At 36.8% G+C, this 72,089-nt stretch overlaps 3 protein-coding genes across 3 annotated transcripts in view; all 3 read right to left on the bottom strand.

Annotated features, from left to right (window-relative positions):
• The window catches only part of LOC139131312 (arylsulfatase B-like), a 23,792-nt gene extending 4,336 nt beyond the window's left edge, over positions 1-19,456 (bottom strand). Inside the window, exons 1-15 of the mRNA XM_070697320.1 lie at positions 19,377-19,456; positions 19,190-19,262; positions 18,087-18,128; positions 13,567-13,611; positions 12,671-12,788; positions 11,897-11,948; positions 11,544-11,647; positions 11,213-11,316; positions 10,225-10,337; positions 9,406-9,507; positions 9,222-9,285; positions 7,103-7,200; positions 6,379-6,512; positions 5,667-5,725; positions 5,046-5,163 (exon numbers count right to left, since the gene is read on the bottom strand). Coding sequence (XP_070553421.1) covers positions 5,046-5,163; positions 5,667-5,725; positions 6,379-6,512; positions 7,103-7,200; positions 9,222-9,285; positions 9,406-9,507; positions 10,225-10,337; positions 11,213-11,316; positions 11,544-11,647; positions 11,897-11,948; positions 12,671-12,788; positions 13,567-13,611; positions 18,087-18,128; positions 19,190-19,247 — 1,211 coding nt within the window. The 5' untranslated portion in view covers positions 19,248-19,262; positions 19,377-19,456. The remainder of the gene's footprint in view (positions 1-5,045; positions 5,164-5,666; positions 5,726-6,378; positions 6,513-7,102; positions 7,201-9,221; positions 9,286-9,405; positions 9,508-10,224; positions 10,338-11,212; positions 11,317-11,543; positions 11,648-11,896; positions 11,949-12,670; positions 12,789-13,566; positions 13,612-18,086; positions 18,129-19,189; positions 19,263-19,376) is intronic.
• Positions 19,457-34,203: 14,747 nt separating this feature from the next.
• LOC139131311 (arylsulfatase B-like) lies at positions 34,204-48,858 on the bottom strand. The gene is made up of 18 exons (XM_070697318.1): positions 48,791-48,858; positions 48,604-48,676; positions 47,922-47,975; positions 47,520-47,564; positions 46,927-47,044; positions 46,734-46,785; positions 46,295-46,398; positions 45,635-45,738; positions 45,172-45,284; positions 44,452-44,553; positions 44,269-44,332; positions 38,621-38,718; positions 38,366-38,499; positions 37,780-37,838; positions 37,169-37,286; positions 36,431-36,510; positions 36,077-36,166; positions 34,204-34,553 (listed from the first exon to the last, which is right to left on the bottom strand). Exons 2-18 carry the CDS (start codon positions 48,659-48,661, stop codon positions 34,375-34,377), a joined length of 1,572 nt encoding a protein of 523 aa, XP_070553419.1. The 5' UTR covers positions 48,662-48,676; positions 48,791-48,858; the 3' UTR covers positions 34,204-34,374.
• A 12,527-nt stretch (positions 48,859-61,385) lies between these two features.
• LOC139131306 (arylsulfatase B-like) lies at positions 61,386-70,887 on the bottom strand. Its single transcript, XM_070697314.1, has 18 exons — positions 70,820-70,887; positions 70,633-70,705; positions 69,950-70,003; positions 69,561-69,605; positions 68,966-69,083; positions 68,766-68,817; positions 68,343-68,446; positions 67,679-67,782; positions 67,223-67,335; positions 66,500-66,601; positions 66,317-66,380; positions 65,802-65,899; positions 65,547-65,680; positions 64,948-65,006; positions 64,337-64,454; positions 63,593-63,672; positions 63,240-63,329; positions 61,386-61,728 (listed from the first exon to the last, which is right to left on the bottom strand). Exons 2-18 carry the CDS (start codon positions 70,688-70,690, stop codon positions 61,484-61,486), a joined length of 1,638 nt encoding a protein of 545 aa, XP_070553415.1. The 5' UTR covers positions 70,691-70,705; positions 70,820-70,887; the 3' UTR covers positions 61,386-61,483.
• Between the last annotated feature and the right edge of the window lie 1,202 nt (positions 70,888-72,089).

Below are 72,089 nucleotides of genomic sequence, written 5' to 3'. Positions count from 1 at the left end.
CTGTGTATTAACTTTGTGTTATTTGCTACAGGTACAAGTAGAAACTTGGAATAAACTTTTAACAGAAAAAATATTGGGATCCTGTAGCTGTAACAGTCATATTTTGAAGGGTACCGAAAAATAACAGTATTACTGACTCGCATTAGTTTTTGTTAAACCTGTCTTCTTGTAAGTCTTATGCTGAGCTTATTTTGAACATAACGAGGCCAATGGGGTACCATTAGTAAGTTAATTTACTCTTCTTTAAAATGATATGTTGCAATATGCAATATCTTCTATAGTTTTCATGAAATAAGATCAAAACTTACCCCATACTCCAACGTTTTATGTCGCAAATTACCATCAAAACTAATCTCAAATTCTACCAATTATTTTCCTAGACACATTACAAAAGGCAATTCTTTGTATAAAATATATTTTATTTGGTACAGGGACATGTCAAAAATATGAGTTAGACTTTTAAGAGACAAAATATTGGTATTGAATGACTGTTACTGGCATGTTTTGAAGGGTACTGTGAAGTCAGAGTATTACCGACTCGCATATGTTTTTGTTAAATGTGTCGTCTTGTAAGTTTTCTGCTGAGCTTACTTTTTACCATAGCCTAGATTATGGGCTGCCATTGGAAAGACAATTTATTTGGCTTTAAAATGACATATTGTAATATACAATATCTTCTATAGTTTTTATGAAATAGGACCAAACCTTACCCCATACCCCAAAGTTTTATGTTGTATATTACTGTCAAAACTAGCATTTAATTTCGATAAATTCTATAAAAAAGACAAACTTTGTATGAAACCTTTTTTATTTGTTACAGAGACATTTCCAACTATGAAAGATACCATTAACAGGATAATTATTGTGATTTAATAGCTGTTAGCATCATAGTTTGAAGGATAGCAGGATATATGTTGCTGAAACCCGTGAAATTTTATTAAACAAGTTTCCATGAAATTTATCTGCCAACCTTTATTTTATCCGTAACGCAGATTGTAGGGTATCATTATAAAGCTTTTATCACTTTTTATTTTAGCATATGATAAAGTGCATTATCATCTGAAGTTGTAATGAAATGGCAAAAAACTTTCCCCATCCCTTAGTTTTATTTGCAAACTACATCTGTTCGAAAACTTTGCAGTTTGCGAATTTGGGATATGGGGTAAGTCTGGTCCTATTTCATGAAAACTATTAAAGATATTTCATATTACAATATGTCACTTTAAGGCAAAATAAATTTTCTTTCCAATGATAGCCATAAGATAGGTTAGAGTGAAAAGTAAGCTCAGCAGATGACTTACAAGATGACACAGTTAACAAAAACACATGCGAGTGGCTAAGACTGTGACTTTAAGGTACCCTTCAAATATGACAGCAACAACCATTCAATCCCAATATTTTGTCTGTTAAAAGTCTATCTCATATTTATGACATGTCTCTGTAGCAAATAAAACAGATTTCATACAAATCATTGCCTTTTGTAATATGTCTAGGTAAAAGTTTGGTAGAATTTGAGATTAGTAGTGATAGTAATTTGCAATATAAACTTAGGGGTGTGGGGTAAGTTTTGGTCTTATTTCCTGAAAACTTAAGAAGATATTGTATATTACAATATGTCATATGAAAGAAGAAAAAAATACCTTTCTAACGATACCTCAATAGCCGGGTTATGTTAAAAAATAGGCTCAGCAGATGACTTATAATACGACAGGTTTAACCAAACGTATGCGAGTTGGCAATACTGTGAGTTTGTGGTACCCTTCAAAATATGACTGTTACAGCTACAGCATCACAATATTTTTTCTGTTAAAAGTTCGTTTCAAGTTTCTAACATGAACCTAAAGCAAATATACTAAATTTAATACAAATCATTGCCCTTTATATTATGACCCGGTCAATAGTTGTCAGAATTTGAGATTTGTTTTGACGGTAATTTGGAATATAAAACTTTGGGGTATGGGGTAAGTTGTGGTCCTATTTCATGAAAACTATAAAAGATATTGCATATTGCAATATATTATTTCAAAGAAGAGTAAATTACCTATCGAGTGATGCCCAACTTGCTACATTATGTTAAAAAGTAAGCTCAGTAGAAGACTTACAAGAAGACAGGTTGAACAAAAATGTATGCGAGTTGGCAGTACTGTGATTTTGCAGTACCATTCAAAATATGACTGTTACAGCTACAGCATCTGGATATTTTTCTGTTAAAAGTTTATTTCAAGTTTCTAACCTTTACCTGTATCAAATAAAACAAATTTGATATAAAGCATTGCCCTTTGTATAATGTCTAGGAAGATAATTGGTAGAATTTAGGATTAGTTTTGACAGTAATTTGTGACAAAAAACTTTGGGGTATGGGGTAAGGTTTGGTCCTATTTCATAAAAACTATAGAAGATATTGTATATTACAATATGTCATTTTAAAGCCAAATAAATTGTCTTTCCAATGGCAGCCCATAATCTAGGCTATGGTAAAAAGTAAGCTCAGCAGAAAACTTACAAGACGACACATTAACAAAACACATGCGAGTCGGTAATACTCTGACTTCACAGTACCCTTCAAAACATGCCAGTAACAGTCATTCAATACCAATATTTTGTCTCTTAAAAGTCTAACTCATATTTTTGACATGTCCCTGTACCAAATAAAATATACTTTATACAAAGAATTGCCTTTTGTAATGTGTCTAGGAAAATAATCGGTAGAATTTGAGATTAGTTTTGATGGTAATTTGCGACATAAAACGTTGGAGTATGGGGTAAGTTTTGATCTTATTTCATGAAAACTATAGAAGATATTGCATATTGCAACATATCATTTTAAAGAAGAGTAAATTAACTTACTAATGGTACCCCATTGGCCTCGTTATGTTCAAATCAAAATCAAAATAAGCTCAGCATAAGACTTACAAGAAGACAGGTTTAACAAAAACTAATGCGAGTCAGTAATACTGTTATTTTTCGGTACCCTTCAAAATATGACTGTTACAGCTACAGGATCCCAATATTTTTTCTGTTAAAAGTTTATTCCAAGTTTCTACTTGTACCTGTAGCAAATAACACAAAGTTAATACACAGTATTGCCTTCTGTATTATGTATAGGTAATAATTGGTGGAATTTAGATTAGTTTTGACAGCAATTTGTGACATAAAACTTTGGGGTATGGGGTAAATTATGGCCCTATTTCATGAAAACTATAGAAGATATTGCATATTGCTATATACCATTTTCAAGAAGAATAAATCACCTTTCTAATGATACCCCATAACCTAGGTCATGTTAAACAGTAAGCTCAGCAGATCACGTACAAGAAGACAGGTTTGACAAAAATCCACGTGGGTCACAAAATCGTGATTTTGCGGTACCCTTCAAAACATGACCGTAACAGCTATTGAGTCCCTATATTTTGTCTGTTAAAATCCCATTTCTTATTCTAGGGATCCCAAGGCTTCTGAAAATTACAGGTTTGTTATCCTGTGGGGTGAGGGGGGGAGGTGCACGTAGACGCCCCTCTAGCCTCGGCCTAATAGATTGTTAGTAATGCTTGCTGTATATAAAGTAAGACAAGGAGGCATAGACAATTTTCCAAATACGCCTTAGCAAAATTATTTTATAGAAAAATATTTAAAATTAAATTATAACAATAGACAGTCGTCAATAATCTATTTACTTGAAGGAGAAAATGGCAATATGACCATGTGTGTACGTTTTCGAGTCTTCTTTTTAAGGCTGTGCATTAGTTCATTGCATAACAATGAAATGCCCATTCACGATATACCAATTTAGCAAAACTTGCTATTTTAGTGACTAGGGACAATAATGCATGGTAAATACCCAATTTTGACATTTATTTTCTTCTTCAGAACATTGCAATTAGTAAATAACATCCATAAATGTGTTTGATTTGCTTCATAAGGAGGAAACAATAGTTATCGTATTTTCTTCCGGTTAAAAATACTGAATTACCAGAAAAAATCGATTTAAAGTTATCCAATTCTATGACGTCATATTTTTTCACTAAAACTTTATGCATTTTAGAAAGACCAGTATCTAAGCTTTCTAAAACTATAAGGATATGGCATTTCAAGCCAGTTTACTTCATCAAGGAAAGAATGTTGTACCCCTACCCCTAGCTTTTGCACACCCCATACAGATACACGCAATTCAAAATTGACTCAAGAGAAGTAGTGTATAGTTAAATATCTAATGTTAACACTTTTTTTTCTTGTTTAATATGTGGGAATAAATAATTCAAACACAAAAAGCTGTCAAAATTTTGCTTAATAACAAGTAAATCACAATTGTTACATGGTATTTTGGGTAAAAAATTTCAAAATTGTCAAAAAAATTCATTTTAAAGTCGTCCTATTCTATGTACACAAATTAATTTTGCTAAAGTTGGTGTTTCTCATAAAGAGCAGAATCTCAGCTTTCCAAAAATGTATGGTTTGTGTTATTTCATGCTAGTTTACTCAATGTAGGGGAGGATATAGTACCCCCTACCCCTACCCATTTTTCGCCATTTTTTGCGGTACATGCAAATCAAAAACCAGCCGAGATAGGTAGTGCATCCCAAAATATCCAATGTTAACATCTTTTTTCTTGTTCAGCAGGTCCTAAAGAACAAAAAAATACCCAAGTAGTAGGGATGTGGGGGGGGGGGGGGGTGCACGGTGGGCCCCTCCAGCCCACGAAGGATGATGACGATGACTCGAGATACTATGCTGTCACGGAAAAATCGTACGTTTTTTTGCCTTGACAAATGCTAGCATATTTTGCATCATACCAAACGATTAAAGCTGGCCTATCCCATTCGACTCGGAAACCTACCAGTCACCTTCGCCTTTTCTCTATCCAAGACAGGCACATCGAAATTCGAAAGAAAATTACAAACGAGTGCACCTCTCCTTAGATTATAATCCTGTATGCACACAAAATAAGCCCTCAATACCACTGAGCAGAGCCATTTCATGGAGGAAGCGAATACTTTGTTTCATTTGAATTTCAACCGACCCACGCTGTGTATATCATTATGAATTACCTTATTGTCAGGCATGGGCTCACGGGATGAGTGTCATACTGCAATACCATCGCTGTTCTTGGCGATGTCTCGTTTTCAGATATGGTTGCCCAGACATCCATACCATCCATGTTAGGATCTTTGGATTGGTAGTTGTAAGAACAAGAGAAGAAAAAATAAGACAAGCCGAATTTTATGCACCGATGTTTTCCGTCTTTTGATTTCATATTTCAATCATGGCTGTTTGATTTTTTAATGGGTCTCGGCGTACCTGATAATTAAACTTGACGGGGAATCGGTGGCCTGTGGGAGACTGACAGATGAGTGGTTATGCAGTGACATTGCACAACAACAGGATCACTGAACCAAAAAAAGTTCCTTCACTAGTCTAAGTTTTTAGTGAAAAACCCGACAAATATACAAGTCATATCTTCAAATTAGTATATGTGAATTCAGTCTGGAAAAATGGGTTTAGAGATGACGTGTCCACCTTTATTTGCTCTTCCCGGTTGTCGTTAGCTATACTGAGTTGCGGTAAGGCGACAAGCAGCAAACGACAGCGACAACCTATCAATGGTAAGGATACGTTCTATACATTTCATTTTAATCAGATCGATCTCGAGCAGTATTCCCTTTACTTACCTGGAACTCCTCCGGCCAAAGTTAACAGCGTGGGGTGGAAATCTAAGATATGAATCAATCTACAAGGGAAAGAAATTATCATTACAGTTAAAGTTGGCAAAAGATTTTACGAAGATTTCTTATTATCATATTAAGGACGGTACATCTCTCTCTCTCTCTCTCTCTCTCTCTCTCTCTCTCTCTCTCTCTCTCTCTCTCTCTCTCTCTCTCTCTCTCTCAGAATAACATAATACTCCGAAGCAATTTCTAAATTTGAAAGAAGCATGTTACGATAGATGTCTCAAAAGGAATAACAGGAAGAAACATTTTTTTCGGTGTGTAAACAATGTGAAGTTCGGCCAGGGTTCACAATTCTTACTAGACGCATAGCTTAACGCTCACTGCCGCATACAGTCTGCACATCATACAAGCTTTTGTATTGAAATCTCAATTGGCGGTGCATTTCATATAGATTAGAATAGCAGCTTTCCCTTACATTATGGTCTTGTGGTTGTAAACCAAATCATCTGTTTTAACTTAGCAATGGGGTACTTTTTGACATTTTTGCTGTTAAGCATCGTCTTCACTTTTGCACGCTGAGTTACTTTAAGCGAATTTTCTCTATTTTCTTGACATCACAAAAGTGTCAAAAAGGGTAGCTATGCCCCTTTGATTTCTCTCCGATTTAGTTATTCACATTGCGTGGCGAGACAATACAAGTCTAAATTCTCACTCGTTATTTACGTATCCTGTCTTTCGCAGCAATGGACTGTGCACAAAGCCGTTCGCCCTCACACCGCCCTCAAAGGAATTCCCTTGTCCACCACGCAGTGGCCACTGTGAGCCGAAAAACCACGGACCACCATTCTGTAACGTGATCGTTGGAAAAGTGAGATTTAGGAGACAGGGCCGAGCTGATATACAATGTGATGAGATGCATGACTTTAAGCTTGCGCTTCGAAATTTAAAGCAAAAGAATAAAATATTTTCTCAAGCTTTCCGAAATGAAATATCAACAGTTCTCTAATATAACGAATAAAAATCAGGCTTCACCTCGCAAAGTGTGGTACTACAGAAATAAATTGCCTAAAATTTATGGATATTTGAAATTCTAAACGGCAATCCCTGTGTTAACTCGAAAACTAATATGGTAAATAAACTGACACCCAAGATCTGTTAAATAAACCTTCACAAGCAGTAGAGCAGGAAAAAACTGTCCAAATTTGCTATTAGTGCAAGATGCGAGGTATAATGATATTAAAATATGCAGATTACACTAATGAGCATTGTTTCGGTATTAAAATTCTATGCTAATGACCCTTAATCAATGTGGAATATTCATGTACCTCGGATCTTGCATTGTATACAAATTTGAGTCAAAATATCTATCCCCGAGGCGCATTCTACCTTAATGAGTGAAACCGAGGACGTGCGCACTGTGAAGATACTGTACTTACATCACTGAGGTACACGATGATGCTATCCTCATACATATTATTGGCCTTCAGTGCCTTGGTTATGTTCCCGATAGCCTCATCAAGCATAGAAACCATTCCTGCCGGTAGAGGGAGTCATGAGTAAGCTCTGGTTTCCATACTAGCGCTGGCGTTCTGAGCCATTCCTACCTGTCTCCCTATCTGCGTAAGTGTCTGTCGGTGTGTCTGTCGTTCTGTCCGCCGGTTTCACAGAGATGACGCGTACAATTATCATACTGATCAAAGAAATTAACTGATATCATTGGCTGTGCCTTTCACATTTGTATACGTACTCTTAGTATTTGGAGAACATTTTTAAGTTGTTGATGCCCTGAAATGAAAGATCATGATCGGAAAATATTTGATGTGTTTACTGCTGATGAATGATTGAAGCAGTCGACTTTTGCAATTAGGCATATATATTTGAAAAATGTAGATCTAATATCATACAGATAAATCAAAAAGTCGTTTAAGGATATCAGATTGATACAAGAAGGGAATTTTGTGAATGAAATCGCCTGTTATTTGATGTGCTGATTATGAACCAAGATGCGACAGTTTATAGTTTGGTCGATATTTGCAAGTAAATCAGTCAACGTTTTGCATATTTTACAATTGTCAAAACAACATCGACAGCATAAACAACATAACAGGTTAATCATAGTTCAGGCTAAGATTTTACGCCTTACAACGTTATTGTCAGAACTTCACTCTTTTTCAAATCCCCACTGATAAGTATGTGCCGTAGGGTTTTACCTAACTGCCAGAAAAGTATTTCGGATAAGTGCAGCTCCAAGCAGTAGCGCAATCATTGAGAGTAAAACTTTCATCTGACGACGGAAAGCTTGTGGCTTGCGTGTTAATTATCACCACTGCAATGCATGCCCGGTAGTCTCTAGTTTGATATCGAACGAAATTTTGCAATCAGACCCATGTATGCTTCAATCCCATAAAAATATCGCGCAAGCTTTTTCATGCAATTTTCACATCTTATCAGAAATGGATAGGTTTGATGGATGTTGCTTGAGCAATTGAAAGCAACCTGTATATTTGTGACATTTGTTTTTGATAACATATGCGAAAATGTTGCATAGAGCAGTATACAATAATGACTGCGAGTAGCTATGATTCAATTCTATCTCTTGACAACACGGGGCACGCTTGGTTTATGTAATCTGGACTTTGTTAGGCCTAATGCCGTTAAGGTAATATGCACCTCGAAAAGTGGAAGCCTTAAAATTTTGCTCAAACTTTCCTTAAGTTCCTTAAGGAATCTTTCAACCACTCTCTTTCAAAAGCAAGAATAAGAATCGGGAGTCACCGTTAAATTTTGGTACTAGAGAAACAAATAACCCAAGATTTACCAATATTTAAAATTCAAAATGGCCGCCATCCCTTTGTTAACTCTATGGAGAAAAATAAAATTTTTGAATTTTGAAAAACTAAGTCGGTGAAAAGTTTTCTTACACCAAGAGCTTTAAAATTAACCCCCACAAGTGGTATATCAGAAAAGAATTGTAAAAGTTTGTGGGTCCGAATATCTGTCCCTCCGGCGCGTTCTACCTCAATACAAATTACAACCATTTGCAGTAATAGAGTGCGAAGCCACTGCAGTGAACTGCAATAAAACTGCTTACACTAATTAGTTTCAGCTGTAGCCGTGGCCACTTTGGTGTTGAACAAGGCTACTTAATAAAGACCAAAAAGTCTGCTTGTACAAAGGCAAAACTAGCTCTGTCTGAGGCTCGAGTTGTAAATGAGAGTTTACGATTGGCACTCTGTGTTCAAGATACAATGTAACATTATCATGCACTGGTCCATGTACAAATCTTTTTTATTTCAACTTCCCCAGACAAACTGTCTGCATGGGACATACAATGTTGTCGACTTTGCCAGCTGGCTACAGCTGAAACTAATTAGTGTGAGCAGTTTTATTGCAGTTCACTGCAGTGGCTTCGCGCTCTATTACTGAAAAGGGTAGTAATTATAGAGATAGACTACCAGCCCAGTTCTACACCACATCACTTCAAACACATCCACTGAACAACATAAGATCAGATCGATGTCTAGTTTGTACTATGTGACTAAGAACAACACTTACCTCGGTATATTTGTAGACCAGGCACTGGTACCGAAGAATACATATTCACGAAGCGGTCCGGTGCCTAGAAGAAACGAGAGTGAGTATAGGCACTTTATGAAATCTCTCTCGTTTTGTCCGTTACTAATGTCAAAATATTGACATTCCATTAACTTGCGAATGGAAGTACCATTATGGTACTCACCTGAAATGGGAAGTGAGGCAGTAGGAAACTCATGTACATGAACATTGGTACGTCTGGATTATGTCTTTCGATCAGCTCCACGGCTCGTTTACCAATGTGTTCCTTAAATGAAATAATGTTATGACGGTAAATCAAATGCATCAAGAATGTCATTCAATATGAACGAAATGAAACCATCTTTCATTTTCGTCTAGCATCTTTAATCCTGATGTTTTACAATTAAACAACAATCAGCAACAATGACCAAACGAAGCAAACACACGCAAGACACAACACAATTCTGGAATAAGAAAGTGCCGTTAGGTATCCCGATAGAAAAGACTGAAGACAGTTTGTCAAACATGTGACACTTGCCATGGCGGTAGCGGTTATGAAGTTCTAGTGGTCGAAATTTACTTGGTACATCCATGATATACATCACTCTGGCTTTACTGATACTCTACTGGCATGTTCAAATCGGACATTATTATAAAAACTGCCACCCTAGCTATTTCACTTGTCACACACGTGATACACATCATTTGATTTTATTTAAACTTCCACCGACACGTATAGATCAGACATTATAATGAAAGAACAGTGCAATCCCAGTAAATTGCTACACAAGACCAATCGTGACGCAGACTTCATAAGACAAAGCTGTCTTTGTTGCTGTTCTTCGACGACGACTTTCCAAATTGGTTTGGTACGATATTTCTATGTCGAAGACATGGCTGTTCGCTTGTTTTTACATTAGTTAACACCGCAATGAACTGTGAACGTTAACAAGAACCTTCGGAGAATAAAATTGGGGTGATTTATAATGATATATTAGCTTACACTCGCATGGGTTCCTTGGTGGTGGAACATAGTCCCCGTGTTATCTTTGAAATCGAGTCCGATTTCCCCTGGGTCCCGTCCGTACAATTGTGACACAGGATCATAGACCGAAACTATACGAAAGATAAACAATCAAAATTATGGTATATTTATTGTAAATTTGTTTTGACGTTGCAAATTAGGCCTTCTAACTACCTCATCGTTCTAGCCTGTATCAACTGCGAAAATATGAGACCATGGATGAGACTTGTAGCACTCTGTAAAACGAAAGGAAACACTCTATTTTCTAACAACAACAAGGTAAAACTTGTATGCACACGAATTAGCTTATATCAGCTGTGAAAATTTGAACAGCAGTCAACAAAGTGCTGAAACCATCACGTACTGAAGTACTACGTATATGTCGTCGGAAACGTTTTTCATGACGTCGAGAAGACTCAAAGTTGCATATTTAAAATCAGGGAAATGCATCAATCATCAAAATGACTGCCGATCCGATATTCATCAGAGCTTTTACTTTTACTAAATTAATGGGTTGACTGATTAATTATATTACACTGAAGGCTTGCGTCAACTCTCAAATATTCCCTCCACAATTCAGTCATCCCACTTATAACAACCCATTACGAGAAACTGTCTTTCTCAGCACAATAACATCTGATGTATCTTCTTTAAAGTATGGTCTGGATTAGTTTCAACCCTTCCCCTGCCCATTACGTTCAACTTTAGTTGGCAGGTTCCCCAATCAACAACATGTACAAAAGTTTCTGATATCCTCTGGAGCTCTAGAAGGCCTATTTGTCTAATTTCGTACGATATTCATGGAATTTCTGGTGGGTCAGACTGAGTTTCAAATTTCGCCTTTTAATGGAGAGAATGTAACAGCCCCACCTAAAAGGGATCTCTCTGTTTTGCCTACTTTGTGCTACAACTACTACTACCGCTACTACTACCACCACCACCACCGTATATGAAAGACGTATCCTACTGGTTTGAGAGTAGTAATCGATCAAAGGATTGTAAATTCCGAAAAACGAGTCAAATCCACGATATGTCGGTGTAACATCCCAACGACAAAATCCAAGATGCCATCTGTGAAAGGAAAGTAGCCGAATAACTTTATATTCATTTGACAGCTAAACACTCTGTGAATAATAACATTGCTTAATACTATGCATTTCAGGGAAAAACAACTTGGGACATCTTAAGAGTACTATATATCTCTGTAAGTTATCCACATGAACAACCTGGAGAATCAGCGTTCATGCAGTAAAACCATGTCTAATCAAGTCGCATTGGTTAAATTTAAAAGCACTTACTTCCCCACGATGTAGTTAGTGTAACCTAGCTCCTTGAGATATTCAGGCAAGAGTTTATATTCTCTGGTCAGATAACTAGGCTGGGAAGGCATGATCATAGCATGCTACAGGATATAATAAATAAATAAATAAATAAATAAATGAATAAATAAATAAATAAATAAATGAATGCATGAATGAATGAATAAAAACATAAATCATGCATTTTACCGACAAAAAATGCAATTGCAATGTTTAAACTATTTGTTCTGGCTTTCAAAATCAATATTGAGTCCCTTTTACCACGGTAATAATATGTATTAATTTAAGGGGAAACAGTATTTGATGTTTAAGAAGCATGCCGATATACTCACGCCTAAGCCGTATCTGAACGGATAGTAACCTGTCATGAATGCCGCTCTTGTACTGCAGACACAAAAAACACAAAAACAGTTACACATTCATATGTACAAGCCATCGGATGTGAAGCAAGTATATCACGCGTGAGTATATGGATGAGTAAAATTGTCGAATGTGGCCCATAGGTTTAGCGTAGCATTTTAAGAGATGCAAACCGAACAGAGCGACAGAGATTAGAGGAATTTGACAGTTTTGTCTTACATCTATTCCAGAACTGACATAAACTACAACTACATATATTCGCAATCTTCCCCGTCTTTGATGCAGATTTAGTTATAACTTGTAATGCCATAATATCAAGGCGTCTGTATATATTTTATTCAACCAACAGTGTTCATCTTATGAATACTGTTTGTCTACTTTTCTCTTTCCAGAAGACTCGTTGGAATACATTCAGCAAACAAGATCACTGATTCGGTAAACTAAAAATGTTTTCCCACTTGTTACTCTCCCCTACTTTTGCAAGGTTTTGTGGTGTAGAGTGTGTTGGCCAAAAATGTACTCCCTCTTTCGGGAAATAAACAATTCGCAAATGCAGATTGGTTTTGATTTACAAAAGACTTGTAACTTCCCGTTGGAGCTACGACAGATTAACATGCAGACCCTCTACAAATCATTTACAGCTCAAGACATTTGTGAATACATGTATCCATGTCAAGCACGACCATAGAAATGCCTTACGATAATAGTCTTTCGAAGACAGCCGAAATACTTTTAAGTACACTTACGGTGTACACGTTGTATGTACATATGTCTGGTTCAAAATGACGCCGTTTCTCGCCAAGTCGTTCATATTTGGGGTCTTCATAACTCCCACGGGGTCATTCCATTCCGGGTCAGCCCAGCCTACAGACGGAAATGCTTGAACTAGTAATCGTTGTACAGCCATGTCCGTTCTCACAAGGTGATTTAAATGATAGCTAGCAGCAACATACACTCAAAGGTCAAAGGCATTAGCATTCTTTGTTGATAAGTTGATTACAGTAACCATAGTAAAGAATCTATTTTTCAACACACCTCATCCGCAGTCTGTGTTCTGATTCGTCAAATGATAGTCACTTGGGGTGCGTTCGTTTTTGTGTTGATTCACGTAAGCGACGTTATCGGGCATCAGCTGTCGGAACCGTTGCCTGCATGACATTATTTCCGACATCTTATGCCAGCTAACATCAAACACGACATCCCTGAAAACAGTTCCTTGGGGTACAGAGGTATGCTGTTACCCCCATGGCCAGTCAATTAGTGTATGATAAAATGGCGATCTAATGAACGGAAAGATGAATAACGCCCCATGGCATTGTCAATGTCGATAAGTACAACTGAATATAACTTCCATATACACTAAATGTTACTGCTCATTATAGGCACCATTTAAACATCTGTGAGCAGGCACAACTTATAATGAGATAGCTGTAAATCTGTTGTAAGTACCTAGGAATTATGAATGCATACAGACAAAAGCATAGTGACATATACATGTGGCAAAGTCCTTACCAAGTAGACAATCGACTGTAACTTTGCTTACCGTTGATATCTGGAAATCAATGATTTCATAACATCTGCGTATTAATATCAAAATGTATAAGATCTGATGAAAATGTTGTCGTAAGACAATAAAGCTTACCAGAATTGTCAGCCAGCAAAAATACGATGTGTGGTTGTTTTTTCTCTACGAAAGAAAATTGAAACACAAGGAAACATATCACAAAATGATTGAATAAACGCAATAGAAGATGAGATTTACGAATGAACATTCATCATTTTCAATTCAAACCATGTTTAAAAATCACATGATGATGATGGGAGAAGGATGCGCATATATATGAACAGGAGACTCTTGTCAAACCATGCCTGATGCACTCTGGCGTATATGCTACGGTTGTTCTAGGTCTTCTATCGGTGTGTCAATACTCTTACACGGGGCCCTGTAGTCTTGTGATAAATGCGCCCCTGCTGCAGGACTAATGTCAGCGAATTTTGCCCCTACAATAACACACTCGATCCTAGGGGCATGCGCAGGTGATAATTAAAGCATGCGCATGGTAAACCCCCTTAAACGAAAGTTCGGAAGTGCGAAAATCCAACCTAGCCTCATTCTGTGTCATACCTATATATAATCGGTAATTATGCGGGTTCGAACCCACAACATACAGCATCCAGTCACCTAGTGGAGAAGCAACGGACAGAAATACTCGGCCAAATCACTCTCCCACCACCCCTCTAAAATCAATATTTGTTCAGCACCATCTTGACAATAACGCAATATGATTGTTATGTTATTTTACATCGTGCACTGAACCATATGTATGCCAAAAGAATGATGTAGGGCAAGTGCCGCACTGGCCTGGTACACGCAAAACAATATAGCGATATTTTGCGATACAGTAAAACGTGGAGTGAGATGTTGATATAAAAACATGTAGTGCAATTTTTGCGCACGGTAATCGAAATACAGCCAAACCCCCTCCCCCAAAACGCAGAAGTTACTTTTTCCGTGAGCGTGTTTAAACAATCCACGGCCCCTTAGAGTGGACCAATTATATATTGGTGTTGTGGGAAAGTGTCGTTTTGCAAGAAAGAAGTATTTATGTTTTCGTATATTTCTATGTCTATCTGTAAAATTAACAAAGAATGAATGTTTTCATAAAACACAAAGGGAGGATACCGGGCTTGGTCGTGAGAACCAACTCTTTTGGAAATCAATCCAAAAAAGCCGCTGGCACCGAAGCGTCACCCCGCCCCGGTTGTTCGATTATGCGGACGAGTCGGCTGTTTTCAGCTCTAGTAACGCAATATAATGTAGCCGTTTGAGCAACGCATGTTGTAATATGGAAAGATGACAATAATGTTTTTTTTTTTTTTTTTTTTTTTTTTTTTTATTTAGACTTTATTTAATCTCGATAAACTGTTGAGCCAATGGCTCTTCTCACACAGTGTCGAGAAATCATTAAAATTTACAATATATACATTAAAAATTGCACACATCCATGAAGACATGAAAGGCAAAACATACAATAGGTACAAAAAACAAATGGACAAATGGACAATAAACAATATTACACTACTGAACATCTGTGTCACATAAAAAATGAAATTTATATTTGTCTTTAAAAGCCTGCAATGAGGAACATGACTTAGCTTAAGTCAACCGGTAAACTGTTCCATATTTTACACCACTGTATGTGAAACTTTTCTTAAAGAACTGTGTTCTATGTTTTGGAATGTATAAATCTTCTCTGGCAGCAGATCTAGTATTCCGACTGTGAATATTGTGTATCCTTTTAAAAACATTCAAATAATCTGGAGCTAAATTGTTTTGTACTTTATACATTAAAATTGATTCATGATATAAAATCCGTTTTCTGAATGGCATCCAATTCAGTGTACGGAATAAAACTTCACTAGAAGTATTAAAATCACAATCTAAAAGAACTCTCGCAACAGCTTTCTGGAGTCGCTCAATGCGTCCTAAAAGTTTGATAGAACAGTGACCCCATATGTTGGAACAGTAATCAAAATGGGGTAAAATAAAACAATTATAAAAACTCATCATGGCCCTTTTAGTTAGAAAGGGGCGAATACGCTTGAGTTGAAGTAACTAAATGCGATACTTTTACAAACAGAGTTAACTTGTTTTTCCCAGCTTAAAGTATCATCAATAATTTAACCCAATAATTTATCATGTGTAACACACTCCAGTTGATCTCCATTACATAACACATGAATTGATTCATCTATTCTAGCTTTTCTTTGAGAAGTTCCAAGGACCATAACTTTTGTTTTCTGTGAGTTAATACACATGTTATTAAGATCACACCAGTGTGTGATGTGATACATGTCTTGATTAAGCTTATTTTCAATTTCTTTTAACTTAGTACTGGTGACCTGTGCAGCAGTGTCATCTGCATACATGTAAAGATCAGATGTATTTGTAAATAAAGGAAGATCATTGATGAAAAGTAGAAAGAATAAGGGGCCTAAGATAGATCCCTGTGGTACACCCACAGAGACTTGACAAGAATCACTAAGGGTCCATTGAATGAAACTATCTGGGTTCTTTTCTCCACATATGATGTGGAAAACAGCAAACTATTTTCTGAGCATCCATAAATCCTAAGTTTTTGTAGTAAGATATTATGATCAACAAGATCAAACGCCTTTCTGAAATCAACAAGTAGGATACCTATCAGATTTCCATTATCAATTCTTGGTACCATGAGTTTGTGATGTTTGTTAATGCAGTTTGACATGAATGAAACTTGCGAAAACCTGATTGTTTGTTTGACAATAAGTTGAAAGTGCACAGAAAGTTATAGAAGTGAGTATGAACATGTCTTTCTAAAATTTTGGACAAAATAGGCAAGACAGAAATAGGTCTGTAATTTGATACAATATCCCTTGCACCTTTTTTATACAATGGTGTTACTTTTGCCGATTTCCATTGATCAGGGAATGTCCCAGAGGAAATTGCGTAATTGAAAATTGCAGTGAGACTAGATGTTATTTTGGTAGCTCCAATCTTCAAAAAGCGAGAACTAATGCCATCTAAACCAGTCGACTTTTTGCAATCAATACTATTGAGAAATTTTGTGACTTCAGCTTCCTGGAGCAAAGGGATAACAAATTTTTTGTCCTTGGGGAGATTAGATGAAACAAAGAGTTGCAATTTATCTAAAATATCGTCATTGGTCTTATCATTGTGTTTGATGTATTCAGAAGCTACATTTGTGAAAAAATTGTTGAACACATTTGCCATTTCCTGTATTTCTGAAATTTCATTACCTTGACTTGTTACAAAAGTAGGGCTTTTACAATTGAAAGTTGGAACCAGTTGCTTAAAAACTTTCCAAAAATCATTGGTACCTTTGTTTAAAACATTTTTATAAAATTCACGCTTTGCTGTTCTGATTAAATTTGTGACTTTGTTTCTCCATGTTTTGTACAATTCAAATGACTTGTTTGCCTTATGTTTATCTCTAATTTTGATTGCTAATTCAATATCATCATTCCACCATTCTGGAATTTTTTTATATTTCACACGTTTCGTTTTAAACGGTGCATGCTTGTTAAGAACTCTGAGAAATAATTGATTCCATGAATCTATCATATCTGTGATGTTATCAGAACCTGAAACATTTGACCACTGGACTTCACCAAGATCTTTACAAAATGAATCCGGGTCAAAATGTTTTGTACATCTATACTTGATAAATTCTGCTTTACAATTTTTAAAAAAATACATATACTGAATCTTTCGTTAATCAATTACTAAATGTTTGAGTAAAGCATCAACTTGAAGATAAGTTTGACATTAAAAATTATTTTAAATGTACAGTACGGCGATTTAGCAGGAGGGCGATTTTTGAGAGCGCCGGCTGTCATTTCATGTCTAGCTAAATTCGTGCCTTTTACAGGCTACATCAACATTTCTTTGCGCTTCACCTAAAAAGAACTTTTTAAAGTGATAGTAAGAAAAGCCCTGAGGGCATCAATTTTGAAATAGGATTCTCGACGGAGATTTGGGGAGCGAGAATTGGTCATCGTCGTAAACCACGTGCCGCTTTACGGCAACAGCTTGGCGCTACCCGCAATTTGATTTTTGCGTAGGTCCGCGGAGAGGAAATCATGCTCTGGGCTCGCGAGAGTAGAATTGGTACATTTGACCAAAGGTCATATGGGACATGTGACATCCGGCCACCACAATCAAGCTGCAAAGGATCGACCCTTTTACGGTATGCCTCATTTTGATGAGCGTACTTTTGCGATTCGGAGTTATAGTTATCGGGCGCACGTTCTATACATCTGTGGAACTCAAGGAAGGGGACACGTTCCAATATACTTATGTGCTTGGATTTGTCACTCGATTCATCGAGCTGTAAAAGTGTAAAATAAACCAAAACTGACTCAAGGCTACGAGTGCTTAACCATTGCGTATTTCTAAAATACAGAAATTTCACAGTACAGATACTACGCAAGAGACAATGTCATCGCGCCATAGCCAATCACATACTTTTCATTTTTCAAAGATGCCTGGGTCATCTCGCTGAAAACATTGGCCCTTATTTAGCAAAGAAGATGTGACAGGCGCATTGTAGTTGTTGGCCAAGAAAAGAAAAGGAATGAAAGTAATACATAATTACTTACTTTCTGAGGAGCCACTTGAAGAACCACTACGAACATGTCGTTCTGTAGGAAAAACACACCTGTTACACCATTCTTGTTATTCACGGAAAACAGAATGTATTAAGTGAATATTGACTTCCGAAGGAAAACGTTTTGATATTCTGTAATTCATCGATATATGTCACTGCATAAACTTCTAAGTACCATGTGACTATCTGTAACCTTAAGAGGGTTATGGATGATTCAAATTAAATGAGGCTTGTATACTTTCTTATAGCGCGGTGATCAACAGGTATGTAAAACAACTTAAAACGCATCTGCTGTCTGCATGCCGATCAAAATGACACGAAACCGTTTTCAGAAGTCTTGATCGTATATAGTGTGTCTTTGCAGAATTGTAGCACCTTAGATTTAGCAGAATTATGCAAGTCCGATTGTGAAGTGCTGCAAGAGTCTCGTAGAGTTGCGGCTAGACTCTCCACAGTCGCTGTGCCTTGTTTTGTGCGCGCCCACGATGGGCCTGCATTCGAAGGCTACGCTGTGCAGCTGTGAGCACGCGCTGCCAGACACAGCGACTGTCGGTTCTTGCAAGTACATGAATATTCATAAGGGTCGTGACGTAAAAAGAAACACCTATCTTACTGGACGGAGAGAATATATACTAGTAGCTGGTAGACCTATATACGCAGTATGTTTTTATTTTTCATTTTTAATTTTATCTGGCCCTGGTACTAGTCATTTTTTTTTATTAACGGATGCATGGAGTTCTATAAAGTTCCCGGATCAGACAGAAATCCGACCGGTCGCTTGCAAGAATGTCCAGACCCTGGGATTCGTGTCGCGTCTCTGAAGGGCGCGCGCGTGTTCCAACAGGCAAGAACGCGAATCGCAGGGTCTCTGCCAGACTCAGTTGCGGCGTGATCGAGTATTAATGCACAGAAACGAAATAAAATGGCAAATCGTTTCGTCGACTTCCTACTCTGCCCCAGGCCTATGACATAACAAAATGAGTCCCTCAGTCTACTATTGATGGGTACGAAACGCTGCATGTGACCAGGACTTTTCCCTGTTGTCATGCTATACATGAATATGAAAATCATCGTGATTTTAAACAAATAACTCACCCGGAAATCCGCAGGCCATGCCAAACAGCACAGCAGCGAAAACTATCGACAACTTCATCTTTAGATCAACAAACTGCAACAAGATAATCGAACAAAGTGCGTTTAGACGTAATCGCTGATCAACGCGGGACTCAACACAAGCAGCAATTCAGACAGCAGATAATTTCTGAAGACACTATAGCCTTACCTTTTGCTGAGAAGAGCATTTGAGTTCTCTTGCCTCCCTTCTGGAAACTGATGTTAAAGTTGCAGGTGTGCCCCCTTTTGTAGACGAAAAGACTCCAACAAAGCTCGGCTTTTCTGTTCTATCAGCAAATCAGAACCGCCCACATAACCAAAACCCACATAATTTCCCCAATACAAGCTAGTGTTTGAACAAAGACGCAAATTCCGTATGTTTGTGATTATGTTGACGCAAAGAAACTTACATCATCAACTGAAAGAGTTCATTCGAGGCCTTTTAACTTTGCTGTAAATCTGATCAAATGTCTGGAAAAGAAATATGCTTGCCATTTGAAAATGGAGCCTATCTGATAGTAATATGTAACGGGGAAAAGAGATTTGTCTTTGAAATTTTATCTTCCAATCTATTCAAAAGTATTTCTCTACGAGATTTCCAGTATTTCCGTGAAAGAATTACAATGTAATACCTGATACAAGCGAAAGAGAAATATTTTAACACGATTGGAACTAATTTGGGATAATTGGATAGTGAAGTAATGTCGGTTTGATCTGCAAATATAAGCACATCTGGTTTTCTTTTTTTAAGTTATACACTTGTATTTATGAGTAATGTGTAATATTTCAACAATCAGCTATAGGACGCCGAACACTTTTGAGAAATTTGAAAAATATGAAGATCCAATTATCCCAAATTAGTTGCAATCGTGTTTTTTAAGTTAGGTATTGGAGAATAGGCTTAAAGTGTGGACTTTGAGTCACTTTTCCTGACTCAGAGAATCGGCACTTAATTTCAAGAGAGGAGCCATCTAGTTGTACTAGATTGCTAGACAAGAGGAAATCGAACTAGATTTCGGGACAGAAACCTGGAGAGTCTACACTCTAGAGACTAAAGTCCGGCGTCAAATCTCAAAGCGTACGGTGAGGCCATTTTAGTTTCATTTTACTAGCACGGATACTGTTATCATAAAACTTTACACACGTGGCTTTTCATGGAGGGCTTTCGACTCGGATTAATTTACTAACAGCGAGACAGACTTCGTCTATTCCTAAAACAACTTCCATAATTATTTATTAAGTTTGTTTTTTAGATTTAATAGGCACGGAGTAAACTCAGATTTATTGAGTTCTGAGTGACCCAAGCTGCGGTAAATAAATCATTAAATATTCCATATCTATTTTTTTGTATGTGTTTCTATATTTCCTTTCGGTATCGCTTGTCTGCCAATGTTATCAGTGGTATATGCTTAAAACCCACCTGTAATTCGTTTGCAACACAATGTTTAATATGGTAAACACCATGTCTCAATTTTGCAATTGTTAGTAGGACAGTCTGATAGAGCTATCGGGCTTGTTTCATCATATTAAGTTCATGGACGGCTATGCTATTCGTTATTTTCCCCCCACCATGTAAACGCGATAGTAATCTATTCATTGCACAAGCGATGAGAATAAAGCAAAGATATTCGGATTCGGTCGTCAAAATCATTTCAGCCAAGAAATCTAGATCTAAGAGTGATATGTTAAAAGTATAATGGACAGTTTGTCCTGAAATTACAATGTAACAAATGATGCCAACAAAATAGTAAGGAAATCAACTTATTTAAGCTTCAAAGTTGATAAATATTTGCCTTAACTTTCCATTAACACTCTAAATTTTATCCTCTTTTGTCTAGAAGTATTTTTGCAATCAGAAAGGTAATCTGTGCTTTGCAATATAGCAATATTGTGGCAGCAATATGCAAATAGGTGTGACGTCAAAGGTGAGTGCAAAGGTTACGTTCTAAAAGGGGGATAAAGTATACATCGGGTAAGAGTCCAGTCAAAATACGGTTAGACGCACCACAAATTGCAACTGAATTTTTTTCTGATGCATTTTGGACAGGCAACCAGAACAATAGATAAAATGTTTACTGGAATCCACCTAGATGAATGATGTCTAATTTTTGTGAATCAAATATGGCTGTGAGTAGTCCGACGAAATAACATAACGGGCCGTATATCATATGTTAAACAAGCCAAGATCGTAGTGCAAGGGAACCTATTGTTGAGTGAAACATGTCGAGTTCGACATAGCTGCAAACATCGTACTATCAAATCATAATGTCAGTATTAAAGTCTGACCACGCCACCTCCCACTGAACTCTGACACCAAGGTAAAGTGGGCAGAAATATGGGTTATCTTCCAATGTTCGCAGTGATGGGAAATTGTCACATGTGAACGATGTACGCCCATTAATAATATCACATGACACAATTTGAGGCTCGTCATTGGTTGACTGTTACAAACACTGAGCAACCAGATCAGTGTCCAATCAGCAACGCCACACTCGGACCCTAGCCCTGTGGCGTAGGCAACAGCATTGAACAGCTAATGTTTACATTTTCAGGATAATCGTATTACTAATGAAACGCGTACATTTTCAAAAAGGAATTTCACAATTTTTGCATTTTTTTCACCAAAAGCATGTCACTCTGCAAGCATCTAACAATGGCATCTTCCTTGTCAATAAGTGCATTCATTTTGAACTCATTTTAATTAACACCATCTGCTTGACAACCACTAACGGGAATTTAAAACAAAATGATATTTTAGGTTTGTATTGACTTAATCTCGAAATCAGGAACCGCATTTCTCCGTCTTTTACTTTTTTTCTTTACCATATTTACTAGTTTGCTCGTTAATTGGTAATTTAAACCAATTCCAAACAGGAGCATCATTTGAGAGGGCAAGGCTTACGAAAGCAAGGGAGATTCATAAAGTGACTTATTATAATCATCATCTTGTGGTAAACTATTACTGCACGACCCAGCAACTAAAGGAGAATCGACCAGTTTGTTTTAATTCAGTTCTCATAAAATTGCCGAGGGATAAGACACCAGTACCAATATTAAGTATATTATAACTACTCCAGATGCCACACAAATGGAATGATTCATTAAAGGGACATTAGCTGTAACTTTGACAAATTTTGACTACTGTGTTTCAATGTATCAACTACAGAATTTTACTATAATCCGATCATCATGACCGATGCCCGACGTCCTGCTTGCCAACACAGCCTGTATATGTGAAATGACCATTGTTATTGTTGAAAAATGTATTCTAGTTCGGACCGTAATACAAAATTTAAACAATAACAATGCAGATTATATTCATATATGGTAAATTTATGAGCTAAATGTTAGGAATCTCTCAATAGTTCAGGGATTCAAACCAGAAACTCCAGATGATACACAGAACAAACAAAAAAATGACCAAAGTTACAGCTAATGGATCTTTAAGTCATTCTCATAATATGATAAAGACTGGTAAATTGATATATGGTGGGTACCACATGAAGGACAGAATTTGGTAACCATTTTCGAAACATCTACATAACTTCTCGATTGTCTTTATCGGAAATCGATGTATTTTTCCTCAACGGATTTGACTGAAATTTGTTTTTGTACCAGTACTTGTTTGTTGTTTATCTGTACTGTGTTGTTTGTGTTAGTTACGTCGAGTTTGTTACTAAGGAACTCAAGATTATGATGCAGATTATTGATAGGTATTATTTTATTGATTGTTTAAGAAAATATTCTATTTTCTGGGGTACGATCTTTGTGTTTATTCAGAGCCAGATTATGATCACCTACCAAAATAATGTAGATCACAGGATGCGATTCGATGAAAGTTTCTTTCAAAACAAAGGTACGTTTAAAAAAAAAAACTGCATGCTGTTGTTTCGCAGTACCAGGGGATCTCATCAAATTCAAATAGCCTGGCTTGCTGACTCAGTCCCCGCCACGCCTGGACGGCACGAGATACTAGCTAGTTATAGCTCATGGAGAGTTGGCATTAGATAATTAGCCACACGATCTCCCAGGGATTTGACAAAGCGGCGTGGACCAGAGGCTCAGTTGTCTGAGACCACGAAACCAGCTCAATTTATATGTTTGTAAAAAATATGTTCTTTTGATGACCTTTGTCAAATCATAGACTATTGTCTGTGGTCAAATGCACAAAGTCGGCAACAAACTGTTTCATCAAACAAGTGCTGAGCTACAAGTGTACTCTTTTTTGTGCGAATTTACGCAATTTACGAATTTACGCCGATTTCCGGTATTTTTAAAACAGAACGATTTGAAATGAGTGGGAGGTCGTAAAAATGAGCAAGATGTGAAATTGCAGATTATTTGTTGAGTTAGCGTGGTATATGATCAACGGATGGATGTGTGTTGTGTCGGAATTCAGCTTATGACGTGTAGATATTTATGACAGCATTTACCTATGCTGTGTATTTGCATGTGTTTGAAAGCGCGGAAAATATTGTGGCGACTTTCCGTAAAGTTGCTAGAATGATATTGTTGAAGGCCAACGGTACGCCGTTCTCGTGGTTGTGTTCATGTACAAGATTATAATTAAGCGGTTGCAGATTCAAACTGGTAAGATAATGGAGTTATTTTCGTAGTTATTTTTGTTTTTATTACTGTTAAAGTCTTGTTAAAATTTAAAATTGCGTGACACACAGATTTGAAGTATTTAAAAAGATCGTACGGACACGAAGTTGTACTGAAAATTGTCGCATGCTTTACAATCGAGATGACCTCTGACCCCTAAACTAATCAATACTATACCGCCAATGAAAGTGCCGAGATAGAAACAATGTTTCCTAGGCAACGTTTCTTGATCAAGCCCGAGGAGAGGTCTGCGCACTTTCGCGCACGATTTCAAGGGAATGAAAGTTTGTACCATTCAAGGCTATAGTAATTTTGATGTTGAGGAATGTCGCCCGATCGACGTGGGACCGTATAAATTGCCGGACATCGCAACCCTTTTGAAATATATCGACACTGAAAATCTGTGGTGACGTACTTGGAAATAATTTAATTCACTAAAATAACGTTCAGAGTGCAGACTTTACTGAATTTAACCGACACGTAAAATATCACCAGGAAAGACATGTTTTGTTCATAGTAGTCGGTGGACTTTAAGGTATAAATGAAATGTTAAAAGCGACCCCCTCCAAATTAAATTTCTAAACTTTTACCCTCCCAAATTCATCTATTGTAAAATATTACCTCCCTCATATTTCATCTGGTTTGATTCATTAACAATGTGCATCCTAAGGCCCTGGGATGAAAAATAGTGACACTTCAAAAGTGTTTGCAAGAAAATTTTAACCGTCGCCAATATTCATGCACAAATTGTTATTTCTCATTTAACCTTTCAACTTACAAAGAATCCTTTTTGAACTTTACAAAATTTATCTTGGGTGGAATTCCAATATCAAATTTGTTGTTCACATCTGCTCTTTCAAAACCTTTATTTTCACCACGCACATTTGTATCATTTGTCAAACATTTATAAAAGCACAGATTTAACTCTTTTGTATTGTAAAGATATATTCCTAGTTTCCTAATAGACTACAATGTATAGTGAATCTGTTTCGGTGAAATTCCATAAATCAAATTTATTGAACACGCATGCACCTGTAACAACGCTAGTCTAATCAAGTACATTATCAATAATCAAGGGTCTATAAATACATAGATAAGCTAGTTTTGTATCGGAAAAAATTATTCTTAATTTCCTCATAAACTACAATGTATAGTGAATCAACATTCGGGGTAAATTTCAAAATCAAATTTTTGCACACATACGCGCTTACAACATCTAGTCTCACCAAGTAATATCAATAATCAGGCGTCTGTAAATTCACAGATTTAGCTAACTCTGTTTTGGAAAAAGTATCCATAGTTTCCTCATAGCCTACAATGTTCAAAAATAGGCTTACAGTGTCAGCTTTGTATCACTTTTCAGGCTTTCAGAGCTCGGCATTAAATTTCAAGAGAGGAGCCATGCAGTTGTACTAGATTACTTGTCGCACTGTCCCTCTATGCTTGACGAAAAGAAATTGAAATAGATTTCGGGACAGGACTCTGGACGAGTTTTTACTCCAGAACAAGAACAAGAGTCTGGCGTATAGATTTAAAGCGTACGGTCAGGCCATTTTACTTTCATTTTACTAGCACGGATACTGTACATTAATATCAATGATAAGGCTTCTGTAAATACACAGATCCAGCTAGCTTTGTTTTGGAAGAGTATCTATAGTTTAATCATAGAATACAATATTCAAAAATAGGCTCACAGTGTCAACTTTGTATCACTTTTTCCGGCCTTGGGAACTCGGCATTAAATTTCAAGAGAGGAGCCATCTAGTTGTACTAGATTGCTTGACGCAAGGTACCTAGATGCTTGACGAAAGGAAATTGAAATAGATTTCGGGACAGGACTCTGGAAGAGTTTTTACTCTAGGACTAGAGTCTGGCGTCTGGTTTTAAAGCGTACGGTGAGGCCATTTTACTTTCATTTTACTAGCACGGCTATAGTTATCATAAAACTTTACAGGCACGGCTTTTCAGGGAGAGCTTTTGACTCGGATTAATTTACTGACGGCGAGAAAGACTTCGTATATTCCTAAAACAACTTCCATGATTATTTACTAATTTTGTTTTTTTTTTCAGATTTAATAGGTACGGAGTAAACTCAGATTTAATAAATTAAGAGTGACCCAGATAGTTAATGTAGTCCCATCTGCGGTAAATGAATCATCAAGTTATTCCAGATTCATTTTTTTTGTATGTGTTTTCTATATTTCTAAAGATCTTTTCGTCTATCAATGGTATCAGTGGTATATGCTCAAAACCCATCTGTAATTCGTTTGCGACATAAAGTTTAATATGGTAAACACCATGTCTCAATTTTGCAATTGTTACCAGGACAGTCTGATAGAGCTATCGAGTTTGTTTCATCATATTGGGTTCATGAAAAGCTGTGCAGATAATTCGTTATTTTTCCCACCACAAATTTAACGCGATATAGTAATCTATTTGCATAAGTGATGAAAATGAAGACAAGGTATTCGGATTTTTACTTAGTGTTTGGAGCAGTCAGTGCCTGCAGATGTCCTGCGCGCGTGTGATTTTCTTTTTTGAACGACAACCTGCAGTAAAATTCAAGTTCTTTGTTTTGATCGACTGCAATATCTCCCATGATCATTTCTGTGGGACTTCTGCAGTATGAAAAAGTAGACATATATCCCTCCAAAGGCAGCACTCCAACAGCAAATATCCGATACATCACAATCCTACAGTATTCAAGGAATATTCATGAATTTTCAGGAACTGGTTGTGTCATAAATATACCATAACATAAGTAAGTTCAAGGGCGTACAAAATTGATTGGCTACCTACACACGGCGCCCTCAAGTTGTAAAACGCTTTTGAATATTTTATTGTAGAAAAAGCGCTATAGAAAACTATTGAACATTTATTAATTTATAATTGCTGCAATGTGGGCTGCTCTAACAATGCGTCCAACACAGTTTTTGATACTTTTTTCTCATGCTCATGATACGGGGATACGGCTTTCATTGAAGTTTATTTTCAGTTATTTATAGTGTTTTGAGCTGACAAGATCAAACTGCCAACGTGAAAACAAGATAAGAATATTTAGATGCAGCGGTAAACGGTAAGTTTCAGCAAGACGAGATATATTTGTGTTTATACAGAAATTTACCATGTGCCGAGCACTTTCGTTTTTCATAGTTATATAGTTTCACAGTTCGGACTGTTTTGGATTTGAAATATCAGAAAATATAAAGGTAATTTGTTTATCTGGTATCACAATTTGCACGATGACCCCAAGTGTTTCACTTTCAAAGCGCATATTACCGTAAAGCTTCTAAGTGAACGGGGCAAAAAGGCTGCCGCGACTGCTGTAGATCGTTGCGCGCATGCGTGTGCACGGAAGAGATCCTCAAATAATGAAATATTTTGCTGGCATCTGCAGGAAATATGCTAATGCGGAAAAGGTCGCCCTAGCACAGTGCAAATCCCGTGTCAATACATCACTCGATCATAATGACTGCATTGAAAATTTGACATTTTTTACATTTGTCGGGCCTATAAACCTCTTACAGCCCCGGCATAATGATGAAAGCAACAGCAGGGAATAATTTTCTTTTGTTCGTATTTGAGCAAAGAAAGTATCATGTCGACTCAGTCAATTGTTGTTATTGCATAATTTCTTCAACAACACGCACGTCTCGTTGGATATCCTGTTGAGTAAATTTCTTTAGCGATAATGAGGTGAGGTCCTTTCATATCATCAGCTTCAAATTGGTTTAATTCGTGTTTTCCTCCAGGACACCTGTACGTCCCATTTGATCAGTTGGACAAAACGGAGTCAGGGAATGCTTGTTGGGTTTATTACTCCAAATCAATCTCTCTCTCTCTCTCTCTCTCTCTCTCTCTCTCTCTCTCTCTCTCTCTCTCTCTCTCTCTCTCTCTCTCTCTCTCTCTCTCTCTTAGCATAAAAATGCGTCTGATATTTAAGATCTTGAAGAAGCCAAAGCTATGATGCAAAGACGATTAAAGTAATGGAATATTCGTTTTTCATTTTTTCACACAAGCTATTTGATTGTAAAATTATTGGCAACATATTTTCTATAATATTCTAAAAAGCAGAAAAAAGAATTTGTCCTACGTGAGTTACCAGAGCATAGGCGTACAATGTGGCCTTTGCATTGGATGTCGGATACGAGGACTCTAACGTAGCTTTCGATGGAGCAGACGATGGAGCATATTTTCTGAACGATAATGAACAAGATAACAAACTGTCCGAACTACATCCACATCGTCTGTAGAGTCTTGTCATCGCAACATTTGCTATTGACTCATACCCGGCGAATTTGTCTACGTTTACTACTTTCACAATTGAATACACTTTGGCGTTGAAGTCAGTTTTCGAAAAAAGGTATATTTCTTTTTTGAAAATTACTTATTGGCAATTTCAGAGTCAGCATTCAACTCAATTTCGAGCCAGGCATCATAAAAATTTAATCGACAACTCGTGTCTATCAAGACAAATGTGTCGTATGTTACTCCAAAAAATTTCCGAGCATGGAAACAATACTCTTCGGTAGCAGGAACTAATAAACCAGTAGATCCGCCCATAAATCAGGAAACGATATTGTTGCGGCTATTTCAACCACAAATTAATGATTATTACCGACATCAAACATATGGCTGAGCTTCCGAAAAACAGAAGAAACACGGCGATGGTTTCCTGGCCTATCGGACACGCTATTTTTAGCGCTCTTCTTGATTAAACTGCCAATACAATCCCTGGCTAACAGGATGATGGTTAGACGAAATCAGAGTATGACATAATTCTTGAAAGAAGGGGAGAATCGACAACAGAAAGTCAATCATGTATCAGCATCGGTTGACGTGGTGTATACATGCATTTATTGCATGTAAAAACAACTAATCTTTCTGAGATCAAAGGTCAATGTCGAGTAAAATAATGACCTGGCAATGGAATTCATGGTAGTCATAAGTCACAATTCTTCCAAGATGAAAAGTTATTGGCAACAAACAGTGGAATTACATGCATCAAGACTTAGGGAGGTGACATTATTTACGGCGTGGGGTTGGAGGAAGTGAAGTCTCGACAAAGGGGGATTCAGCCCTCTGTGGAAACTTAATTTGTGGAAATCTCAATCAGGGCATTGCAATAATACTCATTTTCTCCTCTTTACTTGCAAACACATACTCATATTCTCCTCTTTACTTGCAAACACATCTTCAAACTTTTGCGTTTTAGTAAAATTTTTGTAACACTCTATTGCCATTAAAGGACCAGCCTGAAAATCGGTACTAGAGAAACAAAATTACTACAACGACAGTTCATATCCGGAAATAAAAGTTAGTATTGTATGTTAAATTATTAGGATACAGAGCATAAACAATACTGCAGTACATGCAGACGTTAACCAGCCAATAGATGTGCTCATGATGGATAACAGATGAGATGATAACGACTGAATAATTAGCTTTCTCCATTGCAGTTTTCATGAATAAGTCATGAAATAGCTCAGTCAGAAGAAACGAAGACAACATGGTAAAATTCTATGTCGCTAATAGTATATTTATTTTGATTTGAGAATAGAAAACTGGATTAAAGTGGCCTGAGGGACATTAACTGTAGCTTTGGTAATTCAATAGTGAACTTCGAATATTTATTCTTCCTGAAATACATTGTGCGGACACACCGTATTTTCATCATAGAAAAAGTGTGATTGCACGATTATATCCCTATTTAAATACGACTATCGTACAACAGGGAGTACACTTGGTAGAACACAGACGTGACTCCTGTTTGTGTTGCCATGTCAACAAATCAGAACATATCTTTTATCACGGAGGGAAATAATAGGGAAGTACTTGTCTTTGATGAGAACTTGAAATTTATCATTACAAGATTTGAGGGGAAATTTTACATTCGGGGATGTTTGGGGGAAGAGGGGAGAAGGTTTATGTCGTTGACTACACCATATCTTGCATTAATGCCTTTAATCAAGTTTGTGATCAAACCATATCGTTTTGCAGTCTCGGTGGAAGAGAAGATGGCTTTTTTCATCTATACGTGGTATGTTGAACTTAATCATTCTGATGACGAAGTGTCACTTTTGATAATGCTGTTCAGTCTAGATCTACCCTAGTGATTTGATTGGACCATATGCAATGACAATCATTCGTGGTGCCTTTCATAACGGAAGGTGATGTTCAAATTTTATCACGTTAATAAAATGTTGGGTTTTTTTTGTATCTCTACTGAAACATAATTCTCGTTCTTGAGATTCTTTTTAAAATGTCAGCAATATTTTTGTCTTGAATACTATAAATGTAATGTTTGTGCGGCAATTATGTGTTCGCCGTATTTACATTATGCGCATTGACATCCATGAAAAAGTGATTTAAGTTGAATTAGTTGACGGCACGCCAGGCTAGATACATGTAATACTGAGCTAAACAGCGGTCAAATACTTAATGAAATACACATAACTTTCATCAGTTGTAAAATGATAAGAAAAAAACACTTACTCTGTTGAAAGCAACTGTCTAGTTGGCAATAAACAGCGCAAGACGACGAAATACTCAGCGAATGATTTCGCTTTGAAAATGAGTACAATTGATATAATACCAAGTCAGAATGACAACTACAGCTGTCGATGTAACGCAGCTGTTGATGTACTGCAAAAAGGATGCCACCTCGCGATCGAGCAACGAGGAACAAAGTGGGATTGGACGGGATTTGCGGTGAAACTGATACCAAGTGGATAGGACAGCACTTATTGTTGAATTTTACTGTAGGTTAGTATGAGCCAGGCCTCTTGCCAATTATTGTGGGTTGATAACTACACGCGCAGAGGATCAATTCTTGTGTACTTCTGAGTTTCGTCATATTCAGGTCCCCCAAAATACACGTGATCAATGTGGGAAATTTATAAGTTTCCTAGACTGGAAGATTCAGTCGTGTGCGGGCGTACTGGCGCACTGCGACCTTTACCCTTTTGTTGGGTCGTAAGTCGCATTGCGCCGGATCGCCCGCACATGACTGAATATTTCAGTCTACATCATATCAAATTAACATCGTCACATGTTGGAGAAAACAGAAGTTTTATGTACGCCCTCAACGTCCACCATAGTGTATTCTTCACCGGATGTATGCGCTTTACATGTACCGTAGCATTCGACTCTCCCGATACAAAACTAGAATCCACAGCATTATTGCTACACCTTTCGCAAGTCGGTGTGAAACATTCAGTCGAAATTCTTTTGACTAATACATGTTTTACTGACAAAATCATTAATCGAACAAAATGTGATAAGCATTTAATTTATTCACTAATGAACATAATAAGTGACATGAATTTTACATTTCGTTTGAAAATTAATCACAGACAAAACATTCTCAATTTAATGAAATAAAACTGAGGTCGTATGCACGTCGAAAATTTCTTAAAGTTAATTTTTCAACCATTTTCTATGAAAGTCAACATAAAAAACTAGGGTCACATGGAATCAAATTTCTCTTAATTTAGATACTATTGAAATTCACAGGGGTGGCCATTCCTGTGTTGACTATAGGGAATTGTCCATTGTCACAGAAAATCAGACGGTTTGTAAATCTACGTCAAGAGCTTCAAAATGAGCCAAGCACAGATCAGAACATTATTGTAAAAATTTTAAGTCGGAATATGCAAAGTGTACATGTGGTAGTATAGAAACAAATTATCGGGCATTTACCTATACTTGAAATACAGAATGGCTGTATCGAAGCGGTAAATCTAAGGCGAAAAATAACACTTTTGATTTTGACAAAAAAACTAAGACGGTGAGATTGTTTCTCACTCCGAGGGCTTTAAAACTAGTCCCTCACAAGTGACACATAAGAAAATTATTGTAATTTTTTGAGAGTCCGAATAGCTGTCCCGGGGCGCGTTACGTTGTAACATCAACTTCTTCGAACTTGGCCATACGACATAAAAGAAGCTAGGCAAGATATAGTTTCAAGGATTCTAGATTGTAGGGACTGTAAACAAACTTGAAGACAGAGCCTTTCTCTACTGGATTCTCACTTTGATAAAAACATTTTAAACGGTTAACCTCAAAAAATCACCACTTTAATATATTTCTAGTGATATAAAGACAGTAGAAGCACGCCTTGCTTCTACCATCTATGATTAAAATGACTTGTGTTGTATGATTTCTCGACAAAGATAATTCTATAACTTTGCCGTAGATATTTGAGCTTGAAGCCTGTATGTACATTATAAATCCAGTTTTTAAGTCTTGAAAATTCAATACTCAACCATGAAATGATTACAATCAGTGTACTACAATTGGGCAACATATTCCAACAACGCCAAAGAAAAAGCTAAAATGCATTGACGACAGAAAAATTGCAAACATTGTTTCCTACCATACAACAAAAAGAGGTGGAAATGTTATCATGGCTGCTTTTGAGACTGAGTGACGTTAAATATATCATATCCTATCTTAATTTTCACAGCATGTGCTCTATTTCCTGGCCTAATATTTGAAAATAGGAAAACGCTGTAGATTTTTTTCATTTATATTCTTTCATAAGCATATTGGAAGAAAAGTCCCGTTAGAAACACTAAGCTATTATCAAAGCTGGTAGTTATTTTTATAGGAAAGAGGAAATCTTGCAAGAGAAATTGATAGGGATTCGGGGACTTCCCTTCGCACATTATAATGAGGTTCGCTGTGACAACAGCTAGATATCAACTGATACAGCCATCAAATTACGTCACATGGTCATCATTTTAAATGATTGCCAAATCAGAATTTTTCATCTACCTCCCAATTATGGCTTACTTTACCAAGGGTGGGAATCCCTATAATGTATGGAAAGAGGCGGGGGGGGGGGGGTGTAGAGAGCGCCCTCGAGCGACGGATCTTCCAGTCTAGGCAAGACGCACCTCTATTCACTTGCCAAAACAAGATATTGATGAAGCAAGTCGGCTTGCAGGTTAGTCAATCCACAGGACTATGGTAGTCGTACCAGATGTCGTCAAACGATGCTACTGGAACTTACATTATCCTCACCAAGCAGTTTCAATTAATTCATCAAAGTGTGAAGATTCACTGCCGCTAGAGGAGACAAAATTATACGGAGTTAATAAGTCACAGTTTATTGACAGTATCACTTCTCTTTTGTGTTTATTATTGGTATTAATATCACTTATATGACTTCTTGAATGGTACTAGGCCGTGCGTGTGTGTGGAGGGGGGTCTCCCAAGATACCGAGTATGAAATCTCACATGAAATTTTTGAAAAGGAAAGAAAAACATGCCATAATCTCGGAGAATTTCGGATATTCTTCTCAGTAAGCACCCATTATAGACACCAGTAATGACCGTGATTTTCCATTATATGTCGATTACTAAGACTAAATTTATTGGCTTTTGGGGGTGCATTTTAAAGGCGTTGGATTAAGAAATATTTCGACCGTTTTAGTTTTCGAAAACTGAAAATTCAACTTTTCCCCATAGAGTCAACAGGGATGGTGGCCAATTTGAATTTCACATATAGGTAAATGTTATGTTATTTGTTTCTCTAGTAACACACTTCCTTCGGTGACCTCTGATTACTATTCTTGGTTTGGTAAGAGAATGGTTGAAAGTTCTCCTGAGGAAAGTTTCAGGAAAAGGTTTAAATCTTTCACTTTCGAGGCAAGTACAACCTTTAATCTGCAACATCCTAGTTGAGCCCGATGACACTGAACTTGTCAGCGCTTCACTCACATGTATAAAACATTCCAGTGTCGTGCCGCGTAATTTCCAAAGTAGTTTGTTACCAACTCCTGGTTTATTTGAGTAAGCAACGGCAAACTCATTTTATCAAAATACTTTGCACCTTTTATGGATTCTGAAAGAGGCGAGGCAATAAAAAATCACAATAATACCCATCCAGAATCAAATAATAAAGTCGCTAATGTGGTTAATTATTAGAAACACAGACACAGCACAACACAGTACAGACAGCAAAGTACTGGCACACACAGCAAAGTCAAATCCACGAAAGAAAGATATATGAACCCCCGGCAAAACGACAGAAAAATAATGTCAGGTGTTTTGAAAATAGTAAGCGCATCCTGTCCCAAATGTGGTACCCGCCACATATCAATCTGTAAGTCAAATAGGTAGTGGTCACCAACTAAGGCCCAATGTAACTGATGCCATCAGCGATCTTTCATCAAAGAGGGACATCATACTTATCTACCAGCTCGTAGTACTAATTTCAAAAATGCTAGTCTGCTCAAGAGGAAATGCCGAGGTGTTCTCACATAATGTACAACGTTCTTTGAAAGTACTTCCATCATTAAGTTTGCCCGCACCACAACAGTTTGTATGTGAGTACTCAAAGAGAATACCCGTATTAAAGATAGACAGATCAAGAGCCAGTGGAATCAGTGGTAGCATTCATGATCGAGTTTATTTGATTATTTAAAGATTCAGAATTAAGAATCCGTTAGAAAGATATCTATGCCTACACAATAGCACTTCAAGTGAACTAAAATGCATGATCTGCGGTATACGGAGTTATAATTGTGTATTCCATCGCTTCGTAACAATGATTTTTAACACCATCCTGGTGTCCAGGTGCCGTTGAAGAAGATGTTGGGATTGGCAACGTCGGCGTCGTTGAATGGATAGAAGGGTTCCGGTGCCCCTACTGTTATGTCTTCCGCTATCTGAAGTAGTTCTGTAACCTTCTCTGGCATACTGTCTGCCAGGTTGTTGATTTCACGTGGGTCAGCTTAAAGAGAAATATTTTAGGTTGTAAGTTTTTTTTTCAGCGAATGTAACTTGGAGGATATGTTTTCAAACTGGCGAGATATCTAAACAGTAACTCCAGAGTTGCATACACAGCTAAAGACTTCTCAATGTTTTAGATGCATCTCAAATATAGGTGTATATCTGTAATATTTTAGTCATGCCCGACAATTTTATATTCAACGAAAGAGTGCTTTGTATTTTGTATAGTAAATATTTTGCCTTAGTTTACAAAGGCCAATTAATAATACTTGGATGCAACTTTGATGATTAAGAAACTATCGGAGATAAAATATTTCATGTCAATGTTCACATTTCGGCATATGGAGGAATGACTATACAGAGTTTTCACATTAATTAATTAGAAACTTATGTACAATTTCATCTGTGTGGCATAGCAGTTCTCTATGTCGTTATGATACAATTTTTTTGACAGTGGCTATATTTCAGTTTTTTCACATCGAAAGTCTTCATTTAGCCGTGAATGAAACAAATTAAGTTAGAATGTATGCACTACACAAATATTCCATTACATACAGTATATATGTAAGTCACTTTTCTTTGCAATAATTGCAGCATGGCTGTAAAGCGGACATTTAGTCACAATTTTTCCACACTTTGAGCCGAATCAGCAGATTTTTTCAAGCTCGTTACAGAACAATTCAGTGCGTTTTACTCATACATATTCATATTATTTAATTTGTAATTAAACATTGTAGGCAATAAATGTTTACATCTTACAAATCATACATATCTGACATATGTATTCAATAAGTGATATATATGCAAAGGAGTATGACGCATAGTTGCACAGGTCTATTTAGTGTGCAATACGACCAACTATGGCTTTACGAGTCAATTTGTTATATTCGATTTCTTTCAAAGTTGATTGTAGAATATTTTGCATCAGTAACTTAGGTAAACATTTTGCGATTAAGCGATAAAAATTTGTATTATTTTTTTATTTAGATAGAGGCATATAACAGAAGAATGCGTTTCTTTTTGCATTTCAGGCTCTCTAGATTTGTACTACAATTGCTACTGTCCACTCGACAAGAACCGCCACGCACACTTTCTGTACCAGAATCGGGATACCAAAATTTAAGCACATCTAAAATTAGAGAATTATTCGGAAATTACCAAAAACAAATATAGGAGCATATACAGTCTGGATCAGCAATTTGAATTTGATGAAGAAAAGTGGACACAACTCATTTTACATGACCCTGCTTCTTATCATTCAGATAATATAAAATGAACACAAAATTGTTCAGCTCTTGTAGCAACAGCAAGACACTTTTGGATTTAAAAATGCAAAAGCGAAGCTACGTATTGAATAAAATGATTCAAAAGTATTCCACGTAGTGTCATTGAAACTGCAGCGAATGCTATATACCGCTCTGCGGAAGACAAGTTTATCTTTGGTAGTGCTTATATTACAGTAACTTTGAAATACAACAGTTGGTTAGGTTCGTCCGAAACGAGACGAGATCAAGATCACAATACCTTCTATGTCGAAAAGCTGTGTTCCAACCTTTGGCGCCACAACGTTCGGCACATCGGGATTCTGTAATTCAGGTGGCGGAAACCATGAATCTGTGGTGTTAAGCATAAGCACCTGTCAAAACAATCCATGGTTATTTTTGATTTTTTTTTTTGATTTACAAAAATACGCAGTGGTATACGTCACTGCAGTGTAAAAAAGGCGACGAAAATGTGACTGTGCTCGATGATTAAATGAATAACATTGACGTTTTCATCAAATGTTAAACATCATGCAGTGGTGACTTTCGAGAGTTCAGTATCATTATGCTTATAACGTTCATGAAAAATAAAATTATCAGCGTGCTTCTTTCTTACCCGACGGTAAGTTATCAACATTGAAGGTGATATTCCTCACGACGTCATATCTTCCATCAATAATCTTATAACGTCCGACCCTAAAATCGATCAAAATAAGAGTAGAACAATAAGAATAAGGGCCATAATTGCAGTGACATAGTGGTAGGTAGCCTACATTCACATATCAGCGTCACATTCAACTCCCCTTCGATTTTCCCAAACAATGCATGTGACTTTCGGTAGAGGCCACTTTTGATCGAATGGTGAATAAGTTTTTATCGACCTCGGAGACTTTTGTCGTATATGGTCGCAGTTTCTCCATCAGCTGTCCACCCTAATTTCATATAAACAGGTCCAAAATCGCCATTGATAACAATGGGTTTAGGCCAAACAATTATGGTGAAGAGGTGATTATTTGTACGCTGCAGACCAGTCATGATGACTACTGTATAGGGAAATCCTTATGGTTTTGACTTGTACAACGTTTGTTCATTTTGCATCAGACTGAAAAGAAAGAAGTTTGTAACCAGTAGCCTTGCCCATGCTTGTCGACACCCTTTCACTTTTTGTGTGTGTCCGAAAATTCTCACTGAATAGGAAAAAGTTGCTAAACTTGCACTTCCCATAGTGATACCAAAGGATATAAATGTTATGCCCTTTATCATCCCAGCATTAACAGATAACTTATAGGAAACGAAGTTCAACAAACTATTTACATTTGGTGGTCGTCTGACTGTAGCTATACTGATGACCTACCTAATGCTGGTGCAGGGACTAACGGGATGTGTGTCGTAGTGCAACAACGCCGTGGTTCTTGGTGATGACTTGTCCTCCGATATGGTTTCCCAAACATCCATGCCATCCATGTTAGGATCTTCGGATGACATTTGAAAGAAAAGAAAAACCCGAGTTTTATGCGGCCTGTCTTAGTTTTGAGCAGTGTTATTGTCAGTTTTCATTTATCTTATATTGCTCACTTTGTACACTTCAAGTCTGTCGAAACGAAATCAAACTAAGCGTCTGACTTCACATTGTATATAGCGGTACATCACTTTCAAAACGAGTCTCGATTAATGGGTTACAATATAATAAGACTGCATGGGATATCGATGTTTCAAATGGGAGACAAGCGGTTGGCAAAGGGGTTATGCAGTGTGATGCAGAAGTAGTCTACCGTTTGAAAAAGTATTGCTGCACACCCCCAAACAATAATGCCCCTTGATATTCCCAATTGATTGCACAGCGACAATCTCCTGACTTCAAAATGTTATTTCCTATAACCAGTCCCAAACGTGAGAATCATTTGCGAGCCATGTCTGGATTATACCTTCGGTTTTTTAAGAGAGGGCAATGTCCCCTATACTTACCTGGATTTCCTCCTGCCAAAGATAATAGCGTTGGGTGGAAATCTGTGATGTGGATCAATCTACAGCAAAATCATAAAATAACAGAAGCAAAATTGGCGAAGTATTTTTTCGCGACACTTTTAAAACAGGGCGCTTGAAGTAATCTTTCCGAATACATTCGAAAAATAGTTTTGAACTACCTTCAAAGTAAATAATATATACCTCAAATGTCCACGATTTTAAAGACTCAAAGATAGTATGTCCAGCAACAAAATCAAGAGAAACATGTCACAATATTACTGTATTGGATATTATATATCCTTATTGAACACTCATAATTGAAAGACTTCGTGGTAAAGAATAGTATTACGCACAGTAGCTGTATATTTGTTACCATGGTTCCTATAAATGCAAATGATTTCTCTGACAACTAAATTCACAATAAGCTATAACAATTACTTAAATGTGTATGTGTCCAGGAATCACTGCATCGACAATGGAAGAATGGAAGATATAGAAACAACACTAAAATATTAAAATGTAGACTCAATTTTAAACACTGCTCTGCTCCACGGTTATCAAGTACAAAAAACCTCGAAATTCTCACTCGTTGTTTACGTATCCTGTCTTCTTCAGCAACGGACTGTGCACAAAGGCGGTTGACCTCACTCCACCCTCAAACGGACTTCCTCCAGCACCACGCAGTGGCCACTGGGAGCCGAAAAACCATGGACCACCATTCTGCAATATGATTGTCGGTGAAACAGAGGTTTATGAGACTCGGAGAAATTAGAGTAGTAATGCAGGTGTGCCATTGTTAGGTCGAAGGCAGTTGAGCAAATGCTGAGATATATTTACTTACATCACTGAGGTACACGATGACTGTATCTTCGTACATGTCGTTATCCTTTAGTGCCTTTGTTATGTTGCCAATCGCCTCATCGAGCATAGAAATCATTCCTAAAATGACAATGGGAAAGTATATCGTGTTACCAAGCGTTTGCGAGTGTGTGTGTTCTAAGCCGTGTATTTACCTGCATAATTATCTGGCTGTTTGCCAGATTTATCGATTTCATTGTTTCGATGTCACCCCTCAGGATTACATGTATTTGCGATACAGGCAAAATACCTCTTTGTACACAGCAAAATATATAGCCATATAGCCATATATAGACAACCGCACGTTTGGTCCGCATTGGCTTTGCTTTTTTAATCTGTTTTGATTTTATTGACAAAGCTTTGATAAGGCAATATGAAGAAAGAAAGACCACCCTATTTGCTAATCACATCACTCAAAACATATCTAATAGGCGAGCGGCAGACACAACCCATTTTTCACACTTAATGTACCCACCTTACATACGGCCACATCATACATCATTTGAAAGCTTATTATCTCTACTTCAAGAAAATTGACGATGTGGAGCTGCCAAGTAGGGCCATAACCCCCTAATTTGCATAATTCACATGGGTACCCAATTTGCATAAATGTGATATAAAATTAGGAAATTCATTGTTAACTACTCTAAACATACTTTTAAACTATTGAGTAATATATCAAATTAAAGGTATTTGCATGTAGAATACAAAATTGATATCCAAAAAGATATTTAAAATGGTTTTACTGAAATATTTTCATATTAATATTGAAAAAAATATTTAACCCTTTTGAATAACAATATCTTAAAAATTTGAACACATACAGCCACATCATACAGCCACATTATACATCATTTGAAAGCTTACTATCTCTACTTGAAGAAAATAGACAACATTTAGTTGTCAAGTACGGCCGTAGCCCCTAATTTGCATAAGTCCCACGGGTACCCAATTTGCATAAATGCGATTAATATTAGATATTTATTATTCACTACTCGAAAAATACTTTTAAACTATCGAGTGATATATCAAATGAAAGGTATTTGCATGTAGAATACTAAAAAGACATCCAATAATATATTTAAATTCATTTTACTGAAATATTGTCATATTTATATTGAAAAAAATATTTTCCCCTTTTCAATAACAATATTTAAAAAAATTTAATACAAAAAGCCAAATCTTACAGCATCATCATACGTTATTTAAAAGCTTACTATCTCTACTTCAAGAAAATTGACAATGTGGAGCTGTCAGGTACGGACGTGGCCCTTAATTTGCATAATTTACATGGGTACCCTATTTGCATAAATGCGATATAAAATTAGAAATTTATTAACTACTATAAACATACTTTAAACTATCGAGTGATATATCAAATGAAAGGTATTTGCACGGAGAATACAAAATGGATATCCAAAGAGATATTAAAATGATTTTACTAAAATTTTTTCGTACTAATGTAGAACAATATACTTTCCCCTTTTTAATAACGATATTATAATAATTTTAACAAATAGAACCGCATCACACAACCACATCAAACGTTATTTGAAAGCTATTATCTCTGCCTCATGAAAAAAGACGATGTGCAGCTGACAAATAGGGCTGTAATGATTTAATTTGCATAATGCAAAGGGTACCTAATTTTCATGAATACAATATGAAATTACAAAAATCAATTGTAAAGTACTCTAAACTTACTTTTCAACTATCAAGTGATATATCAAATGATAGGTATTTGTATGTAGAATAGAATCATGAACTCCAAACGTGTATTCAAAATATTCTTATTGAATATTTTCAATTAAATCGTAAACGTTTTGACTAGTTTATAATATTCAAAATATTGTGTACTAATAACGAATAATGCTAAAGTTTTGGGGATAAATATCTGAATTTGTTTTGCAATTGATTTTTTGTTTATTAAGGATACGAAAACGGAACATTTTCCTGTCTAATTCCCATATAGCTGAACAACAAGAATACATAAAACCAATTGGAACTAATTTGGGATAATTGGGTCTTCATATTTTGCAAATTTTCTAAAGCGTGTTTTGTGCTCTATAGTTGAGTGTTGAAATATAACAAGTTACTCTTAAAAACATTACAAGTAAAAAGAAAAGCAGATGAGCTTAAATTTGCAAATTAAACCGACATTACTTCACCATCCAATTATCCAAAATTAGTTCAAATCTTGTTATAAATAGCTGTGTGTTGAATGGCCCTGTTGTATTATTGATGTCATTTTTGTTTCAATTTCTCTAGAAATCTTGTTTTGATGGAGACATCATTGGTTACTACATCTGTGTTACATCTGTATTTTCAGTTCAGTTATGTGGAATATGTAGACGGAAGGCACCATATTTCATTTATCGTATTTATTGTCATATAATGAAGGAAAAGCAACTCAACACACCGTTCCTATCTTCGTTGTTTGCATTTTGTGTATGATATTGTGTATATTGTCAGTGTATATTATGTTTGGCTGTTTTATATAAAGTGTTCATTAGCCATGGCGATTATTCTAGTTAAGAGTAAAACACTAGCACCACTTACAAGTTGGTACCTTATGCTAAAAATACAAGTGAACAAAATGACGCCCACGAGGAAAGTTCGTGGGCCGCCCAATTATAAGTGGATGATGCAGTCCAACCTTTCACAGATCAAAATTCATTGACTATTTTCTCAAATAAATCGTGAAGAAATAAAAACATACATCAAAGATACGACTGATTTTACACGGAAAATTGAGACAATAAAAGTTCCGGCCAATGCGACATTGGTAACACTAGACATTGTTTCAATGTACACTAATACAACGCACAATGAACCAATGGAATCAGTCGACAGAGCATTAAATCAGGAAAGATCATCAAATGATTGCATAATCAAACAACCAACAACAAAATACATGATAGCTATGCTGAAAATAATCTTGAAAAACAACACTTTCAAGTCAACAGTGAATTTTACCGTCATGTATTTGGGTGCGGTACGAGATCTCCAGTTTTACCAGAAATTCCCGACATTACATTTCACAAGACAAAATGAGAATAATTCAGCAACACACTGAACAAATATCGCTCTGATTGAGATTCAGAAACGATGTATGATTCTCATTGGAACTCAACACGAGCTTAATGAATTCATATCAAACATGAAAAAATGCATCATACTTTCAAATTTTCGAAAGCTCTTCTCAAGAAATCATATCGTTAGACCTCATTATCTATAAAGGTCATCGGTGGAACAAAGAGGACACTCTCGACTGCAAAACACACACAAAAACCAACAGATACATTACGGTTCACGAAACCAAATGGCAACATTCAAGGGCCTTGTTAAACGCGAAACATTACGATACATTAGAACAATCATGCAACAACAAGGCAATAGAGAATACAAGATATTTTCGAGATAAAAGTAATGAAATGCGACTAAACGATTCTAAATCTTGTTAAATTATTACTAACTTTGGACAATCGGATGACATTTAAATGTTATTAAATTTTCATTAAATTAATTTCAAATTTCCTTGGAATCGTAAACAGTAAAAGGGAACCAAAACATTTTCAGGTCCCCTATATGCTGATCAAAATCTCCAAGTATCCCTCGACAATCTCCCAAAATTTTCGAATCCAACCCGAATTCCTCTGCCTCTCACCGTTATTTGTGAGCGTAGCCTAATCACATACATAAGAAACGGAAATATAAGCGTTACGATGATGCCAAACTTAACAAAACCTACAACAGTACTAGTCCGATCTCCGATTCAAATGAGCATACACAAATACAGCCTGAACGAACAGTAGACATTCTAGCTTCCGTACTTGAACAAACTGAACTTTCAGTGGAACAACTCGATTGGTAACACCTACAATCATTCAATCAGTGCACATGTTTCACCAAAAAAAATGAAGGACTGATGAAGACAACTCAGTACTCTCAAAAGGTACATCAAAGGATCGCGGTGTCACATTAGTCTTGCTACCGCATAGGGCAGAACACGTAGATTAGGGTTGTGTCTCGCCATGGCAAATCAACACTATACATAAAACGGCCAAACATAACATAATATACACTTACAATATACACATGTACCGTACACAAAATTCAAACAACTAAGATATGAACGATTTGCGGAGCTGCTTTCTCTTATTACATGTCACCAATTGTGTCTGCTGTCGAATTAATCTTCCCTGCACAGACCTTTGTTCCTGCCAAGGCAGCGATAACTGTGGCAACCCTTTTACTCATGACAATGCTGGTGAAGAAGAGGATGATGAATTCCTACAATTACTAGATTTACTGGAAATGACATAATGATTTGGATCATGAATCATGCCATTACTTTGACTGTAGCTTACTCTGACACATTGTTTCAGCTACAAAGCTACAAAGCTACAAAGCTAAATTTCAACAACTACAATAGTGTCTTTCGTGTGGATCTTTTTGTTGCATTAAATTAATTTTTTAAATACCATTATTAAAAAGAGGAAATATTTATTTCGACAGAAATATGAAAATATTTCCGTAAATTAATTTAAATATCACTTTTGATATCAATTTTGTGTTTTACATGCAAATACCATCACCACAGACCATATATCACTCGATAGTGTAAAAGTGTGTTTAGAATAGTTAACAATGAATTTTCTAATTTCATATCTCATTTCTGCAAATTGCTTACCAGTGTAATTTATGGACATAAAGGGGTACGGCCTTCCTTGATAGCTCCACATTGTCAATTTTCTTCAAGTAGATATAATAAGCTTTCAAATGACGTATGATGTGGCTGTATGATAGGACTCTATGTGTTAACATTTTTAAAATATTGTTATTCTAAAGGGGAAAATATTTTTTCCATATAAATATGAAAATATTTCAGTGAAATGAATTTCAATATCTTTTTGAACATTTATTTTGTATTCTACATGCATCTACCTTTCAATTGATATATCACTCGATAGTTTAAACGTATGTTTAGAAAAGTTAACTATAAATTTATAATACTATATCGCATTTATGCAAATTGGGTATGCGTGTTTATTATGCAAATTAGGGGGTTATGGCCCGATTTGGTTGCTCCAAATTGTCAATTTTCGTGAAGTAGAGATAATAAGCTTTCAAATGACGTATGGTGTGGCTGTGTGTTGTTGCTGTATATGTTAAAATTTTTAAAATATTGTTATTCAATAGGGAAAATATTGTTTTCCATATAAACATGTAAATATTTCAGTATAATCAATTTCAATATCTCTTTTAATATCCATTTTGTATTTTACATGGAAAGACCTTTCATTTGATATATCACTCGATAGTTTAAACGCATCGTTAGAGAAGTTAACAATAAATTTCAAATATTATATCGCATTTATGCAAATTGGGTACCCTTGTTAATTATGCAAATGAGGAGGTTATGGCCCTACTTGGCAGCTCCACATCGTCAATTTTCTTAAAGTAGAGATAATAAGCTTTCAAATGACGTATGATGTGGCCGTATGTAAGGTGGGTACATTAAACTCCTAAAATAAGGCCCTTTTTGTGGATTCGCCGCTCGCCTATAAAGAACAACATAAGATCAGACTGATGTCTAGTTTGTACTTTGTGACTAAGAACCATACTTACCACGGTATGTTTGGAGACCAGGCACTGGTAGCGGAGCATACATATTCGTGTAGCGGTCCGGTGCCTAAAAGGAACAAGCGGAGAGACTCTTTTTGAAATGTCCCTCTTCATATTACGAACACAGCGAACATATCTCATCATAGTTCTTGCCAGGGCAATAACCCATAGATTAATGGAACTCACCTGGAATGGGAAGTGGGGCAGTAGGAAACTCATGTACAGGAACATTGGTACGTCTGGATTATGATTTTTTATCAGCTCCACGGCTCGTTTACCAGTGTGTTCCTGTAATATGAGATAGTGTGATGACGGTAAATCATGCAGGTCAACAATTGTCATTCATTTTGAACAGAATAGATAACATTGAACGTCATGTGTGCTCTTTTAATGTTATGTCTACACGAATCAAACAACGAAGGACAAACATAAACAACGACAAATGTAAACAGTATAAATCGCAGAAAAAGCTATTACAGGAAGATACATCTATTTTTAGCAAATGATGAAGCGATATCAGGAACTTCTAGACTGAAGAATGCACCTATTCCGTCCTGAACGTGGCACCCTCTATATATCACCCTAAGACGACCAAGCGTTACATTGTACACGTGCTTCGCTTATAATTGCAGACTAATAAAACGTTCATATTGGACACTGTGGAAACACAATGCAATCCTGATCAGTGCTACACGTGGTAAACCATTAAGATCATAAGGACCAGCTACTCTTTCTGTGTTGCTTTTCTTCGAATGAGTTTGCAGAATTGTTCTGTCGTGGTATATGTTTTGTGAAAGTGAATATCTGTTATTACGCCTCTCGCGAGGGCAGCAGTGAACATGTGAAATTTGACGAAAACTTCACCAGCATAACATCGAGATTATTACTGATTATGTATTTACTTACGCTAGCATGGGTTCCTTGGTGGTGGAACATTGTTCCCGTGTTATCCTGGAAATCGAGTCCTGTCTCCCCTGGGTCCTGTCCAAACAACTGTTTCACGGGATCAAAGATCGACACTGGGCCAAGGATACATAAGAAAGGAAAGTATGAGTTTTTTGTTTGAGTTCATTCTATTTTGAATTCGGAAAATGACACTATGATGGCCTTTTTCATTTTCAATCCCATTCTACCTTGGCCGTTTAATGCCCCGGCAGTAGTGGAATACAATGTATTTCATCACAACACGAATAACTGAGATTTACCATAGTTCATTTGGAAAGATCTCCCCTTTGAATTATTTGACGGCAGAAGCAAACTTCTGAAAACGTCAAGTCGATAAGTTTTTAACTCTCTTTGCCTTATTCAGCCACAATTTCTACCACCACCATTACTAAAGCTATCATCAATTAAAGAGGGAGTTTCCTACCTGTTTGAGAGTAGTAATCAATCAATGGATTATATATTCCGTAAAACGAGTCAAATCCACGATTTGTCGGTGTAACATCCCAACGACAAAATCCAAGATGCCACCTGTCATAGGAAGGTAGAAGAGAAAGCGTTTTCATTCGAGAACATAGCAATTTGTGAGTGATAACATTGTTTATGATATGCCTTCAAGGAAATGCGTAAGCCATTTCAGAGTACCAGCATAAACTCAATCGGATTCTAACTCACATGATAACTAATTTGCAGAGCAAATAAGTTAGCCATTAAAATGGCTCAGCTATGTTGTCACCTCAAAGTACAGGAAAATATCGTCAGATACAGAAAGCAAAATCATGCTTGATGCTTATCACAGACAAGGAGAAACACTACTGTTTCTCTTTGTCTGTGGTCTTATGTAATTGATCTGTAAGGTTAGTGTGCGGGATCAGTTAGCTGACGAAGTCTCAGAGCGCTCGACAGCAATTACGGTGTTCAAAATAATGATTGCTGTCTTCGCTTTGGGTACATTATTCAGTGATAGCTTATCGATATTGTTGCGTGTGAACATGAAAGAGTGAATGATGTAAAATGGTATAAGAGAGACTGCTTGTGGTGCTTCAAACTAAACCACTTCATATTGGTTGAATTAAAACGTACTTACTTCCCCACCATGTAGTTCATATATCCAAGTTCCTTGAGATATTCTGGCAAGAGTTTGTACTCCCTGGACAAATAACTTGGCTGGGCAGGCATAATCATGGCATGCTTCAGCAAGTAAAGAAGATAAATAAATAAATTAATTAATTAATAAATAAACGAATGAGTATGTAAATGAACAAATTAATCAATATTAATTAATTAATTAATTAATTAATTAATTAATTAATTAATTAATTAATTAATTAATTAATTAATTAATTAATTAATACATACAATAATTGAATGACGAAATCAAATAATTTCAACTACAATAATCATCCTGAATTTTCCATTAAACTATCGCCCTCTTCCGACTATGTTTTTTCTTTAATCCACTTTATAATGAATTAAGGAGGGAAACAGTATTTGATATTTGTTTAAAAGCATGTCGTTATACTTACGCCTAAGCCGTATCTGAACGGATAGTAACCTGTCATGAATGCCGCTCTTGTACTGCAGAAACAAGATGAAAGTGAAAAAAGTTACATTGTACCTAGCATTATTAGATGATATCATCGTGTTTAAGCCTCAGCTAAGTAGCCTTGATTGTATCTTTTTTCGGACCAGGGAATTGTGATACTGTTTGTCACTTACGGCGTACACACTGGTTGCACGTATGTCTGGTTCAAAATAACGCCATTTGTCGCCAGGTCGTTCATATTTGGAGTTTGCATCACACCCACTTGGTCATTCCATTCAACGTCAGCCCAGCCTAGACGAAAATTAATCTTGAATTAATGCTCTACGTAACGCGAGGTTCAATACGTACATGCTAGTACAAAGAGTGCTAGCAGCGCCAGCATGGGTTCTCTTTAGAGACTGTTGCTGTAAAGGGGCTAGTTATTTTACGACGAATAGATTCAAGGAAAGTTGAGACGTATTGTTAACAAATGATCAGATACGATTTTTTCACAACATAATGATTGTTCCTCATTATTTAGCCTTACAGAGTTTATAAGCAGTAATACCATTTTCTAATCAGATGAATTTAAAACGTTAACAAGTAACAAGTAATTGTACGTGCATATAAACTGAATATACTATAGAAAATATTCAAAACCAAACTAATTATCGCTTGAGCACTGAATCATTGCAATAACATTTTAGGGCATCGATGACGTTGGAACGTTTGTGTTCATTCAAATATCTTATGACAATATGAAATGTTGTTAGCTGATAGAACTTACCAGAATTGTCAGAAAGCAGAAACACAATGTGTGGCTGTTTTTTCTCTGCAAAGGAACATTGAGTTGAAAATGAATCTTCAATGAATAACATAATCAGAAGTATGGTATGCTGAGATAGTCCCTTAGATATGTTATTCAAAATCGAGCCGAGGTTACGAGTGTTTAATCCACAAAAATTACTAAATAAGCAAGATTTCACAGTACAGACTATGATGTAGGAGACAACTTCCATCACGTCGCTGCCAAACATATACTTCGGCTTTTTGGTTTTGTATATTGTTACATAACGTAAGATTGCGAGTCTTGGGAATATATACAGCAGTTGCTTTATCTAAAAAGATGACTTGCTACTATAACTGTTGGCCAACACAAGAAGGTGTAGGAGAGTAGCGTATTGCTTACTTTCTGATGAACCGCTTGAAGAGCCACTTGATGAAGAACTACGAGCATGTCTCTCTGTGGGGAAAACACGGTCGTTTAACATTATCTGGTTACTCACACAGACAGGGATACATGAAGTGAGTTGTGACAAAGACGGGAAAATTTTCCGAGGCTTTTTCTTCTGTATATTCATTCACAAATGTATGTGATGACTTTCAGCAAATTATGCGATGTGACGATCGACTGTTCTCTGACTTGAATAGGGAAGGAAACGATTCATTAAAATGAGAGGTTTTGTAAATTTCCTTCAATGGAACAATGGATGGCGAAAATCTTACAAAACTATCAGAAGCTATTGAATTCATATCTATCAAATGACCAGAAGCTACATGCGCCTTCTGAAGCTGTTGCCTTTAATCCTGAAGAATCGCACAGCCGTAAACACGACAGTTATTCAAATTCACTAGCGACTTCAGTTGGGTTGTTGTGATATTCCCGCTAAATTTGTTGCACGATCTAGGATAACTGAACGACAAATATCCAGTATGATCTTCCAGCTACATAGTTTATCTCTTTTACTACGAGAAAGACCCCGTTCGTCTACAAGACAATAATAGGAAATGCTGATGTCGACTATTTCGGTTTGGAGAAGCAGTATATATGCATATGCACGTCGCGATTAAAAGACAAATGTAAAACTCACCCGGGAATCCGCAGACCACACCTAAAAGCACGGCAGCGAAAACTATCGAAAACTTCATCTTTAGATCAGCAAACTGTCAGAAGATAATCACAACGATGTCGTTTTAGTACGTATACATTGAATAGCGTGGCACCGCCGCACGCAACAAATCGGGCAGCTAACAAATGTAAGGAAAATATCGTCCTACCTTCTGATGAGAAGAGAATCGGGGAAAGCTTCACTTTCTCCTCAGAACTTTCGGTGTATCGAGCGGTGCGCGCCTTTTTTATTGATAAAGGGACTCCAACAGAGCTCAGCCTCCCTCTGTTACCAGCGAATCAGAATCGTCCACATTAACCGGAAACGATTTCCTATTAATGATACTTTTTGCTAAAACAATGACGCACATTCTGTACTTTGACATGATTTATTGTTTCGGAATACCTTCCATCGACAGTCAGATATGAGTTAATTCTCTGTTTTTAAATTTGTTGAAAATCTGGTCAAAGACACAAAAATATGTCTGATATTTAAAAACTCAAAGAAGCCAAGCCGATGGTGCAATAAAGTGAACGAAGTGTTCGTTTTAAAGTTTTATCATACACAGTCTATTCGAAAGTATAATTGTTGGCAACAATTTTCTATACTACCCTGAAATAATTACCATCCAGTCCCTGATAAAAGATCCGTAAGTTACTCGCGACCGGAATCGACGTACAAGGTGGGCTTTTGACTTGATTTTCAGACTCGAGAACTTGAGAGTTCCGAGAAGGAGAGATCGATTAGATTTCATGAACGACAACGAACCAGATTTCCGGACAACACGATTTTGCACTAGATTTCAGGACAAGATGATTTGCACCGGTTTCAAGGTAAAGAGAGCAAAGTGTCCGGTTGTACAACGTATGGTCCGTCCATTCAACCTTAGTTTAATTATCACATGTTGTGCGTCGTAAAATGTTTGTGAAGCACTATCTCAGTGGCAATATGTCATGGTTTACATGTTGGTTTTTTTTTTTGGGGGGGAGGGCTCAGGTAAACTCACTCTGAAATTTGGGTTACTTAAAAAGTTACTACACTCAAAGTGGCCGCTACTACCATGTTAACTCTGTGGGGAAAATGCATTTTTGATTCTCATAAAAGCAGGCGACGACAGCGTCATTTCTCCGCAAGCTTCATAGTAATTCTACGCATACAGCATACTAGTAGTGTGTGTAAAATTTGATTAAGCCGAATATCTGTCCCTGGGGCACTCTCTATCTTAAACAGGTGTCGTGCACTACTTTAATACAGCAGTGCAGTTACTTTGCAGAATCTATATCTCACAAGTCTCTGTGTTCCCTGTCGATCTGAATGCTTATTTTTTACATTGTGACATTCCGATTTGGTTCAAAGGGACTGTGAATTTTAATGTATTTTACGTTTCAGATAATTTATCTAAACTGTTTAGTTGCATTAGGCTTTAGGCCTACAGAAATATAAAAACAATCATTAATGTCTTACAAGAAAACGTGCAAAAACACATTCTCAGCTGCAATCAAGGAGTGAAGAACACTGATTTTATCGTAAAATGTTTCTCCATTGTCCGCACAGGAAAGAGTTAGCACGTGTGCAGGTATAAACACTCTTATGATATAGAGAGGTTTAGATTTCGTATTTCTCTTGATAAGATTCAAGGTGTTTTACGTATTTATTCACCAAAATATAATAAAGACTGCACAACACAAATCACAGACAAATTTAAGTTTTGCAATTTACACAAATGTTCTACGCTTCGAAGACTTTGACAAATTCCACCCAGGAAATTGTCGGGCCTGTGAATCTTCTACGAACCTGACATTATCAATGATCAATGCTTTTTTCTGTTCTTATTTGAGCTTTGAAAGTATCGTATCAACTTTTCTCGATTGTAACTAGTGTCTGACACGTTTTCTTCAACGCGCAGGCCTCAGTGGATATCAAGTTCAGTAAATTTATTTAGCGATGTAAGGTCCTTCAAAATCGTCACAGCTTCATTGATAAACCACCTTGGAAATCAGTGTGGTCACTGTGACTGAACGGACGCAAAGAATGCATATTTGGATGTCTTCAAAATCTTTCTCTGTCTTTCTCTGTGTGTCTCTCTGTGTCTGTGTCTGTCTCTCTGTGTGTCTCTGTCTCTCTTGCTCTCGCTCTCAATTTTGGTCTTCCGCAAGGTTAGCATGTTTTAAAAGAATTATTACTTTAATGCGCAAAGTGAACGAAAATGAGTGAAATGATTGGTAAACATCGTCGCGTTGATAACAACTGTCCGAACTGCATGCACATCGTCTGTAGAGTGTTATCATCGCTACATTAGTTGTTGACTCATACCCGGCGAATACGCCGACGTTTGCTTCGCAGCCTCCACAACTGAATACACTTTGATGTTGAGTCAGTTATTGGGGAAAAGGTACATGTCATTTTTTGAAAATCACTAAGTAGCAATTTCGGAGTCAGCATTCAACTCAATTTCGAGCCATGCATCATAAAAATTGTTATCGACAACTCGTGTCTAACAAGACAAGTGTGTCGTATGTTACTGTAAAAGGTATCCGAGCATGGAAACAATACTCTTCGGTAGCAGGAACTAATAAACCAGTAGATCCGCCCATAAATCAGGAAACGATGTTGTTGCGGCTATTTCAACCACAAATTAATGATTATTATTGACATCAAACATATGGCTGAGATTCCGAAAAAAGAAATAACACGGCGATGGTTTCCTGGCCTGACGGACACGCTACTTTTAGCGCTCTGCAAAATTAAACTGCCTAAACAATCCAGGCTACCAAGATAATGGTTCCGAGAAATTAGACTATGAAATAATTCTTAAAAGAAGGGGAAAATTAACAACACGAAGTCAATCATGTATCATCATCAATTTACATGGTGTATACATGCATTTGTTGCATGTTGAAACAACTAATCTTTCTGAGATCGAAGGTCAATGTCGAGTAAAATAATGACCTGGCAATGGAATTCATGGTAGTCATAAGTCACAATTCATACACACATACACACATACATGCATACATACAAACATCCATCCATCCATCCATCCATCCATCCATCGTACATACATACATACACACACACGCACGCACGCACACACCACACATACACACACACACACACACATACATACACACATACATACATACATACATACATACATACATACATACATACATACATACATACATACATACATACATACATACATACATACATACATACATACATACATACATACATACATACATACATACATACATACATACATACAGACAGACAGACAGACAGACAGACAGACAGACAGGTAGACTGACAAATGTCACTGACTTATTAGATATGCGACTTTGGAATGTATTACATACATATACTAAATGAAGCTAAAATTACTCACTTTTTTTATTCTGTAGCATTTTTCATTCTTTTCTATTACCTTTGTATCATTTCATATCTGCACTCAACGCTTCAGTACATTTCCCAAAAATTGAGTAGCCCCCCACTTTCCTCTCCAAGTTTTGAGCAAAAGCCTTTGAAGCTTTCAATTGTTTGAATGACCCTCTCACATTCCTCCGACCCTCAGCTGTAAATAATAACGGCTCCTTTAAGTGTTAACACAAATATCATATACTGCCAGGACACTCGGCGGCTATCGGACGATTCTATTATATAGCACGGGGCACATAAACTTTAATGGGAGACAACAGAAAAAACTACAAGGAAAGTACTGTATTGCCTGCCGTTCAGCTAAAGGATTATCAATGTCAAATAATTTAAACGTCTTTAATGTTTTTCTGGGTATAATACGGAATTTTAACCAAATTCACGACACTGTACTCATGCGCAAATGTCCTTCACAACAAACAGTATCTCCATTACATCTCTCTAACAGAAACTACACGATCTTGACAGTGTCAATGTGAAGTCCGATACAGTGTGCGAAATTAACGTCTGTCCCAGACCGAGAGATTTCTGGAAGGGCCGAAAATTTTAGCAACATGTCAGTCCTAAAATGATGAAAAGTTCTCCGTCAAGACCTACAACAGCTTTAATGCAGATAACGACTATGAGTCTGCAGGACTGTGCAAATCAGCTGCACTAGGGCCAGCAGCAGTTTTTCCGCCAACCAAGTAATTTTTGGCGCCTACTATCCAGGCGGGCTAGCGTAAATTAAGAGATTAGCAAAGTCAATCAGTATCAAACAACATGGAGAACTACATTCATTGCCGAAAAAGCAAAGGAACGCAAGGACGGTTTCCAAGCCCGACTGACTTACAATTCTTCAATCGAGTTTAAATTTAAAGAATCTATGCCATTCTTTGCTAAAGAAAACGTAGTACTGATAAATTCCGGCTTGATTTAATCTTCAAAAAAGACAAAAGTTATGCATGAAAATGTCAAGCGTCTATGTAAAAAATTCAACTCATGTGGGTTCAGTACATGGACAGTGCAGTGTGAAAAAAAGCCTTGCAACATAGAAAAAAGAGACATTTCAAAGATCAAAATAAAAATACTTTGGCAATGAAATTCGTTATTGTCACAAGTGAAATTCATTCATCGTGCTGTGAGAGATAAAATAACCCGTGTCATGAGAGAACATGTCCGTCGCGTCGCGACGTTAAGTAAGCTTTACTGGCGCATGGCAGCATGGCCAATATGACAAGGGACTCTTCTATTTGGGAAGAGGGGCATATGATTAAAATAACGAAAAGAAGTTTCGTTTCACTTGCAGTTCGGTTGCTTAAATTTTGATTCTACATTATATTATCACGATTTATCGCTGTCTTTCATCAATAAGGTCAGCTTATCAGAGTAATGAGTTTGTAAACCTCACTGAAATTCACCCATTCCTTTCAACAAATAATCTCCTCATCATAGCCTGCCATGCTTTCCATACAATACATTGACGATCGAGGAGTCAACTGTACCATCGGACATCGCTATCGATACCACTTGGACGTGTGTGCATGCGACCATTCATTTGATATATCACTCGATAGTGTAAAAGTGTGTTTAGAATAGTTAACAATAAATTTTCTACCCAGATACGAGTTTTTTTTTTTCATTTCTTGCCGCAATAATTTCATGGGTATCAAGGAACATAGGGTCATTGTGTACACCGAGATATTCACATGGAGGTAGTTTGGAATCACAAAGGTATCACTGTCACAGTAGAGTAGGGAATTCCTTGGAGGGATTCACAAAGGTACCGCATTACAATTGTATCATGTATGCTCAAAGAATGGTCATACACTACGCTGAAAAGAAATTATTGGTATCTTGCCATATTTTTTGGTTCAAAGTTTCGTTAATTTTATAGGCAAAAATCTTCACACCAGAACGCAGTTTCCCCCAACATTTTGCAGTTTGAGAACGGGAAGTAAAACCATGAAGCTCAATGGAAAGATTTAACAAGTCACTGGCGGGCTAGTGGAAACCTAGGCTGGGCTAGTAAATATTTTGGCTAGTAGTTCGGGAACTAGTGACTCAAAAATATTACTAACCCCGATCTGTTTCTGACTATCAATCATGTGATCCAGAATTCAATGACAGGGAGGAACATGAGGGCAGTGATCTTTTTTGAGATATCAGATAATGTAGATGGATGATTCTTGATCATTCACTTTCACTATTTAAATCTATGTAAACGGTGTTCCTTTGGAGTGAATGCTTGTTGACCTAATATTGTATAGGGCTCAGCAGTCCTTGGTGTCGCTAATTTGCATAATTCACACGCATGTCCATTTTGCATAAATGCGATATAATATTAGAATTTTTTTTGTTAACTTCTCTAAACATAATTTTAAACTACCCTGTGATATATCAAGTTGAAGGTATTTGCATGTAGAATATAAAATGGATATTGAAATAGATATTTTGATGTATTTCACTGAAATATTTTCATATCTATGTTGAAAAAGTATTTCCCCCTTTGAATAACAATATTTTAAAACTTTTAACACATACAGCCACATTTTTCAGCCACATCATACGTCATTTGAAAGCTTATTATCTCTAATTGAAGAAATTGACAATGTTGAACTATCAAGTAAGGCCGTAGCCCTTAATTTGAATAATTTACACGGGTAAGCAATTTGCATAGATGCGATGTAAAATTAGAAAATTCATTGTTAACTATTCTAAACATACTTTTACACTATCCAGTGATATATCAAGTGAATGGTATTTGCATGAAGAACACAAATTTGATATAAAAAAATATAAAAAGATATATTAAAAGTGACTTTGCTGAAATATTTTCATATCTCTATTGAAAAAAATATTTTCCCTTTTGAATAACGGTATTTAAAAAAAATAACAAGAGTATCAATGCAACCACAAGCATTATGAAGTGAAAAAATTGCATAGAACATGGGGAACAAACAGCAAAAATGAGTTCTGAAAATGATTACTTTTTTGTTGAATGTGTGTTTTAAAAATATGAACACCTTTTCTTGTTTGCAATGTTATCCGATACCGATTTCTAGCCTTATAGGTCAGAGGCTGTTTCTCCAAACATGCCTCTCATTAGCCATTCATAGCATATGGAAACTTCTTAGTGTTTCTCAAGAATACAAACATTATCTTGTAATGTTGTAACCATGACGACAGGATATTATATATATATATATATATATATATATATATATATATATATATATATATATATATATACATTAATTTTGATTTTAACATATATGGTAAATGATTTGAACACCAACATTATTTCGTAAAGATGTGTTGGGAAAATATCACTAATTACTATTAAGTACAAACATAAAGAAAGATCCACATGCACGACTCAATTGTAGTCGTTGAAAAGTAACTCTGCAGTCGAAACAATGTGTCAGAGTAAGCTGCAATCAAAGTAATGGCATGATTCATGATCCAAATCATTCATGGCGATATAGTGTCATTCATTTCCAGTCAATCTAGTAATTCTAGAAATTAATCATCATCTTCTTTTCACCAGCATTGTCATGAGTAAAAGGGTTGCCACGGTTATCGCTGCCTTGGCAGGAACAAACTTCTGTACAGAGAAGATTAATTTGACAGCAGACACAATTGGTGACATGCAATAAGAGAAGGCAACTCCACACATCTTTCATATCTTGAATTTTGTGTATAATATTGTGTATATTGTAAGTGTATGTTATGTGTGGCTGTTTTATGTAAAGTGTTGATTTGCCATAGCGAGACGTACCCCTAATATAAGTGTCCTGCCCTTTGGGGTGGCAAGACTAATGTGACACTGCGATCCTTTGATGCTACCTTTCGAGAATAGAGTTGTCTTCATCAGTCTCTAAAAAATTCATTTTCGGTTGATGAAACGTGTGCACAGATTGAATGATTGTACGTGTTACCAATCAAATTGATCGACTGAGGTTCAGTTTGTTCAAGTAGGGAACTAGAATGTCTACCGTTCGGCTGTGTATATGTCTGAGATCTGAGATCGGGCTATTGAAGGTTTTGTGAAGTTTGACATAATCGTAACGCTTATATTTCTGTTTCTTATATATGTGATTAGGCTACGCTCAAGAATAACGGTAAGGGGCTGAGGAATTCGTGGTGGATTCGGAAATTTTGGGAGATTGTAGAGGAGCATTGAAAGTTTTTGATCTGCTTATAGGGGAACCTTACAATGTTATGGTTCCCTTTTACTTTTTACAATTCCAAGGTTTCCAAAGTAATTTAATGTAATTTAATAGCATTTAAATGTCACCCGATTGTTCCAAAGTTAGTAATAATTAAACAAGATTTCGAATCGTTTTGTCGCATTTCATTTTTTCTCGAAAATATCTTGTATTTTGTTCTGTCTTGCTGTTGCATTATTGTTCTAATGTATCGTTATGTTTCGCGTTTAACAAGGTTGCATGAACTTGGATATCCGTTAAGCATTCTACATGCAAATACTTTTCATTTGATACATCACTCGATAATTTACAAAGTATGTTCAGAGTAGTCAATAATACATTTCTAATATTATATCGTATTTATGCAAATTTAGTACCCTGTGATTTATGTAAACTAGGGGTACGGCGGTACTTGACAGCTAAATATTGTCTATTTTCTTCAAGTAGATATAATAAGCTTTCAAATTATGTATGATGTGGCTGTAAGATGTAGCTGTATGTGTTAACATTTTTAAAATATTGTTATTCAAAAGGGAAAATGTTTTTTTTCAATATAGATCTGAAAAAATTTCAGTGAAATCAATTAAAATATCTTTTTGGATATCCATTTTGTATTCTACATGCAAATACCTTTCGTTTGATATATACTTTGTAGTTTAAAGGTATGTTTAGAGTAGCTAACAATGAATTTCTTAATTTTATATCACTTATATGCAAATTGGGTACCCATGTGAATTATGTAAATTAGGGGGTTATGGCCCTACTTGGCAGCTCCGAATCGTTGATGTTCTTGAATTAGAGATAATAAGCTTTCAAATGATGCATGATGTGGCTGTATGTAAAGTTTGTACATTAAGTGTCAAAAAAAAGTGAGCTTGCCGCTCGCCTAAGTTTGCAATAAACAGCGCAAAACGACAAAATACTCGGCAAAAGATTTCGCTTTGAAAATGAGTACAATTAATATTATCTTAAAATAGTAAGTCAGAATGATTTAGTAGATAACTACATTGGTAAAGTAACGCACCTGTTGATGTACTGGAAAAAGGAAGCCACCTCGCGATCGAGCAACGAGGAACAAATTGGGATTTGACAGAATTTGCAATGAAACTGAGACCAACTGGATGGAACAACACTTATTGTTGAATTTTACTGTAGGTTAGTATGAGCCAGGCTTCTTTCCAGTTATTGCAGGTTGATAACTACACGCGCAGGAGATCAATTCTTGTTTACTTCTGAGTTTCGTCATATTTCAGGTCCCCCAAAATACACGTGGTCAATGTGGGAAATTTATCAGCTTTCTAGACTGAAAGATTCAGTCGTGTGAGGTCGCGGGGGTCGCTCCGGCGCACTGCCACCTTTACCCTTTTGTAGGATCGTAGTTTACAGTGCGCCAGAGCGCCCGCACACGACTGAATCTATCAGTTTACATCATATCAAATTAACATTGGTATATGCAGGAGAAAACAGAAGTTTTATGTACTCCCTCAACGTCCACATAGTGTATTCTTCACCGGATGTACGCGCTTTATATGTACCGTAGCATTCGACTCTCCCGATACAAAACGATAATCCGCAGCATTATTGCGACACCTTTCGCTAGTCGGTCTGAAACATTCAGTTAAAACTCTTTGAGTGATACATGTTTTACTGACAAAATAATTAATCAAGGAAACTGTGATAAGCATTTCATTTATCCATCAATGAACATAATAAGTGACTCATGAATTTTGCAATTCGTTTGAAAATTAATCACAGACAAAACATGCTCCATTTAAAGAAACAAAACTAAGGTCGTATGCACGTCGAAAATTTCCTCAAGTAAATTTTCAACAATTTTCTTTGAAAGTCAAAATAAAAACTACGGTCACTAAGTGGGCAAACTTTGGTACCCTTGCAATCAATTTTTTTAAATTTATATATTTTTGAAATTCACAGTGGTGGCCATTCCTGTGTTGACTATAGGGAATTGCCCATTGTCACAGAAAACGAGACGGTTTGTAAATCTACGTCAAGAGCTTCAAAATGAGCCTAGTACAGATCAGAAAATTACTGAAAAAATTTGATTCGGAATATCCGTCTCTGTGCAAAGTGTACATGCGGTAGTATAGAAACTAATTATCGGGTACCTAACTATACTTGAAAACGGCTGTATCCAAGCGGTAAATCTAAGGCTAAAAATGACACTTTTGACTTCAAAAAGTAAGGCGGTGAAATTGTTTTACTCCGAGGGCTTTCAAACGCGTCCCCCACAAGTGTCACATCAGAAAATCATTGTAATTTTTTGAGAGTCAGGATAGGTGTCCCCGGGGCGCGTTACGTTGTACCTTCAACTTCTTCCGATTTGGTCATACGACGTAAAAGAAGCTAGGAAAGACATAGTTTGAGGGATTCTAGATTGTAGGGATTGTCAAAAAAACTTGAAGACCGGCCTTTCTCTACTGGATTCTCACTTTTAACTAAGCTTTAAAACGGTTAACCTAAAAATCACCACTTTAATCTATTTCTAGTTATACAAAGAGAGTAGAAGCACGCCTTGCTCCTACCATCTATGGTAACATAAAAATGACTTGTGTTGTATGTTTTCTCGATAAAGATAATTTTATAACTTTGCTTTAGACATGTCTGCTTGAAGCCTTATGTATATCATAAATCCAGTTTTTAAGTCTTGAAAATTCAATACTCAGCCATGAAATGATTAATCAATGTACTACAATTGAGCAACATATTTCAACAATACCAAAGAAAAAGCTAAAATGCATTGACGACAGAAAAATTGCAAACATTGTTTCCTACCATACAACAAAAAGATTTGAAAATGTTATCATGGCTGCTTTTGAGATTGAGTGACGTCCAATGTTTCAAATCCTATCTTAATTTTCACAGCAAGTGCTCTACTTCCTGGCCTAATAATTGAAAATAGGAAAACGCTGTAGATTTTTTCATTTATATTCTTTCATAAGCATATTCGAAGACAAGTCTCCTTGGAAACCTTCGCCAAAGCTTCTATCAAAGCTGGTAGTTATTTTCATATAGGAAAGAGGAAATCTTGCAAGAGAAATTGAAAGGGACTCGGGACTTCTCTGCGCACATTATGAGGTTCGCTGTGACAACAGCTAGATAGCAACTGATACAGCCGTCAAATTAAGTCTTTTTGAAAGAATGCCAAATCAGCATTTTTTCATCTACCTTTAAATTATGGCTCACTTTACCCCGGCCAAGGGTGGGAACCCTGTTATTATCTCTCCAGTTGCAGAATATATGGCAAGGCGCACCTCTATTAATTTGCCAAAGCAAGATATTGATGAAGCCAGTCAGCTTGCAGGTAAGTCAATCCGCAGGACTGTGGTCAAGCATACCAGATGTCATTAAACGATGCTACCGGACCTTTCATTTTCCTCACCATGCAGTTTCAAGTAAGTTATCAAAATATGAAGATTCACTTCCGCTAGCGAGGACAAAATTATACGGAGTTAATAAGTCACGGTTTATTGACAGTATCACTTCTCTGTTTGTTATTGGTATTTATAACATGTCTATTCTTGTATAACTTTATGACTTCTTGAATGGTACTAGGCCGTGCGTGTGTGAAGGCAGGGTCTCCCAAGATACTGAGAAAACTATGAAATCTCGAATGAAAGTTTTGAAAAGGAAATACAAACATGCCATAATTTTGGAGAAGTTTGGATATTCTTCGTAGCAAGCATCCATCATAGACAGCAGGAATATCAGTTATTATCGATTACTATGACCAAATTTAATTGTTTTAGGGGGGGTTCATTTTAAAGGTGTTGGATTAAGAAATATTTCCATCGTCTTAGTTTTCGAAAACTGAAAATTTAACTTTTCCCCATAGAGTCAACAGGGATGGTGGCCAATTTGAATTTCACATTTAGGTAAATGTCATGTTATTCGTTTCTCTAGTACCATACTTCCTTCGGTGACCTCTGATTTGTATTGTTGGTTTGGTTTGGTAAGAGAATGGTTGAAAGTTTCGCTGAGGAAAGTTTCAGGAAAAGGTTTAAATCTTTCACTTTCGAGGCGCACACTACCTTTAATCTGCAACATCATAGTTTGAGCCCGATGACACTGAACTTGTCAGCGCTTAAGTCACATGTATAAAACATGCTAGTGTCGTGCCGCGTAATTTCCAAAGTAATGTGTTACCAACTCCTGGTTTATTTGCTTAAGGTAGAACGTACCTCAGGGACAGACATTCGGACTCTCAAACTTTTACAATTTTCTTCTGATATACCACATGTGGGGGTTCATCTTAAAGCTGTTGGTAAAAGAAAACTTTTCACCGGCTTAGTTTTTCGAAATTCGAAAATTTTTATTGTCTCATTAGAGTTAACACAGGGATGGCGGCCATTTTGAATATCTAATATCGGTAAAACTTGGATAATTTGTTTCTCTAGTACAAAAATTTGCACGGTGACCCCCTATTTTTATTCTTGATTTTGAAAGAGAATGATTGAAAGATCCCTTGAGGAAAGTTAGAGCAAAAGTTTAAGTCTTTCACTTTCGAGGTGCATACTACCTTAAGCAACGGTAAACTCATTGTATCAAAATGCTTTGCACCTTTTATGGATTCTAAAAGAAGCGAGGCAATGAATAATCACAATCATACCCATCCAGAATCAGATAATACTAGGTGAAACTCGCTTAAATATGGTGAGTTATTACAAACACAGACACAAAACAGCACAGAACAGACAGCAAAGTACCGGCACACACAGCAAAGTCAAATCCGCTAAGGAAAGATATATGGACCCCCGGCAAAACGACCAAGAAATGATGTCAGGTGTTTCGAAAATAATAAGCGCTTGCTGTCAAAATGTGGTACCCGCCATATATCAATCTGTAAGTCAAATAGGTAGTGGTCACCAACTAAGGCCCAATGTAACCAATGCCCTCAGCGATCATTCATCGAAGAGGGACATCATACTTATCTACCAGCTCGTAGTGCCAAAAATGCTAGTCTGCTCAAGAGGAAATGCCGAGGTGTTCTCACATAATGTTCTACGTTCTTTGAAAGTACTTCCATCATTAAGTTTCCGGCACCACAACAGTTTGTATGTGAGTACTCAAAGAGAATACCCGTATTAAAGATAGACAGATCAGGAGCCAGTGCAACCAGTATTAGCATCCATTATCGACTTTATTTGATTATTTAAAGATTCAGAATTAAGAATCCGTTAGAAAGATATCTATGCCTAAACAATCTCACTTCAAGAGAACTAAAATGCAGGTTCTACGGTATAAGGAGTTATAGTTGTGTACTTCATAGCTTCATAACAATGATTTCTAACACCATCCTGGTGTCCAGGTGCCGTTGAAGAAGATGTTGGGATTGGCAACGTCGGCGTCGTTGAATGGATAGAAGGGTTCCGGTGCCCTACTGTTATGTCTTCCGCTATCTGGAGCAGTTCTGTAACCTTCTCTGGCATACTGTCTGCCAAGTTGTTGATTTCACGTGGGTCAGCTTAAAGAGAAATATTTTAGGTTGTAAGTTTTTTTTTCAGCGAATGTAACTTAGAGGATATGCTTTCAAACTGGCGAGATATCTCAACAGTAACTCCCGAGTTGCATACACAGCTAAAGACTTCGTAATGTTTTAGATGCATCTCAAATAAAGGTGTATTTCTGTAAATATTTTAGTCATGCCCGACAATTTTATATTCAACGAAAGTGTGCTTTGTATTTTGTATAGTAAGTATTTTGGCTTAGTATGCAAAGGCCAATTAATAACACTTGGTTGCAACCTGGATGACTGAGAAACTATCGGAGATAAAATATTTCATGTCAATGTTCACATATCGGCATATGGATGAATTACTATACAGAGCTCTCACATTATTTAATATGAAACTTATGTACAATGTCACCTTTGTGGCATTGCAGTTCTCTTTGTCTTTATGATACAATGTTTTTGACTGTGGCTATGTTTCAGTTTCTTTACATCCTAAGTCTTCATTCAGCCGTGAATGAAACAAATTAAGTTAGAGTATATGCAATACTCAAATATACCATTACATACAGTATATATGTAAGTCAATTTTCTTCACAGTATGGCTGTAAAGCGGACATTTAGTCACAATTTTTCCACACTTTGAGCCGAATCAGCAGATTTTTTCAAGCTCGTTACAAAACTATTCAGTGGGTTTTACTCATTCAAATTCATATTATTTTAATTTGGAATTAATTTGTAGGCAATAAATGTTTACATCTTACAAATCATACATATCTGACATATGTATTCAAAAAGTGATAGATATGCAAAGGAGTATGACGCATAGTTGCACAGGTCTATTTAGTGTGCAATACGACCAACTATGGCTTTACGAGTCAATTCGTTATATTCGATTTCTTTCAAAGTTGATTGTAGAATATTTTGCACCAGTAACTTAGGTAAACACTTTACGATTAAGCGATAAAAATTTGTATTATTTTTTTATTTAGACAGAGGCATATAACAGAAGAATGCGTTTCTTTTTGCATTTCAGGCTCTCTAGATTTGTACTTCAATTGCTACTGTCCACTCGACAAGAACCGCCACGCACACTTTCTGTACCAGAATCGGGATACCCAAATTTAAACACATCTAAAATTAGATAATTATTTGGAAATTACCAAAAACAAATATAGGAGCATATACATTCTGGATCAGCAATTAGAATTTGATGAAGAAAAGTGGAGAAAACTCATTTTACATGACCCTGTGTTTTATCATTCAGATGATATAAAATGAACACAAAATTGTACAGCTCTTGTAGCAACAGCAAGACAGTTTTGATTTTAAAATGCAAAAACGAAGCTACGTATTGAATAAAATGATTCAAAAGTATTCCACGCAGTGTCATTGAAACTGCAGCGAATGCTATATACCGCTCTGCGGAAGACAAGTTTATCTTTGGTAGTGCTTATTACAGTAACTTTGAAATACAACAGTTGGTTAGGTTTGTCCGAGACGAGACGAAATCAAGATCACAATACCTTCTATGTCGAAAAGCTGTGTTCCAACCTTTGGCGCCACAACGTTCGGCACATCGGGATTCTGTAATTCAGGTGGCGGAAACCATGAATCTGTGGTGTTAAGCATAAGCAACCGTCAAAACAATCCATGGTTATTTTTGATTTTTTTTTTGATTTACAAAAATACGCAGTGGTATACGTCACTGCGGTGTAAAAAAGGGGACGAAAAGTTGACTGTGCTCGATGATCAAATGAATAACATTGACGTTTTCATCAAATGTTAAACATCATACAGTGGTGACTTTCGAGAGTTCAGTATCATTATGATCATAACGTTCATGAAAAATAAAATTATCAGCGTGCTTCTTTCTTACCCGACGGTAAGTTATCAACATTGAAGGTGATATTCCTCACGACGTCATATCTTCCATCAATAATCTTATAACGTCCGACCCTAAAATCGATCAAAATAAGAATAGAACAATAAGAATAAGGGCCATAATTGCAGTGACATAGTGGTAGGTAGCCTACATTCACATATCAGCGTCACATTCAACTCCCCTTCGATTTTCCCAAACAATGCATGTGACCTTCGGTAGAGGCCACTTTTGATCGAATGACAATCAGTTTTCATCAACCCAACAGACTTTCCTCGTATATGGTCACAGTTTCTCCATCAGCTGTCCACCCTAATTTCATGTAAACAGGTCCACAATCGCCATTGATAACAAATTTGAATGGGTTTAGGCCAAACAATTACGGTGAAGGGGTGATTATTTGTACGCTGCAGACCAGTCATGATGACTACTGTATAGGGAAATCCTTATGGTTTTGACTTGTACAACGTTTGTTCATTTTGCATCAGACCGAAAAGAAAGAAGTTTGTAACCAGTAGCCTTGCCCATGCTTGTCGACACCCCTTCACTTTTTGTGTGTGTCCGAAAATTCTCACTGAATAGGAAAAAGTTGCTAAACTTGCACTTCCCATAGTGATACCAAAGGATATAAATGCTATGCCCTTTATCATCCCAACATTAACAGATAACTTATAGGAAACGAAGTTCAACAAACTATTTACATTTGGTGGTCGTCTGACTGTAGCTATACTGATGACCTACCTAATGCTGGTGCAGGGACTAACGGGATGTGTGTCGTAGTGCAACAACGCCGTGGTTCTTGGTGATGACTTGTCCTCCGATATGGTTTCCCAAACATCCATACCATCCATGTTAGGATCTTCGGATGACATTTGAAAGAAACGAAAAACCCGAGTTTTATGCGGCCTGTCTTAGTTTTGAGCAGTGTTATTGTCAGTTTTCATTTATCTTATATTGCTCACTTTGTACACTTCAAGTCTGTCGAAACGAAATCAAGCTAAGCGTCTGACTTCACATTGTATATAGCGGTACATCACTTTCAAATCGAGTCTCGATTAATGGGTTACAATATAATAAGACTGCATGGGATATCGATGTTTCAAATGGGAGACAAGCGGTTGGCAAAGGGGTTATGCAGTGTGATGCAGAAGTAGTCTACCGTTTGAAAAAGTATTGCTGCACACCCCCAAACAATAATGCCCCTTGATATTCCCAATTGATTGCACAGCGACAATCTCCTGACTTAAAAATATTATTTCCTATAACCAGTCCCAAACGTGAGAATCATTTGCGAGCCATGTCTGGATTATACCTTCGGTTTTTTAAGAGAGGGCAATGTCCCCTATACTTACCTGGATCTCCTCCTGCCAAAGATAATAGCGTTGGGTGGAAATCTGTGATGTGGATCAATCTACAGCAAAATCATAAAATAACAGAAGCAAAGTTGGCGAAGTATTTTTTCACGACACGTTTAAAACAGGTCGCTAGAAGTAATCTTCCCGAATACATTCGAAAAATATTTTTGAACTACCTTCAAAGTAAAACATATACATGTACACGTCAAATGTCCACGATTTTAAAGACTCAAAGATAGTATGTCCAGCAACAAAATCAAGAGAAACATGTCAAAATATTACTGTATGGGATATTATATATTCTTATTGGACACTCAGAATTGAAAGACTTCGTGGTGAAGAATAGTATTACGCACAGTAGCTGTATATTTGTTACCATGGTTCCTATAAATGCAAATGATTTCTCTGACAACTAAATTCACAATAAGCTATAACAATCGCTTAAATGTGATTGTGTCCAGGAATAAACAGTCACTGCATCGACAATGAAAGAATGGAAGATATAGAAACAACACTAAAATATTAAAATGTAGACTAAATTTTAAACACTGCTCTGCTCCACGGTTATCAGGTACAAAAAACCTCGAAATTCTCACTCGTTATTTACGTATCCTGTCTTCTTCAGCAACGGACTGTGCACAAAGGCGGTTGACCTCACTCCACCCTCAAACGGACTTCCTCCAGCACCACGCAGTGGCCACTGGGAGCCGAAAAACCATGGACCACCATTCTGCAATATGATCGTCGGTGAAACAGAGGTTTATGAGACTCGGAGATATTAGAGTAGTAATGCAGGTGTGTCATTGTTAGGTCAAAGGCAGTTGAGCAAATGCTGAGATATATTTACTTACATCACTGAGGTACACGATGACTGTATCTTCGTACATGTCGTTATCCTTTAGTGCCTTTGTTATGTTGCCAATCGCCTCATCGAGCATAGAAATCATTCCTAAAATGACAATGGGAAAGTATATCGTGTTACCTAGCGTTTGCGAGTGTGCGTGTTCTAAGCGGTGTATTTACCTGCCTAATTATCCGGCTGTTTGCCAGATTCATCGATTTCTTTGTTTTGATGTCACCCCTCAGGATTACATGTATTTGCGATACAGGCAAAATACCTCTTTGCACACACTGTCAGCAAAATATATGGCTAAGCTCCATTTCTTTGCAAGACAAGCGCATGTTTGGTCCGCATTGGCTTTGCTTTTTAACCTGTTTTGATTTTATTGACAAAGCTTTGATAAGGCAATATGAAGAAAGAAAGACCACCCTATTTGCTAATCACATCACTCAAAACATATCTACAGGACAACATAAGATCAGACTGATGTCTAGTTTGTACTTTGTGACTAAGAACCATACTTACCACGGTATGTTTGGAGACCAGGCACTGGTAGCGGAGCATACATATTCGTGTAGCGGTCCGGTGCCTAAAAGGAACAAGCGGAAAGACTCTTTTTGAAATGTCCCTCTTCATATTACGAACACAGCGAACATATCTCATCATAGTTCTTGCCAAGGGAAGAACCCATAGATTAATGGAACTCACCTGGAATGGGAAGTGGGGCAGTAGGAAACTCATGTACAGGAACATTGGTACGTCTGGATTATGATTTTTTATCAGCTCCACGGCTCGTTTACCAGTGTGTTCCTGTAATATGAGATAGTGTGATGGCGGTAAATCATGCAGGTCAACAATTGTTATTCATTTTGAAAAGAATAGATAACATTGAACGTCATATGTGCTCTTTTAATGTAATGTCTACACGAATCAAACAACGAAGGACAAAACTAAACAACGACAAATGTAAACAGTATAAATCGCAGAAAAAGCTATTACAGGAAGATACATCTATTTTTAGCAAATGATGAAGCGATATCAGGAACTTCTAGACTGAAGAATGCACCTATTCCGTCCTGAACGTGGCACCCTCTATATATCACCCTAAGACGACCAAGCGTTACATGATTGTACACGTGCTTCGCTTATAATTGCAGACTAATAAAAGGTTCATATTCGACACCTTGGACGCACAATGCAATCGTGATCAGTGCTACACGTGGTAAACCATTAAGATCATAAGGACCAGCTACTCTTTCTGTGTTGCTTTTCTTCGAATGAGTTTGCAGAATTGTTCTGTCGTGGTATATGTTTTGTGAAAGTGAATATCTGTTATTACGCCTCTCGCGAGGGCAGCAGTGAACATGTGAAATTTGACGAAAACTTCACCAGCATAACATCGAGATTATTACTGATTATGTATTTACTTACGCTAGCATGGGTTCCTTGGTGGTGGAACATTGTTCCCGTGTTATCCTGGAAATCGAGTCCTGTCTCCCCTGGGTCCTGTCCAAACAACTGTTTCACGGGATCAAAGATCGACACTGGGCCAAGGATACATGAAAGTATGAGTTTTTTGTTTGAGTTCATTCTATTTTGAATTCGGAAAATGACACTATGATGGCCTTTTTCATTTTCAATCCCATTCTACCTTGGCCGTTTAATGCCCCGGCAGTAGTGGAATACAATGTATTTCATCACAACACGAATAACTGAGATTTACCATAGTTCAGTTGGAAAGATCTCCCCTTTGAATTATGCGACAGCAGAAGCAAACTTCTGAAAACGTCAAGTCGATAAGTTTTTAACTCTCTTTGCCTTATTCAGCCACAATTACTACCACCACCATTACTAAAGCTATCATCAATTAAAGAGGGAGTTTCCTACCTGTTTGAGAGTAGTAATCAATCAATGGATTATATATTCCGTAAAACGAGTCAAATCCACGATTTGTCGGTGTAACATCCCAACGACAAAATCCAAGATGCCACCTGTCATAGGAAGGTAGAAGAGAAAGCGTTTTCATTCGAGAACCTGACAATTTGTGAGTGATAACATTGTTTATGATATGCCTTCAAGGAAATGCGTAAGCCATTTCAGAGTACCAGCATAAAACTCAATCGGATTCGAACTCACATGATAACTAATTTGCAGAGCAAATAAGTTAGCCATTAAAATGGCTCAGCTATGTTGTCACCTCAAATTACAGGAAAATATCGTCAGATATAGAAAGCAAAATCATGCTTGATGCTTATCACAGACAAGGAGAAACACTACTGTTTCTCTTTGTCTGTGGTCTTATGTAATTGATCTGTAAGGTTAGGTGTGCGGGATCAGTTAGCTAACGAAGTCTCGAGAGCGCTCGACAGCAATTACGGTGTTCAAAATAATGATTGCTGTCTTCGCTTTGGGTACATTATTCAGTGATAGCTTATCGATATTGTTGCGTGTGAACATGACAGAGTGAATGATGTAAAATGGTATAAGAGAGACTGCTTGTGGTGCTTCAAACTAAACCACTTTCATATTGGTTGAATTAAAACGTACTTACTTCCCCACCATGTAGTTCATATATCCAAGTTCCTTGAGATATTCTGGCAAGAGTTTGTACTCCCTGGACAAATAACTTGGCTGGGCAGGCATAATCATGGCATGCTTCAGCAAGTAAAGAAGATAAATAAATAGATTAATTAATTAATTAATAAACGAATGAGTATGTTTAAATGAACAAATTAATTAATTAATTAATTAATTAATTAATTAATTAATTAATTAATTAATTAATTAATTAATTAATTAATTAATTAATTAATTGAATGACGAAATCAAATAATTTCAACTACAATAATCATCCTGAATTTTCCATTAAACTATCGCCCTCTTCCGACTATGTTTTTTATTTAATCCACTTTATAATGAATTAAGGAGGGAAACAGTATTTGATATTTGTTTAAAAGCATGTCGTTATACTTACGCCTAAGCCGTATCTGAACGGATAGTAACCTGTCATGAATGCCGCTCTTGTACTGCAGAAACAAGATGAAAGTGAACAAAGTTACATTGTTCCTATAGCATTATTAGATGATATCATCGTGTTTAAGCCTCTAAGTAGCCTTGATTGTATCTTTTTTCGGACCAGGGAATTGTGATACTGTTTGTCTTGTGTATACTTACGGCGTACACACTGGTTGCACGTATGTCTGGTTCAAAATAACGCCATTTCTCGCCAGGTCGTTCATATTTGGAGTTTGCATCACACCCACTTGGTCATTCCATTCAACGTCAGCCCAGCCTAGACGAAAATTAATCTTGAATTAATGCTCTACGTAACGCGAGGTTCAATACGTACATGCTAGTACAAAGAGTGCTAGCAGCGCAAGCATAGGTTCTCTTTAGAGACTGTTGCTGTAAAGGGGCTAGTTATTTTACGACGAATTGATTCAAGGAAAGTTGAGACGTATTGTTAACAAATAATTAGATACGATTTTTTGACAAAATAATTATTTAACCTTTCAGAGTTTATAAGCAGTAATACCATTTTCTAATCAGATGAATTTAAAACGTTAACAAGTAACAAGTAATTGTACGTGCATATAAACTGAACATACTATAGAAAATATTCAAAACTAAACTAATTATGGCTTGAGCACTGAATCATTGCAATAACATTTTAGGGCATCGATGACGTTGGAATGTTTGTGTTCATTCAAATATCTTATGACAATATGAAATGTTGTTAGATGATAGAACTTACCAGATCAGAACTTACCAGAATTGTCAGAAAGCAGAAACACAATGTGTGGCTGTTTTTTCTCTGCAAAGGAACATTGAGTTGAAAATGAATCCTCAATGAATAACATAATCAGAAGTATGGTATGCTGAGATAGTTATTCAAAATCGAGCCGAGGTTACGAGTGTTTAATCCACAAAAATTACTAAATAAGCAAGATTTCACAGTACAGACTATGATGTAGGAGACAACTTCCATCACGTCGTTGCCAAACATATACTTCGGCTCTTTGGTTTTGTATATTGTTACATAACGTAAGATTGCGAGTCTTGGGAATATATACAGCAGTTGCTTTATCTAAAAAGATGACTGGCTACTATAACTGTTGGCCAAGACAAGAAGAGGGAGGAGAGTAGCGTATTGCTTACTTTCTGATGAACCGCTTGAAGAGCCACTTGATGAAGAACTACGAGCATGTCTCTCTGTGGGGGAAAAACACGGTTGTTTAACATTATCTGGTGACTCACACAGACAGGGATACATGAAGTGAGTTGTGATCAGAGGCTCTTTTTTCTGTATATTTATTCACAAGTGCGATCACTTTCAGTCTATTATGCGGTGTGACGACCGATTGTCTCTGACTTGAAGAGGGAAGGAAACGATTCAGTAAACTGAGAGGTTTTGTAAATTTCCTTCAATGGAACAATGGATGGCGAAAATCTTACAAAACTATCAGAAGCTATTGAATTCATATCTATCAAATGACCAGAAGCTACATGCGCCTTCTGAAGCTGTTGCCTTTAATCCTGAAGAATCGCACAGCCGTAAACACGACAGTTATTCAAATTCACTAGCGACTTCAGTTGGGTTGTTGTGATATTCCCGCTAAATTTGTTGCACGATCTAGGATAACTGAACGACAAATATCCAGTATGATCTTCCAAGATGATCGTTTGTCTACTTAGCTACATAGTTTATCTCTATTACTACAAGAAAGACCCCGTTTGTCTACAAGACAATAATAGGAAATGCTGATGTCGACTATTTCGATTTGGAGAAGCAGTATATATGCATATGCACGTCGCGATTAAAAGACAAATGTAAAACTCACCCGGGAATCCGCAGACCACACCTAAAAGCACGGCAGCGAAAACTATCGAAAACTTCATCTTTAGATCAGCAAACTGTTTGAAGATAATCACAACGATGTCGTTTTAGTACGTATACATTGAATAGCGTGGCACCGCCGCACGCAACAAATCGGGCAGCTAACAAATGTAAGGAAAATATCGTCCTACCTTCTGATGAGAAGAGAATCGGGGAAAGCTTCACTTTCTCCTCAGAACTTTCGGTGTATCGAGCGGTGCGCGCCTTTTTTATTGATAAAGGGACTCCAACAGAGCTCAGCCTCCCTCTGTTACCAGCGAATCAGAATCGTCCACATTAACCGGAAACGATTTCCTATTAATGATACTTTTTGCTAAAACAATGACGCACATTCTGTACTTTGACATGATTTATTGTTTCGGAATAGCTTCCATCGACAGTCAGATATGAGTTAATTCTCTGTTTTTAAATTTGTTGAAAATCTGGTCAAAGACACAAAAATATGTCTGATATTTAAAAACTCAAAGAAGCCAAGCCGATGGTGCAATAAAGTGAACGAAGTGTTCGTTTTAAAGTTTTATCATACACAGTCTATTCGAAAGTATAATTGTTGGCAACAATTTTCTATACTACCCTGAAATAATTACCATCCAGTCCCTGATAAAAGTAGAAAAATTGTCATCCGTAAGTTACTCGCGACCGGAATCGACGTACAAGGTGGGCTTTTGACTTGATTTTCAGACTCGAGAACTTGAGAGTTCCGCGAAGGAGAGATCGATTAGATTTCCTGAACGACAACGAACCAGATTTCCGGACAACACGATTTTGCACTAGATTTCAGGACAAGATGATTTGCACCGGTTTCAAGGTAAAGAGAGCAAAGTGTCCGGTTGTACAACGTATGGTTCGTCCATTCAACCTTAGTTTAATTATCACATGTTGTGTGTCATAAAATTTTGTGTAGCACTATCTCAGTGGCAATATGTCATGGTTTGCATGTTGCCTTTTTATTTGGGGGGGCGCTCAGGTCCACTCACTCTGAAATTTGGATTACTTAAAAAAGTTACTACACTCAAAGTGGCCGCTACTACCACGCGAACTCTGTGGGAGAAAAAATGCATTCTTGATTCTCATAAAAGCAGGCGTCAACAGCACCATTTCTCCGCAGAAATTCCACTCATACAGAATAGTAGTAGAGTGTGTAAAATTTGATTAAGCCGAATATCTGTCCCTGAACACGAGGCACACTCTATCTTAAACAGGTGTCGTGCACTGCTTAAATACAGCAGTGCAGTTACTTTGCAGAATCTATATCTCACAAGTCTCTGTGTTCCCTGTCGATCTGAATGCTTATTTTTTACAGTGTGACATTCCGATTTGGTTCAAAGGGACTGTGAATTTTAATGTATTTTACGTTTCAGATAATTTATCTAAACTGTTTAGTTGCATTAGGCTTTAGGC

Source organism: Ptychodera flava, chromosome 4 (assembly GCF_041260155.1).
Source record: "Ptychodera flava strain L36383 chromosome 4, AS_Pfla_20210202, whole genome shotgun sequence".
Classification (NCBI taxonomy): domain Eukaryota; kingdom Metazoa; phylum Hemichordata; class Enteropneusta; family Ptychoderidae; genus Ptychodera; species Ptychodera flava.
The sequence above is the reverse complement of the archived record's forward strand: the minus strand, read 5'-3'. Positions and strand labels throughout refer to the sequence as shown.

Coding starts and splice junctions, on each gene's coding strand:
- LOC139131311 (XM_070697318.1), bottom strand. CDS start 48,661: ATGAAGTTTTCGATAGTTTTCGCTGCCGTGCTTTTAGGTGTGGTCTGC. Junction 47,565..47,921: donor TTCAAGCGGTTCATCAGAAA/GTAAGCAATACG, acceptor GTTCCTTTGCAG/AGAAAAAACAGCCACACATT. Junction 46,399..46,733: donor CGTTCAGATACGGCTTAGGC/GTAAGTATAACG, acceptor TACTTGCTGAAG/CATGCCATGATTATGCCTGC.
- LOC139131306 (XM_070697314.1), bottom strand. CDS start 70,690: ATGAAGTTTTCGATAGTTTTCGCTGCCGTGCTTTTAGGTGTGGTCTGC. Junction 68,447..68,765: donor CGTTCAGATACGGCTTAGGC/GTAAGTATAACG, acceptor TACTTGCTGAAG/CATGCCATGATTATGCCTGC. Junction 66,381..66,499: donor TGCCCCACTTCCCATTCCAG/GTGAGTTCCATT, acceptor TGTTCCTTTTAG/GCACCGGACCGCTACACGAA.